The 72,089-nt window shown below is 43.4% G+C and overlaps 1 protein-coding gene across 3 annotated transcripts; it reads left to right on the top strand.

Moving 5' to 3' along the window:
- Positions 1-22,194: 22,194 nt before the first annotated feature.
- Positions 22,195-60,492, top strand: ufm1 (ubiquitin-fold modifier 1). Of its 3 annotated transcripts, XM_067985903.1 has the most exons (6): positions 22,195-22,275; positions 24,127-24,183; positions 25,519-25,576; positions 48,523-48,562; positions 49,361-49,393; positions 58,039-60,492. In XM_067985903.1, coding segments are annotated over exons 1-6 (258 nt in total). In that variant the 5' UTR covers positions 22,195-22,273; the 3' UTR covers positions 58,107-60,492. The 3 variants fall into 3 exon arrangements, 2 of the variants coding, with proteins under 2 accessions (XP_067842004.1, XP_067842003.1); XR_010963238.1 differs by lacking the exons at positions 22,195-22,275; positions 24,127-24,183; positions 25,519-25,576 and adding exons at positions 26,825-27,106; positions 53,868-53,959 and having other exon boundaries at positions 58,039-58,126; XM_067985902.1 differs by lacking the exons at positions 22,195-22,275; positions 24,127-24,183; positions 25,519-25,576 and adding an exon at positions 26,825-27,106.
- The last annotated feature ends 11,597 nt before the right edge of the window (positions 60,493-72,089 follow it).

Below are 72,089 nucleotides of genomic sequence, written 5' to 3'. Positions count from 1 at the left end.
CAAATAATGCCGGTGATAAAATTGTGGGTTTTGTATTGTTTTCAATTCTATTTATAAACATCAGCAGCAGAAATATACAAAAATAATGTTAAGGTTATTATGTGGCAAGAAGGATCTTTAAAACAGAATATTTGGTACTCAAAGAAATTAAGTACTTTGGGAAACCATACGGGACACAACAACAACAACAGCAACAACAACTCGCATTTATATAGCGCCATTAACATAGTAAAACGTCCCGAGGCGAATCACAGGAGCGATTTTCAAACAAAATTTGACACCGAGCCACATAAGGAGATATTAGGACAGGTGACCAAAAGCTTGGTCAAAGAGGTAGGTTTTAAGGAGCATCTTAAAGGAAGAAGGAGTGGTAGAGAAGTTTAGGGAGAGATTCCAGAGCTTAGGGCCTAGGCAGCTGAAGGCACGGCCACCAGTGGTGGAGCGATTCAAATCGGGATGAGCAAGAGGCAAGAATTGGAGAAGCGCAGAGATCTTGGAGGTTTGCATGGCTGGAGAAGGTTACAGAGATAGGGAGGGGCGAAGCCATGGAGGAATTTGAAAGCTAGGACGAGAACTTTACAATCGAGGCATTCCCAGACTGGGAACAGGGGTGCACAGCAAGCACAGGAGTGATGGGTGAATGGATTTGGTGCGAGTTGGATATAGGCAGCAGAGTTTTGGATGAGCTCAAGTTTATGGAGGGTGGCAGACGGAGAGCATTGGATTAGTCGAGTCTAGAGGTAACAAAGGCATGGTTGAGGGTTTCAGCAGCAGATGAGCTGAGGCAGGGACAGAGACGGACGATGTTACGGAGGTGGAAGTAGGCGGTCTTGGTGATGGAGCAGATATGTGGTCGGAAACTAATCTTGGGGTCAAATAGGATGTCAAGGTTGTGAACGGTCTGGTTCAGCCTCAGACAGTGGACAGAGAGAGGGATGCAGTCAGTGGCTAGAGAATGGATTTTGTGGCGGGGACTAAAGACAATGGCTTCAGTCTTCCCAATGTTTAGTTGGAGGAAATGTTTGCTCATCGGATAAGCAATGTGACAAATTAGACAGTGGAGGGGTCGAGAGAGGTGGTGGTGAGGTAGAGCTGAGTGTCGTCAGTATACATGTGGAACCTGACATTGCGTTTTCGGATGATGTCCCTGAGGGCTAGCATGTAGATGAGAAATAGGAAGGATAGATCCTTGGGGAACTCCAGACAAGACACCTTTCTCATAGCCCAGTGAATGTTCTAGCAACCCTGGTTCAGCAAAATGACGGTTAACTTTATGTTTGAATTTATGCATACAAGGGACATAGTTCCAGAGAACAAACAAAAGCAAAATACTGCTTCTTCCAGTTCTAATGAAACGTCATCGACCTGAAATGTTGGGGGGAATTTTAACCCCCCCACGACGAGTGAGACAGTGGCGGGGGGTAGGTTAAAATTTCAAAAACCTGAAACCGACCCCAACCCGCCTCAAACTCGCCTACTTCCAGTTTAACTGGGGGGTGGGGGGGCGAGTAACCTGCTCTCGAGAGGCCGGTCTGTGATTTAAATATGTTAATGAGGCAGCGTGCCTCGGATTTTAGCAGACTTTTACATTTAATGGCTGTGGGATGGGTTTCCCAGGGCTGGGGAAACCCAGCAGCTAAAGGGACGCGAGAAAGGCCGGATCCAGCAGATAGGTGCGATCACCACGTCAGCCCCCCCGCGATCACCACATCAGCCCCCCCCGCGATCACCACGTCAGCCCCCCCCGCGATCACCACGTCAGCCCCCCCCGCGATCACCACGTCAGCCCCCCCGCGATCACCACGTCAGCCCCCCCGCGATCACCACGTCAGCCCCCCCGCGATCACCACGTCAGCCCCCCCGCGATCACCACGTCAGCCCCCCCGCGATCACCACGTCAGCCCCCCCGCGATCACCACGTCAGCCCCCCCGCGATCACCACGTCAGCCCCCCCGCGATCACCACGTCAGCCCCCCCGCGATCACCACGTCAGCCCCCCCGCGATCACCACGTCAGCCCCCCCGCGATCACCACGTCAGCCCCCCCGCGATCACCACGTCAGCCCCGCCGCGATCACCACGTCAGCCCCCCCGCGATCACCACGTCAGCCCCCCCGCGATCACGTCAGCCCCCCCGCGATCACCACGTCAGCCCCCCCGCGATCACATCAGCCCCGCCGCGATCACATCAGCCCCGCCGCGATCACCACGTCAGCCCCCCCCTGCGATCACCACATCAGCCCCCCCGCGATCACATCAGCCCCGCCGCGATCACCACGTCAGCCCCCCCCTGCGATCACCACATCAGCCCCGCCGCGATCACATCAGCCCCGCCGCGATCACCACGTCAGCCCCCCCCTGCGATCACCACATCAGCCCCGCCGCGATCACATCAGCCCCCCCGCGATCACATCAGCCCCCCCGCGATCACATCAGCCCCGCCGCGATCACCACGTCAGCCCACCCCCGCGATCACCACGTCAGCCCACCCCCGCGATCACCACGTCAGCCCACCCCCGCGATCACCACGTCAGCCCCACCCCCGCGATCATGTCAGCCCCACCCCCGCAATCACCACGTCAGCCCCCGCCGCGATCACCACGTCAGCCCACCCCCGCGATCACCACGTCAGCCCACCCCCGCGATCACCACGTCAGCCCCACCCCCGCGATCACCACGTCAGCCCACCCCCGCGATCACCACGTCAGCCCACCCCCGCGATCACCACGTCAGCCCCCGCCGCGATCACCACGTCAGCCCACCCCCGCGATCACCACGTCAGCCCACCCCCGCGATCACCACGTCAGCCCCACCCCCGCGATCACCACGTCAGCCCCACCCCCGCGATCACCACGTCAGCCCACCCCCGCGATCACCACGTCAGCCCACCCCCGCGATCACCACGTCAGCCCACCCCCGCGATCACCACGTCAGCCCACCCCCGCGATCACCACGTCAGCCCACCCCCGCGATCACCAAGTCAGCCCACCCCCGCGATCACCACGTCAGCCCCACCCCCGCGATCACCAAGTCAGCCCACCCCCGCGATCACCACGTCAGCCCACCCCCGCGATCACCACGTCAGCCCACCCCCGCGATCACCACGTCAGCCCACCCCCGCGATCACCACGTCAGCCCACCCCCGCGATCACCACGTCAGCCCACCCCCGCGATCACCACGTCAGCCCACCCCCGCGATCACCAAGTCAGCCCACCCCCGCGATCACCACGTCAGCCCCACCCCCGCGATCACCAAGTCAGCCCACCCCCGCGATCACCACGTCAGCCCCACCGCGATCACCACGTCAGCCCCCGCCGCGATCACCACGTCAGCCCCCCCGCGATCACCACGTCAGCCCACCCCCGCGATCACCACGTCAGCCCCACCCCCGCGATCACCACGTCAGCCCCACCCCCGCGATCACCACGTCAGCCCCACCCCCGCGATCACGTCAGCCCCACCCCCGCGATCACCAAGTCAGCCCACCCCCGCGATCACCAAGTCAGCCCACCCCCGCGATCACCACGTCAGCCTCGCCGCGATCACCACGTCAGCCCACCCCCGCGATCACCACGTCAGCCCCACCCCCGCGATCACCACGTCAGCCCCACCCCCGCGATCACCACGTCAGCCCACCCCCGCGATCACCACGTCAGCCCACCCCCGCGATCACCACGTCAGCCCACCCCCGCGATCACCACGTCAGCCCACCCCCGCGATCACCACGTCAGCCCACCCCCGCGATCACCAAGTCAGCCCACCCCCGCGATCACCACGTCAGCCCCACCCCCGCGATCACCAAGTCAGCCCACCCCCGCGATCACCACGTCAGCCCACCCCCGCGATCACCACGTCAGCCCACCCCCGCGATCACCACGTCAGCCCACCCCCGCGATTACCACGTCAGCCCACCCCCGCGATCACCACGTCAGCCCACCCCCGCGATCACCACGTCAGCCCACCCCCGCGATCACCACGTCAGCCCACCCCCGCGATCACCAAGTCAGCCCACCCCCGCGATCACCACGTCAGCCCCACCCCCGCGATCACCAAGTCAGCCCACCCCCGCGATCACCACGTCAGCCCCACCGCGATCACCACGTCAGCCCCCGCCGCGATCACCACGTCAGCCCCCCCGCGATCACCACGTCAGCCCACCCCCGCGATCACCACGTCAGCCCCACCCCCGCGATCACCACGTCAGCCCCACCCCCGCGATCACCACGTCAGCCCCACCCCCGCGATCACGTCAGCCCCACCCCCGCGATCACCAAGTCAGCCCACCCCCGCGATCACCAAGTCAGCCCACCCCCGCGATCACCACGTCAGCCTCGCCGCGATCACCACGTCAGCCCACCCCCGCGATCACCACGTCAGCCCACCCCCGCGATCACCACGCCAGCCCACCCCCGCGATCACCACGTCAGCCCACCCCCTCGATCACCACGTCAGCCCACCCCCGCGATCACCACGTCAGCCCACCCCCGCGATCACCAAGTCAGCCCACCCCCGCGATCACCAAGTCAGCCCACCCCCGCGATCACCAAGTCAGCCCACCCCCGCGATCACCACGTCAGCCCCGCCGCGATCACCACGTCAGCCCCGCCGCGATCACCACGTCAGCCCCACCCCCGCGATCACCACGTCAGCCCCGCCGCGATCACCACGTCAGCCCCGCCGCGATCACCACGTCAGCCCCGCCGCGATCACCACGTCAGCCCCGCCGCGATCAGCACGTCAGCCCCCCCCCGCGATCTCCAATTCAGCCCTTCGCGATCTCTTCCCCACCCTCCTCGTGATCACTCTCCCTTTCCTTCCCTCCCTTCTATTGTTTCTCCGGCTGCAGCCTTCTAGCGCAGGCCTTCTCGCCCGACAGCCAGCCGGTCTCTCAACGTGACTGGCTGCCGGCCAGGAAACGGAGAAAAAAATTCAAATGAGGTCCTGCCGTCTAATTTGGCTGGACTTCCGCACACCCCATATTTCCGGGTTTCCTGGCCGCTACAACGACTGCCTGACCTGCGGAGTGTTTCCAGCATTTTCTGTTTTTATTCCAGGTGACAAACCTTTCTAAGAACGAGTTCTTCAAACAAAAGTAGTCTCTGAAGCTTTGCTTTCTGGTATTCTGTTCAGAGGTTCATGATTGATAGAGAACATTGCGTTCCAGGTGCAGCAGCCTTTGTGTTTCTGTCATAAACTATGGAAGTCTGTCTTTCCTAGACGGATTTCTCTATGGAGGTTGGAATAAATCGTAATTATCCATTCCAACGGTCTTCACAGCCTTTGACTGCTGAATACAGAAGCAAGAAATTGGTTTTGTCAGTTGCCTGTCAAATAGAGCTACAATATTCCAGCTGATGTGGACTTTGTACAATGGTGAAGATATTGACAATGAAAAGTAAACTTTTTGTTGCTGATTCCTGCAGTTCTAAGAGATTTTCCAACAATGTTTTACCATTGTCTCCTACCTAACCTTAGAGTAATAAGTTCTCAACCATCTTCCTCCATACTTAAAAAAAAAGTAAGAAAAATAAAGTTATCTACATAGTGAAACTAACATTTAAAGTAATGAAGTCCATTGATTTAAAGATTCCACAAAAATGTGCACTTAATCATAGAATTTGAGCCTGAAAGTATAATTTACAATAGATTGTAATTTGGCTTATTCAATCTCCATAAACTAGTGCTTTTGATAGTATAATGTACATTATGAAGAATAAAATACCATGGGCTCGATTTTAAAACAAAAGTCTGGGTGCATTGGGGGCAGGGAATGAAAATCGGCTTTTCGAGGAGCGGGCAGAATTCCCAACTCCAAGACACCGAAGAACACGCACGACCCAGAGCTATCTGGGTGCGCGTGCCGTTTCTGAACCCGGAAGTCCTGCCGGCAATTAAAGCTGGCGGGACGATATTTAAACTTCTAAATCACCTAGTTGAAGTTTCCCGTGCTGTGTGAAACACTGCATTGGGAAGTCATCCGGTTTCATCCGGCAGCCATTTGGACATTTAAATCCCTGTTTGACAGATGGGGATAAAAGGTGAATTATTGCAGCATGGTACTCAGTTCTCTCAGACAAACTTTTGGAAAATTCTTGGTTTCCACTCAGAATTGTTCTGTTTACACATGTTTACCAACTTTTCAGATCCCCTTAAACTGATCCACCAGGATGGGGGGGGCGCAATGGCTGCATTCACCACTACATCCGAGGATGAGCAACATCACCATCCTCGCCAGGCATGGTGTGCACTTCCGCCACTTGGAGTTCCACAACACAGTGCTGCGCCACAGGCACTTGCACAAGAGCACAGAGGGGAACAACAGAAGGACTGACGTCACAGGAGGCACTACCCTTGTCAGAGGGTCTACAGACCAAGGCTCAGCTTCCTGGACCTCTCTGAGGAGCAGTGCATATGGAGGCTGAGAGTGAATGGTCGCAGACATCTGCAGCCTCCTACGTGCCGAGCTGCTCCCGCCTGGGCCTGGCGGCATCTCATTGTCCGTCGCTGTTAATGTGACCACTGCCCTCAACTTCTTTGCCTCCGGATCATTCCAGGGTGCCACCGGTGACATCGCTGGGGTCTCTCAGTCGTCTGCCCACAAGTGCATAAGGCAGGTCACCGACGGCTTGTTTCGCAGGGCCTCGCAATCGGTCAACTTCCCCATGGATGACCTCAGCCAGATGGAGAGTGCAGTGGGATTCCACTCTGTGGCTGGCTTCCCACGTGTACAGGGTGCAATCGATTGCACGCATATAGCAATCTGAGCACATTCACACGAGCCAGGACTGTTCAACAACAGAAAGGGATATCACTCCATCGACGCTCAGTTCATTTGTGACCACCGCAAAAGATTTCTTCATGTGTGTGTGAGATTCCCTGCCAGCTGCATTCATTCATTCTGGGGGAATCCAACATCCCGGGCCTCTTCCATGCACCGAACACCCTTAAGGGCTGGCTCCTCAGGGACAAGGGATACCCCCTGCACACGTGGCTCATGACACCTCTGAGGAACCCTATCATCGAGCAACAGCGTCAATACAATGACAGCCACATTGCCACCAGGTCTATAATTGAACATGCAATAGTGCTGCTAAAGATGTGATGTCGGTTCCTCGATCATTCTGGGGGAGCGCTTCAATATGCACCAGCGAGAGTGGATCACATTATAGTAGTGTGTTGTGTCCTGCACAACATGGCGCAATAGAGAGGGGTACTGGTTGATGAGGCCCCAAACCCTCATCCAGCATCCACATCTGCAATCAACATTGAGGAGGAGCAGCAGCAGGAGGAGGAGGAGAAGAAGGAGGAGGAGAAGGACGAACCCATCGGCAGAGCAGCGGCTCACCTGGCTGCTTGTGGGGCCAGGGAAAGTGAGAATAGTTCAGTCTTCATACACCTGAAAAGACCTGTGCCAACACCAGCACCCCCCCCCCCCCCCACCCCGCACAAAACTGTCCTGCAACTACATATACACCCACTGTAAAGTCACCCAATGGGTAACATCAAGTATCGCCGTTTATGATGAAGCACATGAAATGGCAATATCACAAAAGCCAGTCGAGAATGGGCGAGACGTGGCAGTAATGGTGAGAATGATAACATTTAATGTAACTTTAACAAAAACCAAATATAAATGAAGAACATGACAGTCTGTCAGACACCCTTGTGCATACCCTTCATGATCACAAATCCTTCGCCTTTCTCTTCCTACTACTTCTACGTGGTGCATCCCCTGTAGCTGCAGCAGAGGTAGTGGCAGTTTGCTCATGTCCATGCCCTGACTGCTTAGGTGCTTTCGGCCTATGCCCTCTGGGTTTTGGAGCCCATGAGGGCCCCTCCAAAGACTGCTCCACCTGCACCTGTGCAAGGGCAGACTTGGCCACTTGGAGAGGAGGCAGCATTATGGGTACTGGTTGAGAGAGGGAGGCAATGGGTGAGACTTGGAAGCGCTTTGAGCGATGTCCCCACTTCCATGTTCCCTGTCGCCATCATCCCTTTCCTGGACCAGGCCCACATCACTCCTACCACCCTGCTGGACAACAGTTTGGAGGACATGTATGATGCCTTAGAAGCCCAGTTTCTGTCTGACTGTTTAAGGCGGCAGAATGTTGTTCACCCTGAGTCTGCATGGCCATTGGGAGGGCCTGAACAGACTCATTTGTGAGCCATGCTTGAAGCTCAATGGAGGCTAGTCTTCTCTCCATCGCAGACATCCCCACAATTACCATGACACCACTTCAGACATTTCTGCAGTTACATACGACACTATCTCAGATAGTTCCTCACGTCCCTGTGACAGTATCTGAGATTTCCTCACGTACCTCTGCCACCATTCCACTAATGCAAGCACTGGACTCCTCTATCCTCTGCGCTATTGTGGAGAGCGTGCGTGGCATCTGTTCCAGTACTTCGCAAATGTGCTGCTGTCCCTCGATCATTTTCCTTTTAAAGGATGGCCCCCAGGGTTCAGCATCTGCGTCCAGCTGAGCAGAGCCTAGAGAGGAGTGCACCCATCAACACTCTCCACAACTGCCCCTGCCACCAGTGTCTGCTCATGCTCACTTGTGTGTAGTGACTCACCAGGTGCCAACCCAACCAACTGACTACTAGGACCCACCGAGGTGAGAGTATCTGCGCTGGTGGATGGCTCACTAAAATGTGACAGTGCACCCTCAGAGGTCGGGAGCTCCTCTGAGGAATCGCCCTCTCCCGTCACTGAGGTTACTGAAGGGCCTGAAAGAGAACAGAAGGCAATATTAAGCATCATCACAGATATGTCATGTTGCGATGAGCATACTGAGGTGTTCAACATGCCAATCATTGTTAACATCAATTCATGTTGTGTGTGATGAATGTTAAAGTTGTGTCACCAGACGTTTGTGGGGTGTCAGTCTCGGCGTCCCCAATGGATAGGCACTCGAGGGTGTGGCTGATCTCCTGGGCCTCCTCCTCTGCGTCTGTGAGGACCACTATTTGTTGTGCCCCCCCGCCCCCCTCCAGTCCTCGCCTTCTCATGTGCATTTTGCGCTCTCTTCTCCTAGAAGGGGAGAAAGTACAGACGTGTGAGTGAGTGGTGGTGAAATGGTCAGCCGATGAATGCATTGCTTTGGGTGAGGCTGGCCGTGAGAGATGAATCAGAGGGTGAGTATGAGACATTGGATCAGGATTGGGTTGAGTGGTAGTGGTGGGTTCACAAATGGGGAGGTGAGGAAGTGCTGAGGAAGTGAAGGTAAGTTGAGGATGAGCCTTAAGTGGGTGTGAGGAGTGATATGATGGAGTAGTCTCGGCAGTACAGAATGAGTGGTGGGAGGTGGTGGGATGTGTGACACGGAATGCAGGAGAATCAGTAAATGTACTCACTTTTGCTGACCTAGTTAGGTCATTGAAATGCTTCCTGCACTGGACCCAAGTGGGGGATATGTTGCTCCTGCTGGTGACCTCCTCTGCCACCTCGAGCAAGGCCTTGGTAGCAGAGGCAGGGGACTTCCTCCTGTTGGCCGGGTAAAATAGTTCCCTCCGCCTCCTCAACCCGGCCAGTAGCAGCGGAAGTGAGGCATGGCTGAATCTTGGAGCAGCCTTGCTCCTGCGCTGCTCCATTGGGTCTTCTTGCTCTTTGCTTCAGCAAAATCCATTGGAGCAATGGCCCTTTAAATCTAGACGCTGCAGCTGATAGCCTGTCATGCGGGTACGCAGTCTGCCCACTGCGCAGCTATCGGACAGCAAACCCAGAAACAAGATTAATGGCCATCAATTAAGTCGTGATCGCGTAGGGTATGGAAAGTTTGTATTATTCTCGTTTGCCGCGCACCCATTGACCCCCCCCCCGCCACTGCCATCTCGCCTTTTAAAATCATGCCCCATATCCTCCAACTAACTGTGATTAATGATATGGGAGATCCACTAGTATCAATAAACTATATAAAATGCAATTTCATGAAACTTAGAATTTTAATTGTTGGAAAAATAATGCACATAACTACTTGTTGAAGTTTTCTACAATTAAAGTATCATTATCATAACTAAATAAATGGTTTGTTTCTCAACATATTGCACATTGATAAATAAAGTTCAGTCTTATCTATTTAAAGTAACTAAAGATAAGCATATCGAGTTCTTCAGAAAGTTAGAGTTCGTTGATTTTCAACAGCATAGAGCATGACCAATTAATAAAATATAAAAACAGTTCCAGTATCCATATTATGACATTTTCCCTTTGTGTAAAAGCAGTGGCACAGAAATTATATGGATAATCTAGTTTGCAGTGTAATTTTTAAATTTTCAATTCAACTCAATTTAATAAATGTTATTGGGTTAGATTTTTACACATTAGTCTGCCACAGAGCCTTGCTCAACATAAAGGAAAATTGGACATTTGGCCCTTGGGAGAAGTGTACCCAATTTGCAGCTCTTCCAATTTTCAAGTCATTAAATTAATAGAAATAATTAAATCTTTGTCTCTCTTTCTACAAATTTCCCTAACCACAAAAAAATACTTGTTGATCTGTCAATTATCTGGTCTCTATGGGTCAGTAACATTGAATTGTTTAGTGTACAATTCAGTTTGAAAGCTATCATCATTTTTATTGTTTAGCTTTCCTTTGCAATGGAACTAGTAATCTGTCAAGGAGTTTTATATACATATATGTATATATATTTGAATAAGTAGTTTCCATACTATCTGTTAACACTTGGATAGGTTTGAATGCAGCTGTTGAATTTCCTTTCAGGACCAAGTGAGCAGAGTAGTGCACTATTTCTGTAAATACAGACGCCTTCCGCTATTCCTTAAATTGGTTGATTTGGTTGCATTTGGCAAATTATGTCATTTTTAATAGGCCACATCTCTAATCACTTGTGCCTGAGCTGCATTTTGCTGTACTGCTCCTGAGTGATGGTATTGGTTTGTGCATCAATGTTGTGTTTAAAGTTGATTTTATTGTTGTTGATCGTGATGTCTTCAACTTAATCATTATTACCTTGCAAAAGAGTATTAATTACAGTTCATTCATAGATACTTTCTATTAAACAGCCACTTTCCAGGTCATATATTTTTTTTTGCTTAAACGGCGTATGTTTGCAAAATCTCTGTTTTTGTCAGACTACTAGTATTCAGCATTGGCGACAGGGCAGGTCTCTCTGGTGTGCAGCAGACAAACGTATCTCATATACTTGTCGGACTTATTACCATTCTTCTTGTGATTGAAATTGTATACTTGTCTGGGTGCTTGATTGCATCTACGGATGCTTCAGTTTGTGATGGAACATCCTGATGCTGAAATATCAACTAAACTTCCTCATCACTTTGCTTTTTATTTTCATCATCTTTCTGATTGTGCAATGATCTTGAAGAGGTATGGTTGTCTAGTGGTAATCCAGAAACCTAGACTAATACTCCAAAGAGGGGTAATTTTAACCCCCAAGAATGGGTGGGTTGAGGGCAGTGGGCAATAAAAATAGTAGATTTTAAGAGCAGGACTGCATCCCGGCTCCAGTGCACCCACTTCTGGGTTTGACCCAGGCACGTTAGGATGCGAGCACACAACAAACACCCGGAAATCCCGCCGACACTTAAAGCTAGCGGGCCGATATTTAAAGGGCCAATTTAGGTACTTGAAAGACTTAAGGTAATTAAGTTTTTCTGCATTCTGCAACAGAATCAAATTTAACTTCTACTGAACGTGACTCCCATGGCCTCTGAAACACACCATAGAAATGGAGGCGAGTTGCAGCCGAAGCTCATTTGGCCCTTTAAACCAGTGATTGACACACCTCAATAAAAGGTGAGGTATTGCAGCTGGGCTCTCCGTTCTCTCAGACAGACATTTGGCTAGGAGTTCTTTGTTTTTAGAATGCGATTTCTTTGTTGAGATTGAGAATTCTTGTGTTCACACAAATTTACCTACATTTCGGAGCCCCTCAAACCGACAAGATCAAGATGGCGGGGCGCAATGAATGTATTCCACAGTACATTTGAGGAGGAAGCACATCATCATCCGCGGCAGGCAAGGCGTGCAGTTCTGGTATCTGCAGGTGCACAAGACAGAGATGCGCAACAAGGTCCTGGAGAAGAGCAGAGAGGGGACCAACGGAAGAGCCGAGGTCACAGGAGGCACTACCTACGTGAGAGGGTCTACCGACCGAGGCTGAGCTTCCTGGACCTCTCTGAGGAGCAGTGCCTGTGCAGGCTGAGATTAAGTCAGCGGGTGGTCGCAGACATCGGCAGGATCCTTCATGCAGAGTTGCTCCCGGCTGGGCCTCGTGGGCACGCATTGCCCGTCGCAGTTAAAGTCACCACTGCCCTCAATTTATTCACCTCTGGATCCTTCCAGGGTGCCACCGGTGACATCTCCAGGGTGTGTCAGTCGTCTGCGCATAAGTGTATATGCCAGCAGACGAATGGCTTGTTTGCCAGGGCATCCGACTACGTCAACATCCCCCACGACAACATCAGCCAGGCTGAGAGGGCAGTGGGCTTCAACTCTCTGGTTGGCTTCCCATGGGTGCAGGGCACAATTGATTACACAGATGTAGCAATCTGAGGACCTGAACATGAGCCAGGACTGTTCATAAACCGAAAGGGATATCACTCCATCAATGCATAGCTGGTTTGTGACCACCAGAGGAGGTTACTGTAGGTATGTGCATGATTCCCTGGCAGCTGCCATGATTCCTTCATTTTGCCCGAGTCTAACATCTTTGATCTCTTCTACACACAAAACAGACTTAAGGGCTGGCTCCTCGGAGACAAGTGGTTCCCTCTGCAGACGTGGCTCGTGACACCTGTGAGAAACCCCACTGACGAGGCACAGCAGCAGTAAAACCAGAGCCACATCACCACCAGGTCTGTCATTGAACAAGCCATTGGAATGCTGAAGATGAGCTTCAGATGCCTGGATAGATCTGGGGGAGCCCTTCAGTACTCGCCAGTGAGGGTGTGCAGAAAATCGTCACGTGTTGCGACCTGCACAACATCACTCAGCAGTGAGGGTTACAGGTGGAGAAGGTCGAACGCGCTCATGAAGCATCGTCATCTGCCGGCAACGTTGAAGAAGAGGATGAGGAGGAGGAGGAGGAAAATGAAGATGGGGAACCTATCGCTAGAGCAGCGGCGCACATAGCTGCCCATGATGCCAAGGATTCCCTCATCTCTAACAGGTTCTCATAATGAGATCTGCAAATTGAAGACTTTGAACTACTCAGGCCACCTGGGACAACACCTCCCCCCCAACTCGTTTGCATAAATCAGTCCTTCAACCACGCATGCACCCATTGCACACGTGCCCAATGGGTGGCATCATGCCTTGACATTCATGACGAAGCACATGAAAGGGCGAGTTCACAAAAGGGCCTTAAGAATGGGCAAGGAATGGCAGTGGTGGTGAGAATTATAACATTTAATGTGGCATGAACAAAAAAATATATAAATTAACAACATGACACTCCATCAAACACCCATGTGCATACTTTTGGTGAATTAGAATTGCTTTGTCTTTCTCTGCCTAGCACTTTTATGTTGTGCATCCCCTGTGGCTGCAGAAGTTATAGCGGCAGGTTGCTCACATTCATGCCCTGACTGATGAGATGCTCTCGGCCTATGACCTCAAGGTTTTGGAGCCCGTGAAGGCCCCACCAAAGACTGCTCCACCTGCACCTGTGCAGGGGAAAACTCGGCCATCGGGAGAGGAGGCAGCATTGCGGGTACTGGTTGAGGGGGGAGGGGGTGGACCGGGTGAGAAGTGTGAGCGTTTTGAGTGGCGTTCCCACTTCCATGTCGCCTTTCGCAATCATCCCTCTCCCGGGCCAGCGTCACATCAATCCCACCACTCTGCTGGCCAGCATGCTGGTGAGCAGATGTGCCGTGTTCTAACACCACGGCTGAAGTATCTGTCTGCCTGTTTAAGGCAGCAGACATGTTGGCATCCAGAGTCCGCACGGCCATTGTCGTGGCCTGCATGGACTCATTTGAGAGCCGTGCTTAAAGCTCACTGGAGATTGCCATTCTCTCCATCAAAGACATTCTCACACTTACCTGCGCCACCAATCCACTAGTGATGGAGTTGGACTCCTCCATTGTCTGCGCTGTTGTAGAGAGTGTGTGTGCCACGTTCTCCATTACCTCGCACTGGTGCAGCTATACCTCGATCATTTTTGATCTCAACGAGGGCCCTGGGGTTCATAAGAACATAAGAAATAGGAGCAGGAGTAGGCCATATGGCCCCTCGAGCCTGCTCCGCCATTCAATAAGAACATGGCTGATCTTCTACCTCAAATCCACTTTCCTGCCCTATCCCCATATCCCTTGATTCCCTTAGTGTCCAAAAATCTATCAATCTCAATCTTGAATGTACTCAATGACTGAGCATGCACAGCCCCCTGAGATGGAGAATTCCAAAGATTCACAACCCTCTGAGTGAAGAAATTTTTCCTCATCTCGGTCCTAAATGGCCGACCTCTTATCTTGAGACTATGACCCCTAGTTCTAGACTCTCCAGCCAGGGGAAACAGCCTCTCAGCATCTACCCTGTCAAACACTCTAAGAATTTTATACATTTCAATGAGATCACCTCTCATTCTTCTAAATTCCAAAGAATATAGGCCCACTTTACTCAATCTCTCCTCATAGGACAACCCTCTCATCCCAGGAATCAATCTAGTGAACCTTTGTTGCACCGTCTCTAAGGCAAGTATATCCTTCCTCAGGTAAGGAGACCAAAACTGTACACAGTCCTCCAGGTGTGATCTCACCAGAACCCTATATAATTGCAGCAAGACCTCCTTACTCTTGTACTCCAACCCCCTTGCAATAAAGGCTAACATACCATATGCCTTCCAAATTGCTTGCTGTACCTGCCAGTTAACTTTCTGTGATTCAAGTACAAGGACACCCAAATCCAATACCAACCTTTCTTAGTCTCTCATCTTTTGAAAGATATTCTGCTTTTCTATTCTTCCTACCAAAGTGGATAATTTCACATTTCCTCACATTATGCTCCATCTGCCACGTTCTCACCCCCAAAGTGGATAATTTCACATTTCCCCACATTATGCTCCATCTGCCACCTTCTCGCCCAATCACTTAACCAGTCTATATCCCTTTGCAGCCTTTTCGCGTCCTCCTCACAGCTTAGTGTCCCACCTAGCTTTGTATCATCAGCAAACTTGGATACATTACATGCGGTTCCCTCATCGAAGTCCTTGATACATATTGAAAACAGCTGAGACCCAAACACTGATCCTTGCGGCACCACACTAATTACAACCTGCCAACCCGAAAATAACCTGTTTATTCCTACTCTCTGTTTTCTGTCGGTTAAGCGATCCTCCATCCATGCTAATATATTACCCCCAATCTTATGAACCCTAATCTCGTGTAACAACCTCTTGTGTGGCACCTTATCGAAAACCTTATTAAAATCCAAATATGCAACATCCATTGGTTCCCCCTTATGTACCCTGCTAGTTATGCCGTCAAAAAATTCTAATAGATTTGTCAAACACGATTTCCCTTTCATAAAACCATGTTGAATCTGTCTAATTCTATTATGATTATCTAAGTGACCTGTTGCTACGTCCAACTCACCCCTCATACCTATGTAATTGGCTTTGTTTATATTTAAGACCCTAGCTTCGGACTTAACTACTTATGAATATGAAATATGAAATTCTATCATATTATCATCACTCCTCCCCAGAGGATCCTTAAGATTATCTATAAGATTACTAATGAACCTTGCCTCATTACACAATACTAGATCTGAAATAGCCTGTTCCCTAGTTGGTTCCTTGACATATTGTTCTAGAAAACTGTCTCCATGAACTTGTCCTCCAAACTATTTTTGCTAATTTGGTTTGCCCAGTCTATATAAAGATTAAAGTCCCCCACGATTATTGCACTACCCTTGTTACATGTTCCTCTAATTTCCTGATATATACTATGTCCAACACTATAACTACTGTTAGGGGTCTTATAAACTACTCCCACCAGTGTTTTCTGCTCCTTGTTATTTCTTAGCTCCACCCCTACTGATTCTACACCCTGATTTTCTGAGCTAAGATCCTTTCTCACCTCCAAAAGTCAAGTACCCTGGAATATTTAGTTCCCAACCTTGGTCACCCTGCAACCACATCTCAGTAAAGGCCACTAGATCAAACCCATTTATCTGGTGGTGATGTGGCTCTGGTTTTACTGCTGCTGTGCCTCGTCAGTGGGGTTTCTCACAGGTGTCACGAGCCACGTCTGCAGAGGGAACCATTTATCTCTATTTGTGCCATTAATTCATCTATATTTTTACGAATGCATCGTGCATTCAGATATAGTACCTTTAATTTTAACTTTTTACCATTTTTCCCTGATATGACCTTAGTCACTAATGCCCTATTACTTTTGTTAAACTCTACCCCTTCCTGACACACGTTGCTTGTTTTTACCCAAATCACTACTCTGCTCTACAATCATGACTTTTCTCTTTAGACTTCTAAGTTTACCCTCACCTGAACCCTCCCTCCCTCTTATTAGTTTAAAGCCCTATCTACCACCCTAGTTATTTGATTCACCAGGACACTGGTCCCAGTCCGGTTTAAGTGGAGCCCGTCCCAACAGAACAGCTCCCTCTTTCCTCAGTACTGGTGCCAATGCCCCATGAATTGAAACCCCAGCTTCCCACACCACTCATTCAACCACATGCATTTGTGTCCAGCTAAGCAGAACTTGGACAAGAGTGCGCCTCCCCCGACGCGGGCTCTCCACAGCTCTTCCTGCCACCAATGTCTGCTTATGCACACTTGTGAGTGGTCAATCACCAACTATATGGCTAATAGGACCAACCAAAGTGCCAGTATCTGCGCTGGTGCATGGCTGGGTGTCGTGACGGTGCACCCTCAGAAGAATTGAGCTCCTCTGAGGAATCGCCTTCTTCCATAGTGGCTGACTCTTCAGAAATCCGTGAAGTCCCTGGAAGACAACATAAACCAATATTAAGTATTCATCAGAGAAGTGACAATCTTTCCAATGACCATACTGAGGTGTGGAACAGTTCAATTATTGATAACATCAATTCATGTATACTCTCCATGGCATTTTGCGCTCTCTTCTCCTACAAGAGGAGAAAGAACAGACCTGTGAGTGACTGAAGGTGACGTCTTCACCCGATGGATGCATTGCTTTGGGTGAGGCTGACAATGAAACAGATGTATCAGAGGGGGACTATCACAGATTCATTACATTGCAGGAAGATTGGGGTGAGTGACAGTGGTAGGTGCACAAATGGGGAGGTGAGGAAGTGTATAGAAAGTGAAGGTAAGTTGATGATGAAACTTAAGTGGGTGTGAGGAGTGATGTGATGGAGTAGGCTTGCCAACACAGAGTGAAGGGGGGGAGGGTTCTTTTTACAGGATGTAGCTGAATCAGTAACTGTACTCACTTTTCCACCTGGTTAGGTCATTAAACCGCTTTTTGCATTGACCTGGGCACCATGTTCCTGCTGCTGAGCTCCAACGCCACCTCCAGCCACGCCTTCTTAGTGTTGGAAGCAGGTCGCTTTCTCCTGTCAGCTAGGTATAGGACTTCCCTCCTGCTTCTCACACCAGCCAGTAGCAACTCAAGGGAAGCATCGCTGAAACGGGGTGCTGCCTTGGCTTTATGATGCTGCATTTTCGATTCTCCTTCTTTCTCCTTCAAAATCCATTTTTGCACTGGCCCTTTAAATACTCCAGTTCATAGCACGTCATGCGGGTGCGCAGTACGCCCACTGCGAAACCCAGTAGTGAAATTAAGTGCCTTCAATTCGGTTGCAACGCACAAAAATTATTTCTGGGTTTCCCACGCGACTGATCACCCACCTGCTGACTTCCCGCCGCCATGTTGAAATCATGCTCTATGAGTTCAAATCTCACCATGGCAGTTTGAAAATTTGAATTCAGTTAAAAAAAATCTGAGGGAAAAAAAACTGGTTTCAGTAAAAGTGACTGTCTTGATGCTGAAATGTCAACCAAACTTCCTCATCACTTTGATATTTAGTTTCATCATAGAAATACCCAACGGGTTCACTAATGTCCTTTAGGGAAGGAAGTCTACCGTTCTTTCCCAGTCTGGCCTATATTTGACTCCAGTCCCACATCAATGTGGTTGACTCTTAACTCCCCTCCGAAGTGGCCTAGCAGCCACTCAGTTGTATCAACAACAACCACAACTTGCATTTATATAATGCCTATAACATAGTAAAACATGAAGGATCCACATGGACTGCAGCGATCAAGAAGATGTCCCTCCAGCACCTTCTCAAGTGCAACTAGGGATGGGCAATAAATGGTGGTCTTGGCAGCGATGCCCACATCCTCAGAATGAATTTTGAAAATACTGGGCTGATGGAAGGTGTTATGGCTCCGCCCAGCCCTGGCAAGGGTATAGGTAGGGGGAAATTGGATCTTTAAGGCAAAAGCAAGAGACAGAGAAAAAGAGAGAGAATCATTGTCCCTGCTTATTATTAAATACATTCTGTATTTGGAGCTATGTCTGGAAGAAGTTGAAGATTCTGTATCTGGTGTGTATGTGGCACTTCACGGTTGAATGATCTGAGAATATCATTTGCTTTTTCACTTGTTCAATAAATTTATGTGTTTACTTGTCTAATTTGTGCTCTATTTGCTAACTCCTAATGCAATATGATACTCGGGGAGATTTTCTTGTCAGAAAATTATGGGCTGATGGTGTGCAAGTTCCTGATATGCCCTCCTGTCATGTGCCGAATGCAATGAAGTGATTATTTCTCCCCTACAGTTCCAAATGTTTTTTCCAGCTCATCGATTCCTCAAGCTTGGAAAATGAAAATATATCTGGGGAGCTACAACAAAATGACTTTCTGTCATATTTAGTTTTGCTTGACAATCAACTCGTGTTTCAGAACAATGTTCCTAACAACTTTTCTCCCGCAGCTCAAATGGGTTTGACTTTTCCACTCGATGCTTGCATTGGCTTGTGTTTTTTTTTTCATTTTTTGCTTGCTGACAACACTTTAGCAGCCCAGGTTATCAGCATTCTGGTGGATAGGATCTATATTCTGACACTGTAAGGTTTTTAAAGATCCATACTCAGATGGATTCCACACATCAAGCTACAGGAAACCATGGGTAAAAGTCCGTGGCTTTATTACAAGAACAATGCTGTGATCAGAGAGGCAGGTAAGTCTAGTGCATCACAGACACACAAATTGATACAGATAGATCTATTGCAGCTGCATCATGGTTAAAAGAGCAACTGCTGATTTTGGAGCAAAGGGTAAGTCAACGTGTAGGGATAGCTGGAGCAGATAACTGAGGTGGGATGGGCAAGGTCAGAAGAATTTGAAACCGAGGATAAGGATTTTGAAATCAATTTGTTGGGGCTCAGGGAGCCAGTTAAGCTTGATGTGGAGTTCAGTGATGGGAATACATGGTCCATAGTGTTCTGAATGAGTTATAATTTGTAAAGGGTGGAAGTGGGAAGACTTTTTTTTTTATTCGTTCATGGGATGTGGGCGTCACTGGCAAGGCCAGCATTTATTGCCCATCCCTAATTGCCCTTGAGAAGGTGGTGGTGAGCCGCCTTCTTGAACCACTGAATGTTGTCCCACAGTGCTGTTAGGAAGGGAGTTCCAGGATTTTGACCCAGCGACGATGAAGGAACGGCGATATATTTCCATGTCGGGAAGATGTGTGACTTGGAGGAGAACATGCAGGTGGTGGTGTTCCCATGTGCCTGCTGCTCTTGTCCTTCTAGGTGGTAGAGGTCGCGGGTTTGGGAGGTGCTGTCGAAGAAGCCTTGGCGAGTTGCTGCAGTGCATCCTGTGGATGGTACACACTGCAGCCACAGTGCGCCGGTGGTGAAGGGAGTGAATGTTTAGGGTGGTGGATGGGGTGCCAATCAAGCAGGCTGCTTTGTCCTGGATGGTGTCGAGCTTCTTGAGTGTTGTTGGAGCTGTACTCATCCAAGCAAGTGGAGAGTATTCCATCACACTCCTGACTTGTGCCCTGTAGATGGTGGAAAGGCTTTGAGAAGTCAGGAGGTGAGTCACTCGCTGCAGAATACCCAGCCTCTGACCTGCTCTTGTAGCCACAGTATTTATATGGCTGGTCCAGTTAAGTTTTTGGTCAATGGTGGGGGATTCGGCGATGGTAATGCCGTTGAATGTCAAGGGGAGGTGGTTAGACTCTCTCTTGTTGGAGATGGTCGTTGCCTGGCACTTTTCCGGTGCGAATGTTACTTGCCATTTATGAGCCCAAGCCTGGATGTTGTCCAGGTCTTGCTGCATGCAGGCACGGACTGCTTCATTATTTGAGGGGTTGCAAATGGAACTGAACACTGTGCAATCATCAGCGAACATCCCCATTTCTGACCTTATGATGGAGGGACGGTCATTGATGAAGCAGCTGAAGATGGTTGGGCCTAGGACACTGCCCTGAGGAACTCCTGCAGCAATGTCCTGGGGCTGAGATGATTGGCCTCCAACAACCACTACCATCTTCCTTTGTGCTAGGTATGACTCCAGCCACTGGAGAGTTTTCCCCCTGATTCCTATTAACTTCAATTTTACTAGGGCTCCTTGGTGCCACACTCGGTCAAATGCTGCCTTGATGTTAAGGGCAGTCACTCTCACCTCACCTCTGGAATTCAGCTCTTTTGTCCATGTTTGGACCAAGGCTGTAATGAGGTCTGGAGCCGAGTGGTCCTGGTGGAATCCAAACTGAGCATCGGTGAGCAGGTTATTGGTGCATAAGTGCCACTTGATAGCACTGTCGACGACACCTTCCATCACTTTGTTGATGATTGAGAGTAGACTGATGGGGCGGTAATTGGCCGGATTGGATTTGTCCTGCTTTTTGTGGACAGGACATACCTGAAAGGAGACAGCTGAAGAACATGCACCTTAAAGTATCAAAGGCATGCATTAGGATTTTGGTAATAATGAGGGTGAGCCATTTCTCAGATGAAAGAAAGCAGTTTTGCTAACAGATTGGATATAGGGGCTCAAAGCCAGAGAAATGTGGGTGCTGGCAGCAGGCAGAGAATGGTTTCATTTCTTTCAACATTTAGCTGGAGGAAATTTTGGCTCATCCAGGTCTTAATGTCACAAGCAATTAAAGAGTGTAGCAACGACCTTAGTATTGATGGAGGAGGATGAGAGATAGAGTATTGTCAGCATACATGAGGAAGCTAACCCTATGGATTTCTGAATGTTAGCATATAAGTGGTGAACTGAGAAGGACAAAGGATGGAAATCTGGGAACAAGAGGTGTGGTTACAGGAGGAGGTATAATCATTGAATAGTATGAGTGAGCAAGACAGGACGGTACTAAGGAGTTGGAATATAGAGAAGAAAGATTGTGAAAGGATGGAGTGGTCATTAGTAGCAGAAAAGCCGATGAAGATGAGGAACAGCAAGCTACGATCACAACCCAGAAGATGTGATTTGTGTCTTTGATTAGCTGTTGGCAGGGTGAAAGCCAGATTAGAAACTCTCAAACAGGGAATGGTGTAAGGCAAGGACATATTCCAGGGCATCGGAGAGAAAAAGAGCAGTAATTGAGGGGCTGGAGGATGTATTTGGAGGAGGGTGATAATAGCAGTTGTGAACGAAGTAGGAACAATACTAAAGGATCGAGACAGGTTGATAATGCCTGAGAGCATTGGATTGAGAAGTTAAATGATCAGGAGTTGGATGGGAGGAGATCAACAAGCAGATGGTTGGCTTTATGGACAGGCTGAGTTTAATGAGTGCTGGCCTGTGCTGGGAGAGAAAATATGGAGTATGAAAGGAACAATGGAAACTCAGCTGGGGAGAGGGCAGGGAGGTAGAAGCAGGAAAGTGGATAGCCTAGTTTTACAATTAAGCATATTTTCAAAAGCCATAGTGTATTAAAAGCAACACAAGTTAAATGCTCCTAAAAGGGCAGTGAACAAACACCACAATCATTAGTGGTTCAAATTCCTTCATTTTCTCTTCACTTTTATAGTTTTTACCTTAGAGCCGTCATGTTTAGAACTAGCTGTCTAAAACGATGCCTGCCGAATATGGGGATTGGGAGTGGTATATGGCAGAACCGTAAAATAAACCAAAAAAAGTTACTGTCAAATCGCCTTGTTTGATTTCACTGGCAGAATTATTTTTCAATCCACATATTTTTTTCGGTAGTGAAATTGAATGGACAGCTAAACGGCGGTCCTCTCTGTGTATGGTGACGTGGGACAGCGCGCTCACTTCCGGGTTTCTCAGCGCCGAGGAGTCGGTCCGGAGAGAAAATGTGAGAAAAGCGGCACCGGAGGGGCAGGGGGATGGTAGGGACCGGGGACCGGGGAGGGGGTGAGGAAAGACCGTAGATAATGGGGACTCGGCCGGGGGAAAGAAAGTGCGACCGAGTGGACCAAAGACCAGACCAGGGAATCATGTTAAAGGGGCACTGGCGATAGAGGGCTGTTCTCTTGACATTATTGGTGTTATTATTAACAGTAATAACGTGTCAGCCACATTTACAGGGGTGTGCCCAATAGTAACATTATTAAAAACCATGTTAATCACTGGAATAATAAATTGTCAGCGTGGCTCATTGGGTGCCTTATCCTTGAACCCAGATGTCACTCTATTTTCTCTCCCATCTAGAAGAATGAGAGGTGATCTCATATGAAACATATAAGATTCTGAGGGGGCTTGACAGGGTGGATGCTGAGAGGCTGTTTCCCCATGGCTGGAGAGTCTAGAACGAAGGGGGGCATAGTCGCAGGATAAAGAGTTGGACATTTAGGATTGAGATGAGGAGGAATTTCTTCACTCAGAGGGTTGTGAATCTTTGGAAGTCTCTACCTCAAAGGGCTGTGGATGCTGAGCTGTTGAGTATATTGAAGGCTGAGATAGATTGGGGTATGGGGATCGGGCGGGAAAGTGGAGTTGAGGTCGAAGATTAGCCATAAGAAATAGGAGTAGGGATAGGCCATATGGCCCCTGGAGCCTGCTCTGCCTGCTCTGGAGCAGGTTCAAGGGGCCAAATTCCCTACTCCTGCTCCTATTTCTTATGTTCCCCTCATGCCCTCTGAGTTCATATTGTCCATGAGACCCACCTCCAGCTCTTTTGACCTTATTCTTATTAAACTGCTGACCTCCCATCCTGCTCCCCATACTAGCTGATATTGTAAAGATTCCCTCTCCTCAGGTACTGTCCCCCTCCCTTTCAAATCTGCTGTCATCCACCTCTCCTCAAAAAATCCACCCTTGACTCCTCTGTCCTTGCAATCTACCACCCCATCTCCATATTTCCACCTCTGTAACATTGCCTGCTTCTGTTCCTACCATAGCCCATCTACTGAATCTCTGATCGGTCACCTCCACATCCAACTATTCCATGCTCTCCTGGCTGTGCTATCCTGCATCCTCTGTAAACTTCAGCTCATACAAAACTCTGCTACCTGTTATCTGTTTCCTATCTCCTATCCCTCACCAAATCCTGCTTGCCCATTGTCCCTTTCTGACCTCCTCTGGTCCCCCAGTGTATCAAATTTTAAACTCTCATCTGTTTAAATTCCTTCATTAAAAACCCACCTCTATGACCAAGCTGTGCAGGAAGGGTCATTCTTGTTTGCTTTTTGCAAAAGTGGATGCCATCTGTGCACACATAATAGCGCTTAAATATATCCTGCGGACTTAATAAGGCACTCTATCAATGCAACCACTTCTTTCTAACAATATGAAAAGCAGTAATGGAGAGACATAGAGACCTGTAAATATAGCAGCATTTTTTGCCATAGTGGTAATAGTAATGTAAAAACCAGCAACAGAGATATGGAGAAAGTAACATTATTAATTTGAGTATTAATAGAAATAATTTAAGGAAGCTGGCAAGAGAGTAATATTAACAAAGTGGGTTAATGTTATTAATAGTAGCAGTAGTGTTGATATTACTAATAGTGTAAAAAAAATGGGGAACAGGCATAAATTGAGTTATTGTAAAGCGCCAGTAAAAGCAGCAGCTTAACATAATTAACTCATTTTATTTAATAGCAACTTTAACATTAATATCATCAATAATACCCTGGTTAATACCATTAATACCATGACTTACAGCAGCTGATGGAGGCTAACTAATTCTCTACTTTTTTCTTAGGTCAAAAGTTACCTTTAAAATCACGCTGACGTCGGATCCAAAGTTGCCCTACAAAGTGTAAGTGAGTGCAGCTGAGAATAGTCCTTGAGAGCTTCTACCCTGTAGCCTGAAACACTTTTCATCCTCTGAGTGAATGTTTGTTAATCCATCGCTGATTAATGTAACATTTGGAGCTGTTTTTAAAATAATTTCCACTGACAGTTGTTCGGTGGAAGAGGTTCATCTTTTCAGTTACTATCCTTTTTATAAAATATAACATTATTTGCACCTTTCATCACTTTTAAAATATTTAGATTGTAATTGTGCTGTGGAAATGATTGCTACTTTGAACATAAGCACTGTTGGTTATTTTGAGCAAATTGTTAGCACTTTTTTGGTGATTTTGAAGGACAAACTTTTAATTTAAAAGTACTGCTTGTATTTCAATAAGACTGCTAAAATTTACGAACAAAGAAAAGGGTTGGGCGAGTTATTGTGTCTATTTTATGTAGTCCATGTATTGGATTAAGTCTTCAGGCAATAGGAAGTTTTTATATTGAGATTGTAATGTACGTAACAAGGGCATTTAATTTTAATTTGAAGTACATTATAACCTTGTTTAGATCCTGGCAAGGCCATGTTTGGTGTAATTTCCTCTATGTGCTATTTTTATAACAAAATCAGACATTATTAATAAAGGACAGTTTTAAGATTTTATAGCACATAGCCCACATAGGAAATCTCAATTTTGGCCATTCTAAACCACTCAAATGCACTTTTGAAGGTAGAAAGTAACAGGTGATTCCAGGACTTTGCTCTTAAGTTCTGCAGCTCTCCATAACTAACATTTATTATGGAGAAAGAAGAAATAAGAGGGATGTGAAGCAGGTCTTTACTTTGGCAAAATACTGCGGGAAGTGGATAATGTACATGTAAATAGGCTATTTCATTTGGATTATGAGTGCAAAGCTAGATCATAACAGTGTATGAGTAATTTGAGACATGGCATATAATAAGTGCAGCATGCTTGGAAGGAACAGGTGACTTTGCCCCTATGGTTCTCAAGGCTTTCCACCACTGGGGGTTTTCCACACCTCTTGCCTGGGTCTGTTGTAGACTAATTGATAGAGATTGATTATCATCATTAGTCAATAACTCCATTATTGTAATCCTTTCCTGCTCTTTTATTTCCATCCATAAAATGTATTGGTCCAGATATTCGAATAAGAAATTGAAGTTAAGTCACATTCTGATATGGGGATCGGGCGGGAAAGTGGAGTTGATGTCGAAGATCAACCATAATCTCATTGAATGGCGGAGCAGGCTCGAAGGGCCAGACGGCCGACTCCTGCTCCTATTTCTTATGTTCTTGTGACAGTAAGACAACATTGATTATGAATGGTTGTGTTTCAGATTGAGTGTACCTGAAGGCACGCCTTTCACAGCAGTTTTGAAGTTTGCAGCAGAAGAGGTAAGCATATCAGAATGCATGATAGAATCGTACAGCACTAAAGGAGGCCATTCGGCCCATCGTGTCTGTGCCAGCTCTTTGAAAGAGCTATTTAATTAGTCCTACTGCCCGGCTCTTTCCTACAAATTTTTCCTTTTCTGTATATATCCAATTCCCTTTTGAAAGTTACTATTGAATCTTCTTCCACCACCCTTTCAGTCACGATGACTATGGGTTGTCATACACTCCTGATGTAGTTTATTTATGGACAGATGACACTGCTCAGTCCTTTTGTACACTATTCATTTTTGTATCGGAAAAAATACAGGCTTCCATCACGTTCCAATTCTTAAATGTTCTGACTGGGTCACTACGTTATACCTACATTCTTGATGTATAGTTTTAAATCATCTAAATATCTATTCTGATCGCATAACCTTTAGGAATTCTGCCTCTTTCACCTCTTGTCTCCCCCCCCCCCCCCCCCCCCAGTTTTCTTTTCTCTTCTCTTCTTCCCTGAAGGGATTAATTGTTGCTGATGGATGGTCCATCCATGGCTGGCAGTACTCTGCTACCCCACTGAGGTGACCATTTTTCAAATGTGAGCCTTAATGGTGAAAAGTGGTAGGCTATTTGACTAGGGAGGGCATCACTGCAGAGTCCAATGATGTTCTTACCCAATATCCACACACACACTATCCAGCAGGAAGCACTGGCTTTGGGACATGAAAGGCACTGTGGAGATGCAAGTTTGTTCATTCTTGCCATTCTAACAGTCTTTTCCAGGATCTTAAAACTGAAGAATCCTTACCTTCTTGAGTCATTCTTTCCTCCTACAATCTTCACATTTTCATCTAATTACTATTTTCTGAATAACCACTTATCTTTTATCATTTGCTGATGTCCTGCATTATAGACCTCAGCCCTTCACCTTAGTTTCTAACAAAATAGACATTTTTAGAACTTCACCAGTTCAAGAATCGCACCTGTAAGTTTGCTTCCTCTGAACTTATGTCACTTTATATGCTCAATATTGGTAAATGTAGCATAGTCCAAGGTCAAATAGACTGCCATTATTACGATAATTTTTTAACTAGAATTGATGAAAGTCCTCTCATGTTTTCATAGCCTTTGGATAACAGAAGAATGAGCCCTCCAACAGACTTTGTGGCTTATGTTGAAAGTAACATTTAAACAGTAGCAAAAGATCAGTAAGCTGATTTCACTTGATTACAGAATGTTTAACTTTCACCTCCTCGATACAGAAACAATGAAGGTCATGACACTTTGCTAACTCTTCTAACCGGGACCAGAATTCATAACCCAAAACTTAGATGTGAAGTTGAGTCTACATCCAAGGTGCCTTCGTATGTTCATTTCTACATGGGCTGTGGTAAAGGAGAAGAGGAAGAAATGATGAATTTGGAGAAGGTTGCTGAATATGTTTCTCTGGTCAGACATGGGGCTGTCCATTACCCCCTACTTCCAGAGGCACCCCGAGGAACTTCCCCTGCCATGAAAACCAAGTTACTTGAGCTTAACGCAGTTGGGGTATGTCGATCAACAACCAAAAGATAGAGTGCTAATCAGCTGCCTATCATACAGAACAAAGCAAACTTTGATAAGCCAGCCTTTAGGAATGATGACGTGTCCGTTATCCAGGCTTATAACATTTTGCAATATGCCTGAAGGGATTAAATAACCAAATCAATTGAGATGGATGCTTTTAGTTATCCACCCTAAAAAGGCAGACTGACCCTGTATAAGTACTTCCAGCCAGATATGCGAAATGTAGCTTCTCCCTTAACCCTGAGAACTCAAGCTCTTAGCAAGCAACACTAATGGGAGAATCAAAATCCCATACTTAGATTAAGAATCTTTCTCTTGATTTGAAGTATGATGGAATCCTGCAGCTGTTACAGCCCTTGCACCTTATTTTCTAAACAGAATAAAGACATTAGTGAACAACACAAAGCTTAATTCAACAATTGACTTAAATTATCAGTCTCGGAAGCTACAAGGATGGTGGGTACAATTGATACTTTTCTGAGATGAGATAGAATATTGTTATAGCATAGGTAGAATGGGAGGTGGAACTACATTATATTAATATTCGGTGAAAATGGAAGTGGAACTACTTAATCCCCAACACAAGCATCCATAATCTTTAGAAGCAATGTTTTACAAGAAATACATTTTTCACTCTAAATTTTAACATGCGTTATTGCGTAGAATTACATAGAACGCACAGCACAGAAATGGGCCATTCGGCCCAACAGGTTCATGCCGGTGTTTATGCTCCACACGAACCTCCTCCCTTCCTACTTCATCGAACCCTTCTATTTCTTTCTCCCTCATGTGTTTATCTAGCTTCCCCTTAAATGCATCTATGCTAGTCGCCTCAACTACTCCTTGTGGTAGTGAGTTCCACGTTCTAGCCCCTCTGGGTAAAGAAGTTTCTCCTGAATTCTCTATTGGATTTATTAGTATTTGTATTTATGGCCCCTAGTTCTGGTTTCCCCCGCAAGTGAAAACATCTTCTCTACATCTACCCTATCAAACCCTTTTGTACTCTTAAAGACCTTTCTCAGGTCACCCCTCAGTCTTCTGTTTTCTCATTTCTTCTATAAACAAGACTAGTTTGTAGAACTTGCAGAGTTGGGAAAGACTGGACAAATTGAGGGTACAGTACAGAAGGCAGTAACTTTTTTTTTAATTCAGTTTTCGAGGCAAACCTGTACTTGTGCAATGTTAGTACAGTGAAATGTGAAAATAGAAGATCATATACACTGACAATTACAGGGCAAACTATCTTGCATAACTATTGAGCTGCTATACAGGTTGATGATGTGTTCACTTTGAAAATGCTATTTGTTGCCTGAGATGGTGGGCTAAACAGATTGCTGTAGTGAGAGAGATTGTATTTTAACCTTGCTTATTGAGCTCTACTCTGTAAGGTATTGTAGATTCTCTATTTACAAATATTTAGCTGCTTAGCTTGGTAATCATGTCTGATCGAGGCCGGAACAAAGAAGTTGCAAAGGTGACTGCAAAACAAGTTGAAGAGTAGAAATTTTCAAGAAACCTCGGCCATACTTGTCACAATTGGCGTCTTTGGTGTTCTCCAAATTTTGTATGTCCAGTGGTAGAATATTTTGTTTTATACCCATGTCCTGTTTGTGGAGCTCTCTTCTAGATCGGTTAGTCATTTGCACATGGAACTGACCATTACCCACTGAACCAGTTACCAAAGTCTGTATTAAGACTGTGCGAAATGTATTCCCTGTTGGTGTGACATTTCTGTACTCAATTATTAATATACAAAAATGCCAAGGGAATCCTTTATTGCTGTTCAAGTAGCTGCATATTTAAGGCCATTTAGATGCTGGGAACTGTGCTGTATAAACACCTGTTCTGATGCGGTTGGGAGGTTGCCAACTGCATGTTGTAATAAGGTTTATTTTGTTATTAAAGTCTTGAAACATTGATATTGAGATCCAAAGTCACTTTAAGCATGTTCTAAATGTTGTCACATTGTTGGGAAATGATTGCACTGCTGCCATTATTGCATTTGGCCACTTGTTTGAGGTGCCAAAGGACTGCTAGTATCTATGGAACCATACCAGAATGTGATTGGTGCCTCCATGAGAGGAAAAGGAAAGAAGAGGGAACAATTTCATGTTCAAACTATGTAATAAATCATTGTACTTGATAGTGAATTTTCTGCCAAAAATAAGTGATACTGCTATTATATTATATTTCTGGGAGAAAAATACTAATTATAATCAAGTATGTTGTATATAAAAATACTACAACAGACAGATCACTAATTCCAAAGGATAGCAAGATAATAGGTGGTTATACTTGTATGAGTAAATATAGGGTCCCTGAATTTATAGTAATAAGTGCAAAAATAAGTTCCATAGCACTTGGACATCTAGGACCTGTGACAAAATTAGATTTTAAATTTTTTATTTTATACAGTTTTGAAATAGCTGGAGTAAAAATGGAACCTTTCGTCCTTTACCCAATTTCAAAATGAAGCCCTGGAGTCACATTGCCTGTGGGACCAGGCCAGGTAGATTCATCTCAAAAATATTTCGAATATCGGGGCTTTGTTCGAGATGTTGATTAAATTACGCATCGTCAAGGCAATAACAGGGCCTTGGAAACCAGAAAGTGTCAGCGCACATGCTCATCAGCATTCTATGCAATCATTTATATTGTTGCATTTAATCATGGCTGATTGACTACTTGGACTTCAGAAACTTTCAAACTGTTTTTAGAATTCTCCCACAATCTAGTTTGGCAAAAAATTTGACGTCAGTGGGTGCTCTATAAATTTGCATCATCCATATTCAATTTTGTGATATCTACAAAAGACTGGTTTATCCAAAAGACTTGTCACTATCAGACTCTTAAGAAATACATTCTAAAAAGGGTGTTTGGATCCTTATGGACTATCTTCAGTTTTGTTAAGTATCGTGCTGATTCAGTATTTTGCTGTGCCTTACAGCATCTATGTATTATTTAACTTATAAATAAATCCACCAAATAGTTTTAGCCTTTTGCATTGGACCATCAGTGTGGCATTTTCCATCTTTCAGCAGAGACAGGAGAATTTAATGGGCAACCTGAGCTCTGCTCTGCTGTTTTCTATAAGTAACGAGCTGTGTTACTAGCCACGTTTAGGGGACAATTATTATTCTTGGACGTGCTAGCCCATAGCACATCTGTAGGCATAAGTTTTGGATCATAGGGAACTCCTGTTCGCTTATGATAATCATCTTTTTGCTTTGCCCACAAGGCAGAAGTGTTGAAAAAAGCCCGAACTGTAACATAAGGCTTCATTGCCCTCCTGTTGAAAGCACTATTTAAAAAGGTTGAGATTCTACAGAGTCTGTTTATAAGCATCAGTAGTCAGTGAAGCAAAATATCACAGTTATTATTCAACTCTAATACCATGTGGATTAGGTAAAAATTTATTTTAGAATGTTTTCCTTGCCTCATGTCTGAGTCTATTGTTAGAGATTGATGGAGATAAAAAAAAATATGATGGATCGTTTTAAAAAGTAACTTTACTTCTCCTCTGTGCTCTGTTTCACTGCCTGGTCCAATTATGTCGACTAAATCAGGGCTTAAGTAAAATCAAACTCCTGACTTAAAAATCAGTAGGGATGGCCTGACCAATAAACATTTCAGAGATAAATGCACAGAGTTCTCAATTTTAAAAAAAATTCATGATCGATCACGATAGAGCTAACGACATCCATTAAGTTGTAGAGGAAATTCAATGGATTAGAATGATGCACAGAGTACCTTACTTCAAAACTCCATTGTATTGAGGAAGCTATTAATGTTTTTAAGGCACTTTGATTTAGAAAATTAATTATGAATATTGCACAGAATTTCAATGGAAAAAGCAACAGCTGTATTTTCAAAAGTAGGTATGCAAAGTTTAAAATCAAATCTGAATAGAATTTCAGCTGTCTTTAACAATGAAACTTGAAAAAAAATCCAAAATTCTAAATTTAGCCATTTTACATCCGAAGTGACTCCATCATCTCTAATATAGCCCCGTTGTATGGTAACCATTCAAGATCTGTTCTTCCACATTATTATTGAGATAGTCTCGAGATTCTTGTAACTCTTCAGTGAAGAACAACTTAAATTAAACTTGTATTCTGTGTAATTCCAAAATATCATATTGAAATTATGTTGAGCAATATTTTAATTTCAAGTAAAATGTGTTAAGATTTTGAATGGTGCGTGGAAGCAGCTTGTTACTTACAGAAAGCTGCAGAGCCGAGCTCAGGTAGGACATGCAGGAGACCGTAAATAGCGTGGGACTGGGTTGGGGGAAGAGAGAGGGTGGCAGCAGCAGTTTGGAAATCAGGGGTGCTGTACAGAAGGGTGCTAACTTTCTTTAACAACTGCCACAACTTTTGGCTTCAATAAATGCCGTGGAAAAACTTCATTGAAACGTTATTATCTCTGGAGAAATTTTGCAGAACTACTAACGGCTATTATCTAAGATTATCTCCCTTCGCTCCATGACTGCTAAGAACTATGTGTATCTAGTTTGTGCAAGAAGGTAAATGCTTACTAGATGGAGAAAGACTTTACAGGCATGGCTAACTCCAAGGAATTAAATAGTGATGTCAGTCCATCTCTGATAGTCTTGTTGTCATCTTGAAATTCATGTGTTTCTGTATAGAAACCATTGCTGTTTCTTTTAGGCAGTACTTCTTAAAACGTACTTTAAGTTAACAGAATATCCTGAGTCCAATTTTGCACCAGTGAAAGCAAAAGTAAATATCATTTGGTCTGACAGTAGTGAGTCTTCCATTCCAAAAAGATACAGCAAAGGCTATGGGCCCCGACAACATCCCAGCTGTCGTGCTGAAGACTTGTGCTCCAGAACTAGCTGCACCTCTAGCCAAGCTGTTCCAGTACAGCTACAACACTGGCGTCTACCCGACAATGTGGAAAATTGCCCAGGTATGTCCTGTCCACAAAAAGCAGGACAAATTCGATCCGGCTAATTACTGCCCCATCAGTCTACTCTCAATCATCAGCAAAGTGATGGAAGGTGTCGTCGACAGTGCTATCAAGCGGCACTTACTCACCAATAACCTGCTCACCGATGCTCAGTTTGGGTTCCGCCAGGACCACTCGGCTCCAGACCTCATTACAGCCTTGGTCCAAACATGGACAAAAGAGCTGAATTCCAGAAGTGAGGTGAGAGTGACTGCCCTTGACATCAAGGCAGCATTTGACCGAGTGTGGCACCAAGGAACCCTAGTAAAATTGAAGTCAATGGGAATCAGGGGGAAAACTCACCAGTGGCTGGAGTCATACCTAGCACAAAGGAAGATGGTAGTGGTTGTTGGAGGCCAATCATCTCAGCCCCAGGGCATTGCTGCAGGAGTTCCTCAGGGCAGTGTCCTAGGCCCAACCATCTTCAGCTGCTTCATCAATGACCGTCCCTCCAGCATAAGGTCAGAAATGGGGATGTTCGCTGATGACTGCACAGTGCTCAGTTCCATTCGCAACCCCTCAAATAATGAAGCAGTCCGAGCCCGCATGCAGCAAGACCTGGACAACATCCAGGCTTGGGCTCATAAGTGGCAAGTAACATTCACGCCAGACAAGTGCCAGGCAATGACCATCTCCAACAAGAGAGAGTCTAACCACCTCCCCTTGACATTCAACGGCATTACCATTACCGAATCCCCCACCATCAACATCCTGGGGGTCACCATTGACCAGAAACTTAACTGGACCAGCCATATAAATACTGTGGCTACGAGAGCAGGTCAGAGGCTGCGAATTCTGCGGTGAGTGACTCACCTCCTGACTCCCCAAAGCCTTTCCACCATCTACAAGGCACAAGTAAGGAGTGTGATGGAATACTCTCCACTTGCGTGGATGAGTGCAGCTCCAACAACCCTCAAGAAGCTCGACACCATCCAAGATAAAGCAGCCCGCTTGATTGGCACCCCATCCACCACCCTAAACATTCATTCCCTTCACCACCGGCGCACTGTGGCTGCAGTGTGTACCATCCACAGGATGCACTGCAGCAACTCGCCAAGGCTTCTTCGACAGCACCTCCCAAACCCGCGACCTCTACCACCTAGAAGGACAAGAGCAGCAGGCACATGGGAACAACACCACCTGCACGTTCCCCTCCAAGTCACACACCATCCCGACTTGGAAATATATCGCCGTTCCTTCATTGTCGCTGGGTCAAAATCCTGGAACTCCCTTCCTAACAGCACTGTGGGAGAACCGTCACCACACGGACTGCAGCGGTTCAAGAAGGCGGCTCACCACCACCTTCTCGAGGGCAATTAGGGATGGGCAATAAATGCTTGCCTTGCCAGCGACGCCCACATCCCGTGAACGAATAATAAAAAAAATCATTCCCAGAATTGCACTGCCCACACTGCTAGGGAGGACTATGCAAAATTATACTTCCTGATGGTCCTATTACCTTACCATTTGCTATCTACTTTGAATCAAAGGGTCCATGGGAACCTTAATGGACCTAGATTTGAAAGAATTGATCATTTTTGAGTAATTTTTCTTCTTTTGAATTTTCTGACTTTGAATAGAAATTGTTGAGCTGGCTTTAGCCTGAATTGTATGGACAAGGTTAGGATAGTTCTGGGGAAAAAAATGGTGATGTGAACAGGTAGCATTGGAACAAGAAGTGGGATTTGTGTATGCTGAATATCTTGTATTCCTCTTTGCATTTAGAGTTGCACATTGTGAATTATTAACTGCTGTATTTGGTGAAGACATGTAATGTATAATCTCATCTATATCCTTCCCACTTAGGTAAATATTCATGATGTGGAGATGCCGGTGATGGACTGGGGTTGACAATTGTAAACAATTTTACAACACCAAGTTATAGTCCAGCAATTTTATTTTAAATTCACAAGCTTTCGGAGATTTTCTCCTTCCTCAGGCAAATGTTTCAAGATCTCCTTGAAGCCTACGCATTTATACATATTGAACAATAATAAATGGTGTTTACAGACTGCCCCTGCAACTGCCCGTTGCCAAGGCAATCACCGTGTTCAGACAGAGAGGTGTTACCTGCAGAACCTCCGAATACACATTCAATAAAAAAACAAACAGGGAAAAAAAAGAGAAAAAAAAAACAGAGAGAGAGGCAGAAACATCCGGAAGGCAGAGAGAGCCAGCAAATGACCCATTATATTAAAAACAGATAACATTTGTTCGCTGGTGGGGTAACGTGTAGCGTGACATGAACCCAAGATCCCGGTTGAGGCCGTCCTCATGGGTGCGGAACTTGGCTATCAATTTCTGCTCGACGATTTTGCGTTGTCGTGTGTCTCGAAGGCCGCCTTGGAGTACGCTTACCCGAAGGTCGGTGGATGAATGTCCATGACTGCTGAAGTGTTCCCCGACTGGGAGGGAACCCTCCTGTTTGGCGATTGTTGCGCGGTGTCCGTTCATCCGTTGTCGCAGCGTCTGCATGGTCTCGCCAATGTACCATGCTCTGGGGCATCCTTTCCTGCAACGTATGAGGTAGACAACGTTGGCTGAGTCACAGGAGTATGAACCATGCACCTGGTGGGTGGTGTCATCTCGTGTGATGGTGGTATCTGTGTCGATGATCTGGCATGTCTTGCAGAGGTTACCGTGGCAGGGTTGTGTGGCGTCGTGGACGCTGTTCTCTTGAAAGCTAGGTAGTTTGCTGCGAACGATGGTCTGTTTGAGGTTGGGTGGCTGTTTAAAGGCGAGTAGTGGAGGTGTGGGGATGGCCATAGCGAGGTGTTTGTCCTCATTGATGACATGTTGAAGGCTGCGGAGAACATGGCGTAGTTTCTCCGCTCCGGGGAAGTACTGGACGACAAAGGGTACTCTGTTGGTTGCGTCCCGTGTTAGTCTCCTGAGGAGGTCTATGCGATTTTTTGCTGTGGCCCGTCGGAACTGTCGATCGATGAGTCGAGCGTCATATCCCGTTCTTACTAGGGCGTCTTTCAGCGTCTGTAGGTGTCCATCGCGTTCCTCCTCGTCTGAGCAGACCCTGTGTATTCGCAGGGCCTGTCCATAGGGGATGGCCTCTTTGACGTGGTTAGGGTGGAAGCTGGAAAAGTGGAGCATCGTGAGGTTGTCCGTGGGCTTGCGGTAGAGTGAGGTGCTGAGGTGCCCGTCTTTGATGGAGATTCGTGTGTCCAAGAAAGAAACTGATTCTGAGGAGTAGTCCATGGTGAGCTTGATGGTGGGATGGAACTTGTTGATGTTATCGTGTAGTCTCTTTAGTGATTCCTTGCCGTGGGTCCATAGAAAGAAAATGTCGTCGATGTATCTGGTGTATAGTGTTGGTTGGAGGTCTTGTGCAGTGAAGAAGTCCTGCTCGAACTTGTGCATGAAAATGTTGGCGTATTGGGGTGCGAATTTGGTCCCCATGGCTGTTCCGTGTGTTTGGGTAAAGAACTGGTTATCGAAGGTGAAGACATTGTGATCCAGGATGAAGCGGATGAGTTGTAGGATGGCTTCCGGAGATTGGCTGTTGTTGGTGTTGAGTATTGATGCTGTCGCAGCGATGCCGTCATCGTGGGGGATACTGGTGTATAGTGCCGAGACGTCCATCGTGGTGAGAAGTGTTCCTGGTTCAACTGGTCCGTGGGTACTGAGTTTTTGTAGGAAGTCTGTAGTGTCACGACAGAAGCTGGGGGTTCCCTGTACGATGGGTTTCAGGATGCCCTCGATGTATCCAGAGAGGTTCTCACACAGGGTTCCGTTGCCTGATACGATGGGACGTCCGGGTGTGTTGGCTTTGTGTATTTTTGGGAGGCAGTAGAAGTCTCCCACGCGGGGATTACGTGGGATGAGAATGCGTAGGATGCTTTGAAGGTCTGGATCGAAGGTCTTGATCAGTTTGTTGAGCTGGTGGGTGTGTTCTTTGGTCGGATCTGCGGGTAACCGTCTGTAGTGTTCCTGGTTGTCCAGTTGTCGGTATGCTTCTTCGACGATCCGGAACAGCAGACAGAGGGATCCGCGGTACAGCAACCGAAGAGGAAAGAGTCAAACTGGACTCCTCCGGAGGGTCGCTGCCCTCAGCTGGACATGTATGCTCAAGCTGTCAGGAAATGCGTCAATGCCAGATTCATCAGCCGCACTCAGAAGACAGTCCAGAATGTCACCCGAGCACAACGCAACGCCATCAACGCTCTCAAGACCAACCGCAACATCGTCATCAAACCAGCGGACAAAGGAGGAGCCATAGTCATACAGAACAGAACAGACTATTGCAAAGAAGCATACCGACAACTGGACAACCAGGAACACTACAGACGGTTACCCGCAGATCCGACCAAAGAACACACCCACCAGCTCAACAAACTGATCAAGACCTTCGATCCAGACCTTCAAAGCATCCTACGCATTCTCATCCCACGTAATCCCCGCGTGGGAGACTTCTACTGCCTCCCAAAAATACACAAAGCCAACACACCCGGACGTCCCATCGTATCAGGCAACGGAACCCTGTGTGAGAACCTCTCTGGATACATCGAGGGCATCCTGAAACCCATCGTACAGGGAACCCCCAGCTTCTGTCGTGACACTACAGACTTCCTACAAAAACTCAGTACCCACGGACCAGTTGAACCAGGAACACTTCTCACCACGATGGACGTCTCGGCACTATACACCAGTATCCCCCACGATGACGGCATCGCTGCGACAGCATCAATACTCAACACCAACAACAGCCAATCTCCGGAAGCCATCCTACAACTCATCCGCTTCATCCTGGATCACAATGTCTTCACCTTCGATAACCAGTTCTTTACCCAAACACACGGAACAGCCATGGGGACCAAATTCGCACCCCAATACGCCAACATTTTCATGCACAAGTTCGAGCAGGACTTCTTCACTGCACAAGACCTCCAACCAACACTATACACCAGATACATCGACGACATTTTCTTTCTATGGACCCACGGCAAGGAATCACTAAAGAGACTACACGATAACATCAACAAGTTCCATCCCACCATCAAGCTCACCATGGACTACTCCTCAGAATCAGTTTCTTTCTTGGACACACGAATCTCCATCAAAGACGGGCACCTCAGCACCTCACTCTACCGCAAGCCCACGGACAACCTCACGATGCTCCACTTTTCCAGCTTCCACCCTAACCACGTCAAAGAGGCCATCCCCTATGGACAGGCCCTGCGAATACACAGGGTCTGCTCAGACGAGGAGGAACGCGATGGACACCTACAGACGCTGAAAGACGCCCTAGTAAGAACGGGATATGACGCTCGACTCATCGATCGACAGTTCCGACGGGCCACAGCAAAAAATCGCATAGACCTCCTCAGGAGACTAACACGGGACGCAACCAACAGAGTACCCTTTGTCGTCCAGTACTTCCCCGGAGCGGAGAAACTACGCCATGTTCTCCGCAGCCTTCAACATGTCATCAATGAGGACAAACACCTCGCTATGGCCATCCCCACACCTCCACTACTCGCCTTTAAACAGCCACCCAACCTCAAACAGACCATCGTTCGCAGCAAACTACCTAGCTTTCAAGAGAACAGCGTCCACGACGCCACACAACCCTGCCACGGTAACCTCTGCAAGACATGCCAGATCATCGACACAGATACCACCATCACACGAGATGACACCACCCACCAGGTGCATGGTTCATACTCCTGTGACTCAGCCAACGTTGTCTACCTCATACGTTGCAGGAAAGGATGCCCCAGAGCATGGTACATTGGCGAGACCATGCAGACGCTGCGACAACGGATGAACGGACACCGCGCAACAATCGCCAAACAGGAGGGTTCCCTCCCAGTCGGGGAACACTTCAGCAGTCATGGACATTCATCCACCGACCTTCGGGTAAGCGTACTCCAAGGCGGCCTTCGAGACACACGACAACGCAAAATCGTCGAGCAGAAATTGATAGCCAAGTTCCGCACCCATGAGGACGGCCTCAACCGGGATCTTGGGTTCATGTCACGCTACACGTTACCCCACCAGCGAACAAATGTTATCTGTTTTTAATATAATGGGTCATTTGCTGGCTCTCTCTGCCTTCCGGATGTTTCTGCCTCTCTCTCTGTTTTTTTTTTCTCTTTTTTTTCCCTGTTTGTTTTTTTATTGAATGTGTATTCGGAGGTTCTGCAGGTAACACCTCTCTGTCTGAACACGGTGATTGCCTTGGCAACGGGCAGTTGCAGGGGCAGTCTGTAAACACCATTTATTATTGTTCAATATGTATAAATGCGTAGGCTTCAAGGAGATCTTGAAACATTTGCCTGAGGAAGGAGAAAATCTCCGAAAGCTTGTGAATTTAAAATAAAATTGCTGGACTATAACTTGGTGTTGTAAAATTGTTTACAATTGTAAATATTCATGTGTAATCTATTTACTGTGACATAGTTGAGATATGGTTTAAATTCACATCAAAATGAGCAGTACGTTTCTTCTGCTTTCAAAATATGTACTTTAAATAGAATTTACAGAATGTAAAGTTCAACAAAATATACCAATCCCATACAGTAGACATAATTGAAAAGGTGGGTTTGTCAGTAATGTGCTCTCAAAATTATTAATGGGTATAATCTCATTTCAGATGATATTGTAGTTATTGTGTTTGTGTTCAAAGAGCTGGGCTTTTCAAAAACAAGTGATCAATAATAAAGGTTTATTTTTGTTAGTGATGCCTTAATTTTGTTCCTATGAATTATTTTACCTGAAGTGTGCACTACCTGATTAAATGGTCTCTAGAGAAAGGGCAAGTATTTTGCCAGCTTGACGATTGATTCTGGATTAATTTCAGCTCTTACTTATCAGTGATGGTGCAGGCTTATTTTGAGCTGACAGCAGTGACCTTATCAAAGAGTAATGTAGTCAGACCTGGATTATATTCCATTTTTGCTGGTAGGGTACAGTATTTGTGTAGAGGCATAGTAAGCTTCTTTGACAGCAAAAATATGAAGATACAAAATAGGTTTGTACCGTAAAAGCAAAATGTGTAACAACACCTTGCATTTATAGAGTGCCTTTAATGTAGTAAAATGTCCCAAGGCGCTTCACAGGAGCGTTATCAAACAAAGTTTGACACGAGATATTAGTCTGGTGAGCAAAAGCTTGGGTCAAAGAGGTAGGTTTTAAGGAACGTCTTAAAGGAGGAGAGAGAGGGTTAGGGAGGGAATTCCAGAGCTTAGGGCCTAGGCAGCTGAAGGCACAGCCGCCAATGGTGGAGCGATTAAAATCAGTGATTTGCAAGTGGCCAGAATCGGAGGAATGCAGAGATTTTGGATGGTTGTCGGACGTCACAAAGATAGGGAGGGGCGAGGCCATGGAGGGATTTGAAAACAAAGATGTGAATTTTAAAATCAAGGTGTTGCTGGACCGGGAGCCAATGTAGGTCAGCGAGCACAAGGGTGATGGGTGAACAAGAATGTTTATGGTGCAACGAAAATTTTTCAGATTTGTGTGAAATTTTTGATTCACTTTTTTTCTTTCTACTCGCGGAGAATTAAATTTATTGATTTTTTTTTTAATTTGAAGATTTGTTGCTGCGTTAGTAATACTGAGCTCTGGTCTGCTGTAGTACAAAACCTCAAGCAAAAGTTCTGAAGCTTCTCACAGAAGGGATTAATTCAAGCAAAAAATTTAATTCAGAAGGGTAATATATGTGAAATCCATAAAGAGCTAAATATGAGAAAATTGTATTCACACCACAATTTCAATAAATATTGCAAAAGGTTTGAACTTTGCCACTTTTCCATCAATGCTTTATAAAGCATACTGCTCATCTGGTGAGATTGACTTCCACCTTACAACTTTTTCAATTTGTTATGGAGTTTCAAGATTTTTTTTTAATTAAGTGATCAGTTTACTTTAATTTGTGCAGTTTATTTATTGCATTTGCATTTATATAGATTGTAAAGTCAAGCGTGCTAGTCTAAGTGCTCTAACCATTCAATATCTGAGTGAAGAACATTGTGCAAGTCCATTAGGGAACCAGGCAGCCTTTGCCGATGGGTGCAGCCTGCAAGTATGTGGCCTACATCTTCTAACTGGCTGCGGCAGCAAAGTGGGGAGTCACGAAAGCCCCACTTATAGTTATTTGCAGCACATCTGATCATTCCACATCTGGAGGGATTGAGCTTTACCCACAGATGTGGTGTGGAAGGTCAAAACCAAGGAGCTGCACTGTTGGATCTGTCACTAAATAGGTATTGGCAATATTTGGAGCTTGTTCTTGCCACCTATTATGGCCTCTGGAGATGACATCTAATTTCTCAGAGGTATTGTCCAATCGGAGTGCCTAGATGGTGGCTTGGTGGAAGAAACACATCTTTAAACAGGGGTAAATGTGACATGTTTTACGCCTTAAAAAGCAGATTTACCTGAATTTATGCAGTGGTGGCCGACTACCAAATGTGCTTAATCTAGTGGGATCTCCACAAATCCAATTGTCACAATAAATAGAAGTGGGTGGTATCCTCCACACCCACTCAGCAGCATAATCTGAGGAAAACTAATCGTAGGTAAGGTATTCCTTATTGTTTGGACATAATTTATCCTGTACGTGCCTCACATGACCTGTAGAGTCCCATTCTGCACTCTTCCCTAATTTGGAGGGTTTGGATTTTAATTTTGATGGCCTGTTACTTTTGTTATTTAGCCTTAGCATACTTTACAGTCCGTGTCTGTCAAAATAAGCTGGAGATTGGTATATGAACGTAGCTTTATCCAATGTGGGATTGGTGATAGTCACATGACTCTCATACTGGTTTAGAGTATTACAGAAAACAAACTTTTTGAACCATTTGCACCCCCCCTCCTCCCCAACTGTTTGGCTTTGATTTGTTAATTTTTGCTGTGTATTTGTGCCCACTCCCCCAAAAAAACCTCACCACAAGCTGTTCCACTTCTTAGTTCCATAAAACGTGGATGAGGTAGTCTCCTACAATGAGAACATTTTGCTACTGATTACTATCTTGTTTTGCTCAGCAACATCTGGGACTGTCACTACCGCTGACCACTTTAATATTGATTGTAACATAGCAAGTTGTGCACTTTTTTATCTTTTGAAAATGGTTTAAAGTTCACTTGCAGCTTGTGTCTGACTTTATCTTTGATGTGCCATGAATCAGAAGTATCGAACTGCAGATGTTCCCACTTTAATGCAGAGGAAGCACTGCTGGATCTAGGAATGGGAAATGAGCCAGAACAGCTAAGAGAAGTAAGTGTAGGGGAACATCTAGGTAATGGTGATCACAACATAATAAGGTTTAAGATAAAGATTGAGAAGGACATAAGTAAGACCAAAGGCCAAAGTAATGAATTAGAAAAAAGCTGATTTTGAGGGGATGAGAATGGAACTAGGAAAAATAAACTGGAAAAATTTACTGACAAAAGAAATAGAACAGCAGTGGGAAACATTTAAAACGGTGATCAATAGAGTCCAGGAGAAATATATCCCACTAAAAAGCAAGAACATACTAACCAGTAATGACACACCATGGATGAATACAGAAATAAGAGCAAAATTGAAATTAAAGAATTAGGCATTCACTTGACAGCAAAGGAGAGGATGACAAAAGGGAATACGAAAAGATTAGGAAAGAAGTCAAAAAAACAATGAGGAAGGCAAAAACAAACCACAAAATTAAATTATCAAGTAATATCAAAAAAATAGTGAAGTATTCTACAGACACATAAATAAGAAAAATCAGGATAGGGATAGGGCCACTAAGGGATACACACGATTAACTCATAGGCAATGACAGAAATATTAAATTACTTTGCTTCAGTATTTACCAGGGAGACTAATATGGTGGGCATGATATTAGAAGAAGAGATCAAAAAAGATGTAAAGACATCTAAGATAGAAAGGGGGGAGATAATTGATAAACTAATCAGACTTCGAGAGGATAAAACCACAGGTCCGGATGGATTGCAGCTGCACAAACTAAAAGAAGTTAGGGAAGAGATAGCAGAGGCACTATTACATCTATATAAAAATTCATTAGAAAAGGGAATAGTGCCAGAGTTCTGGTGGACAGCTAATGTGATTCCTATATTTAAAAAGGGAAATAGAACAAGTCTAGGGAACTATAGACCAATCAGCTTAATATCAGTGGTAAGAAAGATAATGGAATCCTTACTCAAAGATGTAATAAAGAATAGTCAGCGCGGATTTCAAAAGAGAAGGTCATGCTTGACCAACCTTATTGAATTATTTGAAGCAGTAACAGAAAGTGTAGATAAGGGCAAGCAGTGGATGTAATATATTTCGATTTTCAGAAGGTCTTCGATAAGGTACCGCATTGTAAACTCGTGACCAAGGTCAGAGCATGTGGAGTCGGGACAAGTAGCAGAATGGATAGCATGCTGGCTACAAAACAAAACAGAAAGTAGGGGTTAAAGGTAGTTACTCAAAAGATGGGAAATGGTGTTCCACAAGGATCGGTGCTGGGACCACTGTTGTTCACTATATATATATATATATATATATATATATACTTCACTATATATATATATATATATATATATATATACAATTTGGACTCGGGAACCGGCAGTATGATTTCAAAATTTGCAGACAATGCCAAACTGAGGAGGACTGTAACGATACAGGAAGACATTAATAAACTTGCATAATGGGTGTGCAATTGGCAAGTGAATTTCAATATAGATAGGTGTGAGGTGGTACATTTTGGTAGGAATAATAAGAAGGCGACATACTCCTTGGAGGCTAAACAAGGCTAGAGGAGCAGAGGAATTCAGGTGTACAGATACACAAATCTCTATAAGTAGTGACGCAGATTAATGAAACCATTTTAAAAAAGTAAACAAAGCACTGGGGTTCATTTATAGAGGTATAGAATTGAAAAATAGAGAAGTTATGCCATACTTGTACAGAACCTTGGTTAGACCACACTTGGAGTACTGCAAACAGTTCTGGTCTCCACACTATAAAAAGGATATAGAGACAATGGAGAAGGTGCAAAAAAAAATTATTAGGATGATACCAGAAATGAGAGATTATACCTATCAGGAAAGATTAAATAGGCTGGGGCTCTTTTCTGTAGAGAAGAGAAGACTGAGGGGTGACCTGATAGAGGTCTTTAAGATTATGAAAGGGTTTGATAGGGTAGACGGAGATGATGTTTCCACTTGTGGAGGGGACCAGAACTAGGGGCCATAAAGATAAGATCACTAACAAATCCAATATGGAATTCAGGAGAAACTTCTTCACCCAGAGAGTGGTTTGAATGTGGAACTCGCTACCACAAGGAGTAATTGAGTCGACTGGTATAGAAGCATTTAAGTTTGCAGTACTCCAAGTGTGGTCTAACCAAGGTTCTGTACAAGTATGGCATAACTTCTCTGCTTTTCAATTCTATACCTCTAGATAAACACATGGGGGAGAAGGGAATAGAAGGATATGTTGATAGGGTTAGACGAAGAAGGGTGGGAGGAGGTTCATGTGGAGCATAAACATAGGCATGGACCTATTGGCCGGATGGCCTGTTTCTGTGCTGTACATTCTTTGTAATTCTTGTAGTCTACACTTTTTATTGATTTTTGTTTTAGTTGCTTTTCCTAAGTTGTGTGTGTACATTCTTTTGAAGGTTAGTTGATTACATTTTTATGGCAGATTTCCACATCTTTTTTAGCAGGTGTAGGTTCGTCATTGTAATCTGGGAGCAAAGAATTATGGTATAAAATACATCCTTTACTAAAACCATTGTTGAGTTATTAATATTAGTATTGGGTGCTAACCCTTTCAAGAGAAGTAATGAAATACTAAACACAGTGGAACCTCCATCATTCATCATAATCAAGGCTTGAACCTTCCCCAACCCACTAGATTGAGGGTTGAATTATGAGGGCAAGTTGCATAAACTTGGCTTGTATTCCCTTGAATTTAGAAGGTTGAAAGCTGATATAATTGAGGTGTTTTAAATGATAAAAGGCATCGATAGGGTTGATAAACTGAATTCAGTTATCAAACTCCCATGGTGGGATTTGAACTCACATTCTCTGAGTTATAAGTTCAGGCCTCTAGATTACTAGTCCAGTAACATAACCATTACACTACAGTACCCTGTTGTTATTATTTGAGGAATAGGAATATTAGGGCCTTGTGAATGCTACATAACAATTGGCAGTTCTGTTTGAAGTCACTGTTTCTTGTGCTGAATAGAACTATATAGGTTTACAGCACAAAAGGATTCCGTTTGGCCATTTTGCTGGCTCTTTGCTAGAGCAATTCAAAACTAATGCATTCATCACTTTCTTCTCATAGCCCTGTCTCTTACTCTGCTTCAAAAATTTTATCCAATCTTCCCTCAAAAGATACAATGGTTTATATCTCAGCTGATAAAAGTAACAATGTAACAAAGTTGGGAATCACCAGGAGAAGAAAAAAGTGAAAATTGGAGATGTTACAAACAAAAGATGTTGAGTTAAAATTAAAAGTCATAACTACAGTTTTATCTGACAAAGTTCACATGATTATATCCAGAACTGATGTGATAACACTTTGCATCTAATTACTTTCTTGAGCGCTGAGCAGTATCCCAGCCTGCTGAAATAGTTACTCCCACTGAAGGTTTTTGTAAGGGTTTCCGACAGCAGTTTGTGGGCCACCACTGTTTTATTTCTGGAAAATGTCATTCACAGCTCAAATCTGATACTGTTTATATCTACTACGGTACTGAATCAGTAATATCAAAATTGAATAGGAAATCTTCCAGCCAAATGCAGAGTATGGCAAACATTTAAAGAAATACTTCATAATTCTCAACGAATATACATACTATTGAGAAATAAAAACTCCAGGGAAAAGTGATCCATCCATGGCTAACTATAAAGAAGTTAAGGATAATAGATTAAAAGAAGAGGCTTATAATGTTGCCAAGAAGAGTAGTAAGCCTGAGGATTGGGAGAGTTTTAGAAACCAGCAAAGGATGACCAAAAAATTGATTAAAAAAGGAGAAAATAGAATGAGAGTAAACTAACAAGAAATATAAAAACAGATTGTAAGAGCTTCTACAAGTATGTAAAAAGGAAGAGAGTAGCAAAAGTAAACATGGGCCCCTTAGAGGCTGAGACAGGAGAAATTACAATGGGAAATCAGGAAATGGCAAATACATTAAACACATATTTTGTATCTGTCTTCACAGTAGAAGACACAAAAAACATACCAGAAATAGTGGGGAACCAAGGGTCAAATGAGAGTGAGGAACTTGAAATAATTAATATCAGTAAAGAAAAAATACTGAAGAAATTGATGGGACTAAAAGCCGACAAATCCCCTGGACCTGATGGCCTACATCCTTGGGTTCTAAAAGAGGTGGCTACAGGGATAGTGGATGCATTAGTTGTGATCTTCCAAAATTCCCTAGATTCTAGAACAGTTTCAGTGGATTGGAAGGTAGTAAATGTAACACTGCTATTCAAGAAAGGAGGGGGAGAGAAAACAGGGAACTACAGGCCAGTTACCTGACATCAGTCGTCGGGAAAATGCTGGAATCCATTAATAAGGACGTGGTAACAGGGCACTTAAATTATAATATGATTAGGCGGAGTCAACATGTTTTTATGAAAGGGAAATCGTGTTTGACAAATCTATTTGCGTTTTTTGAGGATGTAACTAGCAGGGTAGATAAAGGGAAACCAGTGGATGTAATATATTTGGATTTTCAAAAGGCATTCGATAAGGTGACACGAAAGGTTGTTACACAGATAAGGGCTCATGGGGTTGGGGATAATAGAATGGATAGAGGATTGGTTAATGGATAGAAAACAGAGAGTAGGAATAAATGGGTCATTTTCAGGTTGGCAGGCTGTAACTAGTGGGGTGCCACAAAGATCAGTGCTTGGGCCTCAGCTATTTACAATCTATATTAATGACTTAGATGAAGGGACCGAGTGTAATGTATCCAAGTTTGCTGACGATACAAAGCTAGGTGGGAAAGTAAGCTGTGAGGAGGACACAGAGTCTGCAAAGGGATATAGATAGGTTAAGTGAGTGGGCGAGAAGGTGGCAGATGGAATATAATGTGGAGAAATGTGAGGTTATTCACTTTGGTAGGAAGAATAGAAAAACAGAATATTTTTTAAATGGTGTGAAACTATTAAATGTTGGTGTTCAGAGAGATTTGGGTGTCCTTGTACACGAAACACAGAAAGTTAACATGCACGTACAGCAAACGATTAGGAAGGCAAATAGTATGTTGGCCTTTATTGCAAGGGGTTTGGAGTACGAGAGTAAGGAAGTCTCACTGCAATTGTACAGGGCTTTGGTGAGACCTCACCTGGAGTACTGTGTACAGTTTTGGTCTCCTTACCTAAGGATGGATATACTTGCCTTAGAGGCGGTGCAACGAAGGTTCACTAGATTGATTCCTGGGAGGAGAGGGTTGTCCTGTGAAGAGAGATTGAGTTGAATGGGCTTCTAAACTCCAGAGAATATAAGAATGAGAGGTGATCTCATTGAAACATAAGATTCTGAGGGGGCTTCGCAGGGAAGATGCTGAGAGGCTTTTCCCCTGGCTGGAGAGTCTAGAACTAGAGCAAATGCTCAGGATAAGGGGTCAGCCATTTAGGACTGAGATTAGAAATTTCTTCACTCAGAGGATTGTGAATCTTTGGAATTCTATACCCCAGAGGGCTGTGGATGCTCAGATGTTGAATATATTCAAGACTGAGATAGATAGATTTTTGGGCTGTAAGGGAATCAAGGGATATGGGGAACGGGCGGGAAAATGGAGTTGATGTCGAAGCTCAGCCATGATTTTATTGAATGGTGGAGCAGGCTCGAGGGGCCATATGGCCTACTCCTCCTTTTTCTTAGGTTCTTATGTATGTAAAACAGAAGTAAAATGCAGCTTTTAATGGTCAGCCTAAAGAAGCCAATTTTGCACTGTGAACGAGTCTAAATATTGCCTAGCTGTCAGTCTCTGGATGGATTTCTCTAATATATTCATTGTACAATTCAAACAGAGAAGTAAAATTTCTCTGAGATTACTTTTGATCATTAAATTACCCATTAACTACCCACCATCTGAACAGAGCTTTATTTAGATATTCTTGGCCCCCTGCCATGCAGTAAGCACTTTTATGCTGTTCTGGAACCGAGTTTAGTTGTACAATTGATCAGTGGGTTAAAGGGTTCTTCCTCCTGTTCGGCATAATTTTTGACCCCAACATTTAATCTGTAGTGTTTCCTCAATTTAAATTAGTAAATAAAGTTCAATGCAAAAAAAACCTCCACAAATAAATGTGTCAGCAGCTTCAGACATCAAAATAATGTTCTGAAAAATTATTTTGCAAATGTGCAGGATCAGTCACAATTTATTAACTACACCAATAACTTTACAATCGAGCATGACAAAGATATGAGCATGGAGAAAGGGAAAGACTGGAGAATTGAGAAGTTTTTAAAAAAATGTTTATTGTTTTCCCGTGCTACATACTTGACCACAGTATAAGTTCCCCTCCAAGTCACATACCATCCCGACTTGGAAATATATCGCTGTTCCTTCATTATCACTGGGTCAAAATCCTGGAACTCCCATTCCTAACAGCACTGTGGGAGAACCTTCACCACGTGGACTGCAGCGGTTCAAGAAGGCGGCTCACCATCACCTTCTCGAGGGCAATTAGGGATGGGCAATAAATGCTGGCCTCGCCAGCGACGCCCACATCCCATGAACGAATTTTTTAAAAAGTGCATGCAGGGGACCTATTTGCTGTTGTGTAATTATTGCATTTTAGAATTGGTTTCTTTTCTGCACCATTGCCTCTGGAAACCCCCCAAGGACCTAACCTTGGTCATCTATGCTTCTTCATCTACATACTGCCCCTTGGCAACATCATCCGAAGACATGGGGTCAGATTCCACATGTACTCTGACACCCAGCTCTACCTCAATACCACCTCTCTCGACACTTCCATTGCCTGTGTCGTCAGTCTGCTTGTCTGACATCCAGTCCCAAACAGCTCTTATCCCTTACTAGTGATTGAGAGTGGTAGTGAGAGATGTGATGGAGAAGGGGGAGGAAATAAAATTAGAGGAACTTTTTTAAAAACCTATTTAAGGGCTTGAATGTGTTCTGCTTGTCATTTTAAGTATTTTAAAGTTAATGCGATAAATTGGAGAAAAAAATAGTTGTAAAAGGATTGTTGTTAATAAAAAGGCCCTTGATATCAATGACACTGATGCAAATATGTTGGCTCCTCTACAAGTCAAGATATGTAAACCATACTGACAACACTGTACTCATACCTAATTTTGCATGATCTCCAACAACTACATTAAAGAGGAATTCACTATTTCAGTGTAAAGCCTGTTCCTTTTGCGGTTTCTATGTCTTTTCCTGTTCAAAATTTTAATTATTTTCAATGTTTTCCTTTATTTTCAGTTTAAAGTACCTGCAGCAAGCAGTGCTATCATAACAAATGGTAAGAACATGAATAAGGATTTTCTTACAGTACCACGAAAGATGGGTGGTTATTTGTCACTTTGCTCCTCTTCAAAAATGTTATAGCCAAACACTGACAGATCCTAAACTCCGAATAATTACAATGCAGTGAATGTTCAACCGTCTGAAATGGGATTGTGCAGCATTTTAAAATTCAGCTTGTAAACTAGCATTGCTGTTGATATTTTTATTTATTACTGCAGTCTTTCATTAGATACTCAAGATACACTACAGTACTGTGGGTGCATTGAGAATGATGGCTTTAATGCATGAGAAATCTTTTTTCTACTTAGATATGATTTTTGGAAATTGGTACAATGGGACATTCCTTTGGAATACATCTAATAGAAGGACATGCTGATACAGACATTAAAGTTATGTTTTGATTACTTAAAACTTGGCTATTGAATTGCTAGAGAATTTTAAATGTTTTAAATACCTGTATGCTCGCTTTTCCTGTCATCCGTCAAGATTGACCTGATGCTTGTTCCCAGCATTCAGCAAATGGAGGTTGTCAGAAAAGAAAATTATATGGGTATTGAAACCAATTGCTTAAAAGCTATCTAAATGCAGTGGTGGTTTTAACAAAAAACATGCATGGTAATTTTACAGATGTTGTATCATTTCAATATGTGCACTCTCAAACTGCAACCGTTTTCAGTGTAATTCAGTTATATTACCATGTACTGTCATTTCAGAAGACAGGTTGCAAATGTTCTCTATTTGTTGTCTTTTTCCTGGAGTTATAATGGTTTACGGTGAATTTATTTCATTGCAGATGGAATAGGGATCAACCCTGCTCAAACTGCAGGTGAGTAAAATGATTTAAATTGATAATGAGAATCTTTTGGGGCATCATAGTTGATTCCACCAGTTTTATAATGGAATGCATATGATTTCTTGAGTAGCTTCCAAACCACTACATTACTAATGTAAAAATTTGTGCCATATATATAAAAAAATAATTGAATGCTTAATAGAGTAGGATCATGAGATTGTCTTTAACACTAAGAATGATTTTCCTCTGGAGACATTCCTAAGGGCCTTATTACAATATTTTCCTGACCGTTGTATTGTGCATGTCAATTGTAATTTTAATGACATATTTTCCGTATCATTACTCCACAGATATCAGTGAGTTATAGAATTTTAGTTTTATGTATTCTATTTGACCAATTAAAATTTGAAATAAACTTGATGTACAAAATACATTTTGCATACATGAGGCGACTGGTTGCATCTGAAATTCACAGCACCATTTTCTCCAACATCTTTAAAATCACCTTAGCAGAGCTAAATTGTGAAATTAACTGGACGATTTCACAACACAGTATTGAATCTAGTGCAGTAGTCATGCTGCAGGTATTATCTGACACTGGTGCATTATCAATTTATACTGCCCTCCTCTAACCACACTCTAATCAGGGGGGAAGTTTCTGAATTTTAGAAAACAGCTGACAGCCTTTTCTAAGATTCAAAATGTTTTTTAAAAAAAAACAAAAATTAAAAAATTGGCACTGCACCCTTTAAGAGTGTAACTGCAACCAGTGGAAAGCTGAAAGTACTGGATGACTGTCTTGTCTCCTCCAAATGGTCTTGCATCCGACACCAGTTTGGCTGCAGTTACACTGCTCATCTCATGTTACTACAATGACATAAAATGTGCACTATAATTGCATTGTATGATGAAGCATAGGGACAGGAGTAGACCATTCAGCCCCTCGAGCCTGTTCCTCTATTCAGTTAGATCATGGCTGATCTGTAGCTTAACTCCATCTACTTGCCTTGATTCCGTAACCCTTAATAGAATTTTTTTTAGGTAAGGGTATTATGAAATTCTTAGTTATGAAATTTTCAATTGACCTAGCCTCAACAGCTTTTTGGGGGAGAGAGTTCCAGATTTCCACTACCCTTTGCGTGAAGAAGTGCTTTCTGACATCACCCCTGAGCGGCCTAGCTCTAATTTTAAGGTTATTCCCCCTTGTTCTGGACTCTCCCACCAGAGGAAATAGTTTCTCTCTATCTACCCTATCAAATCCTTTAATCATCTTAAACTCTTCAATTAGATCACCCCTCAATCTTCTATATTCAAGGGAATACAAGCCTAGTTTATATAACCTGTCCTCATAACTTAACCCTTTTAGCCCCGGTATCATTCTGGTGAATCTGGGCTGCACCTCCTCCAAAGCCAATATATCCTTCCTGAGGTGCAGTGCCTGGAACTCAGTGCAGTACTCCAGATGGAGTCGAACCAGAGCTCTGTAAAGCTGTGACATAACTTCCACCCCTTTGTATCCCAGCCCTCGAGATAAAGGCCAAAATTCCATTAGCCTTTTTAATTATTTTTTCACCTGTCCACTAGCTTTTAGTGATTTCTGTACTCGGACCCCTAAATCTCTCTGCACATCCACAGTTTCTAGCTTCTCGCCATTCTCTGATCTATGTTTCTTGGGTCCAAAGTGGATGACCTCACACTTTACCATATTGAACTCCATCAGCCATAATTTTGCCCACTCACTTAATCTATCAATCTCCCTTTGCAACTTTCTGCTTCCCTTCACACTATTTACTGTGCCACTTAACTTAGTGTCATCAGCAAACTTAGATATACAGCTCTCTATTCCTTCATCCAAGGCATTTATAAATATAGTGAAAAGCTGAAGCCCCAGTACAGATCCCTGGGGGACACCACTAGTCACATTCTGCCAATTTGATATTTACCCATTTTCCCTACTCTCTCTCTCCTACCACCTAACCAATTCCCTATCCAAACCAATAGGTTGCCTCCAATTTCATGCATTCTCATTTTTGTTAACAATCTCTTACGTGGAACCTTGTCAAATGCCTTCTGGAAGTCCATATAAATAACATCCATAAACATAACCTCCTTATCTACCACCTTAGTTACCTCCTCAAAAAATTCAACTAGGTTCGTTGACATGAATTACCCATTATAAATCCATGCTGGCTCTCTCTGATCAGCTCATATTTGTCCAAATGCTCAGTCACTCTGTCCCGAGTAACAGATTCTAGTAACTTCCCAACAACTGATTGATGTTAGACTAATAGGCCTATAATTTCCTAGTTGATCTCTCTTACTCTTCTTAAATAGTGGAGAGACATCGGCAATTTTCCAATCCAAGGGGACAATTCCTGAATTGAGTGTGTTTTGGAAGATCATGATTAATGCATCAACAATTTCCTCACCTACTTTTAATACCCTGGGTTGGAAACCATCGGGTCCTGATGATTTGTATATCTTTAATAACAGTAGCTTCTCCATCACCATGTTTTTTTTTACTAATATTGAATCTAGTTAGTTCCCCTCCTTGATTTATTTTAAGCGATACAAAGTAACTATTTATTAAGTCTGCCATTTCCTGATTTCCAATTACAATGTTGCCTGTGTCTGTTGTTAACAGGCACACGTTACTCTTGGCCACCCTCTTTCTCTTAATATATTTGTAAAAATATTTAGTGCTGACCTTGATATCCTTCGCAAGCTTTTTCTCGTATTCCCTTTTTGCGGCTCTTTCCACTTTATTTGTATCCCTTTGCTGTTCTTTATATCTCTCCCAGTCTGCGGGATCTCTAATGTTCTTTGCCTTCGTATAAGCCCTTTCTTTTAGTTTTATACTATCTCTCACTTCCCTTGTTGACCAAGGTTGATTAGTAGAGCTCTTGCCTTTTAGGGGTATGTACAGGTATGTAATTTAACAAATACTTTTTTGAACACCTCCCACTGTTTGTCCGTAGTTTTATCCATTAATGGTTTTGCCCAGTCTGTTGTGGTCAATTTTTGCCTCATTCCTCCAAGGTTAGCCATACCTAAATTTAAAACCTTGGTTCGTGACTCACCCTTCTCCCTCTCAAACCTATTATTGAATTCTATCGTATTATGGTCACTGTTACCTAAGTGTTCCCTTACCGTTAGATTATTGACTAATTCAGGCTCATTACTCATTGTTAAATCTAAGATGGCCTGTTCTCTTGTTGGTTCAAGAACATATTGTTCCAGAAAACTGTTCCGAATACACTCGACTGTTGCCCATAGCGTTTCTACTGCCTGCTCACCCTTACTGTTTCTTTTTCTAATGCTGTAATAGTGTCCCTTATCAATATTATCACACCTCCCCCTTTTCAAATTTCCCTATCCTTTCTAAAGACCTTAAAACCTGGAATATTTATCTCCCAGTCATGCCCAGCTTGTAGCCATGTCTCAATGATGGCCACTACGTCACACCCTTTTAGTTGAATTTGCACTTCTAATTCACTTGTTATATTTCTTATGGTACGTACATTAGTGTATACAACTTTAAATTTGGCAATAGAGCCTGTCCTACCTTTATGCTCTGATAATTTAAAATGTGTGTTAAAAACATCACATTCCTTGTTTTTTTTATCATTTCTGTTGTATTTTGATCAGTTTTTTTTTATTAACTCCTATATTTTTTTCTGAACTTGAAGTATTTATATTACCGTTAACATTATTGATGACCTGGACTCTGCTCTCATTCCTTTTTCTAGTCTCTACACATTTTTTTTGTTTCTGTCTGAGCCATCTCCCTCCCGCCCCCCACCCCCCCTCCCACCTTATTGGTATAAAATCCTCTTTTAGCCAGAAAATTTTGAGCTTTGTCTTAAAGTGCAACTTTGTAGGCAGATTTATCAGTCATTGTCAGTCAAATTATTAACACTTGGCCTAGGTAATAAAAAATAAATGTAAGTAACGAAGCGATCTCTCATGACGTTGCTCCGCCATTCAATTAGATCATGGCTGATCTGTACCTCAACTCCATTTACCCGTCTTTGCTCCATATCCTTTGGTACCTTTTACGTAACAAAATTGCTTATGATATTGCTTATGTTGCTCACCATGTAGTGACCCACTCCTTTTTCTGGTGGGGATTTCAAATGGTACCGGAAACACACATCAGTTTCCCAGTTGGAACATTTAAATGAAGTCCAGATGATGTAATTTGGATTTCCACAGAATTTCCCAGAATTTATGCAGCAATGACGCCAAGTTATAATCCCACCCACAAAAAATGAATTGCTAGGTTTAATATGAAATATCAGGGTTGCTAGGGACTGTGTTGTATGTGGAAATGCATTTAAAGAGACCCGCAAGCTAGCATTGCTATATTTTGCAGCTGCTTTTCCAGCTTTTATGTCAGATTTTTTAAATTCCCCTGTCAGCATTTAGTTCCCTTTTTTGGGAATGTCCATAGAATTGGCGCAGTGAATTGTCCCTTGGCAATCTTCCTTTCTATATGTTTTTTCAGATCAACAAACACCTTTAGTCACATGAAGCAACAGAGTGATTTTACATGTTATGTTCTCCAGTATTTGAAATTCTGAGAACATTTTATTAAAGGTAACATATTTTATTAACGCTTGATTTTGTGTAAAAGTACAAGGAAAGAATTGTATCAATAGTTTTTTGTATTCAAATCTTAAGTATGAAATTAACTTAAGTGGGCACAACACAACCTATTTTAAAAATAGGCAATAATTCCTGTGACATCATTTTAATTTTAACTTTGTAGCATTTACTAAGCAGCTTTTCCTACATGTCTGCTGTTAAAATCTAAGAGAGATTCATTTTGTTTAGAAATGAACTGTTCTCAGAATTCAGATATATTAATGCTGCTTTCAGGTAGCAGTATAGAAATGCAACTCACAGCTACTAATAACCTATAGCAATTTAATCTAGATCATCAACAGACTGTGCTTACATAATACTGTTTGTTTTAGCTTGCCTTGCAGTATTAGCAGTTGAAACATTTGTATTTTATAAAGATCTATGCTCCTTTATAAGCACATAGATCCTTTTAATATTTATAACCAGTAAAGATTCAGGGTGTGAGAGATGAGTTTATCTGGTGGTTGCAAGCACAGGTCTCTGGGTTTAATATGCAATATTAACACGTCTGCATGCAAGTCAGCTGTAAGAAAAATAAATGTACAGGTTAGTTATTTTTGTTGAAGGAATGAAAATAGGTTATACAACCCTTCTCAGACAGATAAAAGCCCAACAGGTTTATAAATGAAGACTAAAATGCCACAAGTATAATCTTCTTTCATTAAATTTTAATGTACCTTTGATTTTACACCAGTGTAAATTGGGAGGCTGAGAATGTGTGGGTGCAGGACCAGCAAATGGAGATAGATGTTGGATTGATTCGAATTTTCATATTGTACCGCAGGCTGTCTTCAAGCAGTGATGAGCACAGCTGTCTGAGGCAGTGGTTTGAAAAAATAGTCGAGCCCAAACTCCAAAGAAGAAACATTTTTGAAATGTGTCTGTATAACTGTCGTGATAAGGCAGCACATAATTTAAATAAACAACTAACTTGGGGATTGCCTAGGGGCAATCGTTCTAGGGATGTACTACGTTGATGGTTCATGAATAACAGAAACCAGAAAATTAAGAGTCCAATTAAAAATTGTAGTTTTAAAAATTGTGTCACATCACTCAATCTGCTAAAGTCAGCAGCAAAATTGGAATGCTTATTTTTACATTTTGTATTCATAAAAATGTCAGAGCAACTGAAATTAGTACTAGATTTTAAAAAAAAATTAGGTTTCATCTCCCTGTATTTTTTTATTATTTTAACATATAATATTGTTGTACTTTTTAATTTCTTGTTATTGGTATTTTACTATTCACTGTCTCATAATTTGTACTTTTTTTTGAAGTAAAACATTTCAGGTCACTTAAGATTGCACATTTCCCAGTAAAGCTCACTGTTTTAGCATCGTAATCCCAAGATATATGAGAGTTGATGTTTTTACAGTTCTGTATAAATTGTACTATAGTTTTAATCTGCAAGTTAATGAAATGAATAAGATGGAACAAACTAGAATATTCTCCAAATACAATTCAACAAATACAGTTTTCTCCCCTCAACTAATATACTTAGCACTAAACATTTTAATAAGTGTATCTTTAAGTATACCAATATATTTCACTGACTGCAGCAAATTAAAAATGGTAATGATGTGGAGATGCCGGTGATGGACTGGGGTTGACAATTGTGAACAATTTTACAACACCAAGTTATAGTCCAGCAATTTTATTTTAAATTCACAAGCTTTCGGAGGCTACCTCCTTCCTCAGGTGAACGATGTCACATCATTCACCTGAGGAAGGAGGTATCCTCCGAAAGCTTGTGAATTTAAAATAAAATTGCTGGACTATAACTTGGTGTTGTAAAATTGTTTACAATTGTTTAAAAATGGTAAGTTATTGGATATCTCCAGAAGATAGCTTCTGACCTATGAGGATGCATATGCTTAATTAAATTAATACTGAAGATTAAAGCATGCAGTAGCAGTTTCGGACTCTTCAGCCATCGAGTTCCTAACTATATTAATGTACTTCTTTCTCCTGTTGAATTCTTTATAAATATCCAACTTATACCTTGTTTATACCTCGTGCAGATATATTTAAATCTTACAATGAGTCAGAGGATGTACTGTTTTATAACAATAGGGGTATTTTTGCCATGTAGGGGATAATATCAGGGCTATTAATGTACAGTGACTGAATAAATCAAATTCCGTTTTTATTAAATGGTATTCTGGGATTGTAACTGGTACTTCAGGGATTAAATTCCACAACTCTGTCCATTACTCTGTAAAAACTTACTCTGTAAATACTTATGTATTTAAGTTTTATTCCTTACCAGTTTTAAAGCAGTGCATACTTGGAATGATAGGACACAAGATCATTTATAGTTAGATATCTGATATTTAGTATTACTGGGTAGGAGGAGTATGATTATGCTGCAGTGGAGAATTTTCCTGGGTTTTAGTAGCACAGGACACAAAAAAAAGTCAGTAGGCAAATGCAGTTATATTATTTTGATATTATTTTGGGCATTAGAAATTTCAGTTACTGAGAAAATAATGGTGGAAGAAAATTTTTTCAAAAAGTGTCCTGAATTCAATAACAATTGAATGCACTGCCTGAAAGGGTGAGGTGTTTAAATGATAAAAGAATTTGATAGGGTAGATACAGAGAAGTTATTTCAGTGCAAGTTGTTGTTGATGTTTGGTGGGGGAATCCAGAACAAGAGGCACAATCTTAAAATTAGAGCTAAGCCATTCAAGAGTAAAATTAGGAAGCACTTTTTTTACACAATGGGTAGTGGAAATCTGGAATTCTCTTCCCCTCCAAAAGGTTGAGGATGCTAGGTCAATTGAAATTTTGAGAGTGACAGATTTTTATTAGGTAAAGGTATCAAGGGATATGGAACAAAGGTGGGTAAATTGAGTTAAGGTACAGATCAGCCATGATCTCATTGAATGGTGAACAGGTTCAATGGTCTGAATGGCCTACTCCTGTTCCTATGTGCTCATCATCGAGTACAAAAGTTCACATCTTTAATGATGAACAGAATGCTTATCTAATTTGGCTGCAAATGTTAGCATTGAGCACTCCTCATTCAGCTGCAGCACTGTTAAATGCAGACTAAGGTTCTTGTAACTATGTCACAGCAGTATATCTTTATCCTAATCTGAGAAGCGCATTACATACTATACCGGTGTGAATCTTCCATTTCCCTCATTAGCCATCATTATACCTTTTCGGAGCGAGCTCCTTATTTTAGAGATGGTGTTGTGCTGTGGACTTCCCAGACACATTTCATATGTGACCTTTACAGCCTGCAGGAGAGGCAATTGTTATCCAGTTTGGCTGGTTGTGAATTCCAATGCAAGGAGTGAAAGGTCCTTATTCTAAAACAATTAGGTACCCAGTTTCCTTATTCTGTTGATTTTATTACTGTGTAAAGTAATGAAAAAGGCTGAATCACAACATCAATTTCTAGATTCTGTATAATGATTGGAATCTATGGAAGTTTTAATGCCCCTAGTTATTTGAACTGAATGAAATGATTATTGAACAGAATTATATAGGTAGCATTCAGTGATTCAAGTATTACAAAATACTACCAAGTTTTCAAGGTGGTTCCTTTATCGGAATTCGAGACCCAATCAAACATTTTGCCTGACAAAGTAGGTAAGAGGAGGAAAAACAGCCACAGTTAATGTCAGTGTTTGTTATGACATTTTGTGCATGTTTATGTTGGAAAATAGTTACAAAGGCCTTGAAATTATGCCACAGGATACCAGTATACAAACGGATTAATGTCCCCTCTAAAATAGCAGAACAAAGAATCTTCTACGAGTGAATTTGTGTGCTAGTATCACACAGTATAGTTTCAAAACCAGTGTGTTCAGGTTATTTAGCACATTGAGAATAGGAAAACTTGAGCGTCTATGAAGTGACTAGCTGCTTTATTTACATTGTGTTTTTTTTTAGGACGCAGTGTATTACATAAATGTAGGAAGCATAAACAGTTTAGACAATCATGCCAGATGAACACTTTAAGAACATTCTGTATGCTTTTACTAACCAGTTTTGTTCTAATGGCTTTTTTATTTCAGGAAATATTTTCCTAAAGCATGGGTCAGAACTGCGGCTTATTCCCAGGGACCGAGTTGGAAGTCATTAACTATTTGTTACCCCAGAGCACCAACTCCTGCTGAAGAGAACAATATTTATTTTTGGAATTTTTTGCCCATGTGTCCTTACTGCTTTTAATATGCATTCCTTTAAAAACTGTAGTAGGGCTCCAAGGGTTAATTAAATGGCAGGTTTTTAAGCAGAGAAAATCTAAATTATGCATATTGGAAATTCTCAATAATACTGCTTAAAATGATATGTGCTATAATGCAATTTAAAAAAAAAGACCCAGCTCAAAAGAAATATAATCCTTAAGCAGAGTGTGCTAATACCTTAGAGTGTAGACTTTTTGGACTGTATAAGCATTATACCTACCCAAGGGATTTATCAGAAGGTATTCTTATACATAGCCTAATGTAAAATGCTTGGCATTAAGTTCTTAATGCTTAGATTTCTAAGTATTTTAACCTTGTACCATCAGTGTTTTCTGTATTCAGAAGATATGAATCCTGAAATTCATTAAAATAAAAGTAACCCGCAGAAGATACTTCATCTCTGACATTACAACCTGTGGTAGAGCAATAAGTTTTCAATGTTATATTTTACTGTTGTACATTGTGTAGGAGCTTATTTTGATAGATTATTCTTTTTGGTCAGTGTATCTCCTCTGGATAAAATGTTCTGAACCAGATGTTAGAGTGCTTAATAAGGTTTCTTTTTTGTGGCTTAAGGAATCCTTTCATTTAACTTGTTTCATTTTCATAACATTCCATCAGAGTTGCATTAATTTACTGTGAAGTGTGTGCTTGTGAGCGTGCGTGTTTGCTTATATTTCCCACTGGTGAGAGTTATAACCCAGTTGATTTTTCCTCTAGCTTGGGGCCAATTGCTCCACCACAAAGGATCAAACTTCATACCTTCCTTGTCTTTATAGTTCACCACCACACCAGATTGGTTCGTTTACCCACTGAGTCAATAGGGTTGGGGTAACATACTACTTTTAAAATTTAAAAGATCACTCTTCCTCAAAGTGTAGGATTGTAACTCGGAAGTTAAGTTTGATTCTCCAATTCATAAAACCATTAAAAAAAAAAGAGAAAAGCATGTGTCAGTTGGAGAATTTACACAGAAGGACAGCACGAACCATTCAACCACTCAGTATTGGGGTGGTTGATATTAATCTTAGTTCAACGATGGGTGGAGGGAAAAAACAAATTTTTGCAGAGCAGCAATTTTTCTACGCATTAAATAGCTGGCTCTGAGAAATATTAAGAGTAATGCAGTATAATGTGTTGCACTGTGACTGTCCAATTATAAATAAATTATACAAAAAATGAATGCTTAAGATTGCACGTCACCCAATTGCAGCATATAACAACAACAACTTGCATTTATATAATGCCGATCAAAGTAGAAAAGTCACCCAGTCTGGATGGGATGCATCCTAGGTTGCTGAGGGGAAGTAAGGTTGGAAATTGTAGAGGCTACAAAAGTAGTAGTGCACGGTTGTTTTTCAGACTGGAGGGAAGTGGTGTCCCCCAAGGTCAGTATTAGGACCATTGCTCTTTTTGATATACATTAATGACCTGGACTTGGGTATAGAGGGTATAATTTCAAAGGTTGCTGGTGACGCAAAACTCGGAAATGTAGTATACAGTGAGGAGGATAGTAACAGACTTCAAGAGGACACAGACTGGTGAAATGGACAGACACATGGCAGATGAAATATAAGGCAGAGAAGTGTGAAGTGATTCATTTTGGTAGGAAGAGTGTGGAGAGGCAATACAAACTAAATGATACAATTTTAAAGGGGGTGCAGGAATAGATACACCTGGGGGTGTACATACACAAGTCTGCGAAGGTGGCAGGGCAATTTGAGAAGGCTGTTAAAAAGGCATACAGGATCCTTGGCTTTATAAATAGAGGCATAAAGTACAAATGCAAGGAAGTTATGCTAAACCTTTATAACATACTGATTAGACCCCAGCTGAAGTAGTGTGTTCAATTCTGGGCACTACACTTTAGGAAGGATGTCAAGGCCTTAGAGAGGGTGAAGAAGAGATTTACTAGAATGGTACCAGGGATAAAAGACTTCAGTTATGTGGAGAGACTAGAGAATCTGGGGTTGTCCTCTTTAGAGCAGAGAAGGTTTAGGGAAGATTTGATAGAGGTGTTCAAAATCATGAAGGGTTTTGATAGTCAATAAGGAGAAACTGTTCCCAGTGGCAGAAGGGTCGGTAACCAGAGGAGACAGATTTAAGGTGATTGGCAAAAGAACCAGAGGCAACATGAAGAAAAAGTTTTTTACACAGTGAGTTATGATCTGGAATATACTGCCTGAAAGGGTGGTGGAAACGGATTCAGTCAGTGCCAGAGAGGTTGTTTGGCAGTAATCAAGACTCACCATGCCATTAAAATTGTACTTAGACTTGAAATGACTTGACTTAACTTTTGTTGGCAAATTTTGTTCGTATCTGCGACATCAGTAAAGGAATTTCATGCCGTTCAATACATTTGAATGTGGAGCCAGCCAGCGAGATGCTTTCTTCGCACAGGAGGAGCAGGGCATCTGGAACAGCAACTTCCGGATTTCCACATTTAACTATGTAACCCCATAGATAATGAAGCAGTCCGAGCCCGCATGCAGCAAAACCTGGACAACATCCAGGCTTGGGCTCAGAAGTGGCAAATAACATTTGTGCCAGGCAATGACCATCTCCAACAAGAGAGAGTCTAACCACCTCCCCTTGACATTCAACGGCATTACCATCGCAGAATCCCCCCACCATCAACATCCTGGGGGTCACCATTGACCAGAAACTTAACTGGACCAGTCATATAAATACTGTGACTACAAGAGCAGGTCAGAGGCTGGGTATTCTGCGGCGAGTGACTCACCTGATTCCCCAAAGCCTTTCCACCATCTACAAGGCACAAGTCAGGAGTGTGATGGAATACTCTCCACTTGCTTGGATGAGTGCAGCTCCAACAACACTCAAGAAGCTCGACACCATCCAGGACAAAGCAGCTCGCTTGATTGGCACCCCATCCACCACCCTAAACATTCACTCCCTTCACCACCAGCGCACAGTGGCTGCAGTGTGTACCATCCACAGGATGCACTGCAGCAACTCGCCAAGGCTCGACAGCACCTCCCAAACCCGCAACCTCTTCCACCTAGAAGGACAAGAGCAGCAGGTACATGGGAACAACACCACCTGTACGTTCCCCTCCAAGTCACGCACCATCCTGACTTAGAAATATATCGCCGTTCCTTCATCGTAGCTGGGTCAAAATCCTGGAACTCCCTTCCAAACAGCACTGTGGGAGAACCTTCACCACACGGACTGCAGTGGTTCAAGAAGGCGGCTCACCACCACCTTCTCAAGAGCAATTAGGGATGGACAATAAATGCTGGCCTCGCCAGCGACGCTCACGCCCCATGAACGAATTTAAAAAATGTGGTCACTGGAAGTTGCTGTCTGATTTGCACATAAATAACGGTGAATGCTGTTAACCTCACTTATTTTTACAGCAAATTCAGGCCCATTAATAACTTTCAAAAGGTAATTGAATAAATACTTGGTGGAAAAATTTGTATGGCCATGGGAAAAGAGCAGGAGATGGGCCGAATGACCACCTCCTGTGCTGCATCGTTCTGATTCTTTAACGTAGTAAAACTTCCCAAGGTGCTTCACAGCAGTGTTACCAAACAAAATTTGTCACTGAGCCACATAAGGAGATATCAGGACTTGTGACCAAAAGCTTGGTCAAAGATAGAGGTTTTAAGGTTGCCTTAAAGAAGGAGAGAGAGAGAGGCAGAGAGGTTTAGGGAGAAAACTCCAGAGCTTAGGGCCTAGGCAGCTGAAGGCACAGCTGCCAATGATGGAGCAAAGAAAGTCGGGGATGCACAAGAGGCCAGTATTGGAGGAGCACAGAGATCGCGGAGAGTTGTAGGGCTGGAGGAGGTTATAGAGACAGGGAGGCCATGGAGGGATTTGGAAACAAAGATGCAGATTTTAAGATCGAGACATTGCCGGATTGGGAGCTAATGTAAGTCAGCGACCACAGGGGTGATGGTTGTACGGGACTTGGTGTGAGTTAGGAGACGGGCAGCAGAGTTTTGGATGAGCTCAGTTTATGGAGGGTATAATCTAGGAAGCCAGCCAGGAGAGCATTGGAATTGTCAAGTCTAAAGATAACAAAGGCATGGATGAGGGTTTCAGCAGCAGATGAGCTGAGGCAGGGGCAGAGACAGACAATGTTACGGAGGTGGAAGTAGGCGGTCTTAGTGATGGAGAGGATATGTGGTCCGAAGCTCATCTCAGTGTCAAATAGGATGACAAGGCTGCGAACAGTCTGGTTCAACCTCAGACAGTGGCCAGGGAGAGGGATGGAATTTGTGGCTGGGAATGATTGCAAGTCACCCAATTGCAGCATATGGAAAGCAATCAGCTAATTCATAGACTATACTTCACCAATGCATAGGCCATTGCAATTATTCTTCCTCACACTTGAAAGATTTATTATTCTCAGTATGACAGCCACAGATGAGTTATGAAGATCTTTATGCAACCTTGCATTAGAGTAATAAGTCTAGTATTAATCTAGATTTATATGATTTATTCTGTGGGCATATGTTCAACTGGACCAAAGCCAGAATATATCAGTCATACTTTGTAACCTGGTGTTCCACTGTATTATGAACTACTATTGAGGTTATTTCATCCTTCGTAAATTTCAGAAGTGATATATGTACTTGTTATTTTCTTCCTGAACATGAACAAGTTGAAAACCACTAACCTTGTGCTAAAAAGAAAAGTAATGAACGCAGTAAATCTAAAATATAATTTTAAAAATGCCGGACTCCTAGTTCATGGCTGAAAGAAAAAGGCAGTTTCGTATTTCATGTAGGGCCCTTCATCGGAACACCATGCATTTGTCAGATTTTCATACATTCCCCATTTTGAGCCTATGGCCTCCTACAGTCTAATGTTTTTCCCTTGACTTAGCCTTGACCAGATGAGTCAGTGAACTGCAAGCTCAAATACCTGACTGTCCTTTCAATTTCTGGCATCAGGAGAAAACAGACCCATCTGGTCACCAAACATTTCTGAGCTCCATGGGGCAAAGGGAAAGCCAACTTTGCGTTTGTGATTCAATTTTTTTCAACCTGTTATTGAACAAGCTGTTAGGCTAATAGTGGCTAATTACAGAATTTATCTCCTTAATTTCTCCTTAAATTAGTTCACTCTATCACTAAATTTCTGATAGCCATGTACATTACTGTTTAATCAAAATGACTACTGGTAATTAATATACATCTACATATATTTAAGGCTTCAATGTTTTTAATGACCAGCAAACTAACACACTGATATAATGAGGTTTCAGATTTTTGGATGGTATGGTAACATAGTGGGCACAAGCTTCAATTGTCATTTTCTGATTTCAACCATGCCTTTGTGGAAGCGTATTAACCAGATGAAAGTTACTTCCTCACAGGGAGGAAAGGAAAATTGGCAGGCCATTCATTCCAGCTGTGGCTGCAGTGTATACTACCTACAGGATGCACTGCGGCAACTCACCAAGGCTTCTTTGACAGCACCTCTCAAACCTGTGGCTTTTCCACCTAGAAAGACAAGGGACGCAGGCACATGGGAACACTATCACCTCCAAGTCACACACCATCCTGACTTGGACATATATTGCTGTTCTTTCATCACTGCTAGAACAAAATCCTGGAACTCCCTACCTAACAGCACTGGAAGAACCTTCACCACAAGGACTGCAGCAGTTCAAGAAGGTGGCTCACCACCACCTTCTTAAGGGCAACTAGGGATGGGCTTGATAGTGATGCCCACATCCCAAGAATGAATTTTTTTAAAAACCATACATGACATGTCTACAGCATCAAGGTAGCTGGTCCTAGGTGAGTCCTTCCAACAAGCTGAAGGTGGATGCCCATTTTATAGCTGAGAATGAAACTGACAATTGACACAACAACTGTTGGAAGACATTAGATGGAGCCAGGTGTAAGAATGTGAACACGTGTTTCCAGGCTTCAGTTTCTACTCTGATTGGGTTTCAAAAAGACAAGAGCTGCTGCCAAATCTCCGAATCTCTAATTTGTAGAACCACTCTCTGATTCAATATGGTGTGTGTCCTCGCTGTGGTCAGGAGGATCGTGATTTGTGCTGCTTACCATGCCTTGAGTTCCTGGTACCTGCTCTCTCCTTAGTGAGTGCTCAAACCCTAAGGAGGTAAGCATGATCTGTTTCTCTCTGGCTGAGTTGGCTCCAAGGCGATTTGCCTGATGATGGAAGATTGGAATTGAATCAACCTTTTGTAGCAGACTCGGTAATCCAGGACTGCAGTATGCCAGGCCATTGACGAGGCAGCCTAGCTCATTAATGGGACCTGAAGGGTAGACCTATCAAGTGGAGGCTGAGATTCTTCCCACTCGAATCCAGATGACCCTGCAAGCCAATTGCATAACAGATACAATGGTTCTGTATGGAAGGGCAGTCTGGGTAAAGTACATACCTTTAACTGGTTACATTCCAGCACACATTTTGTGATCCCTAAGTTTTGACTCTTGCCAATCTGCACCTAAGCTCTGGATTTAGGTAAGTGGGGTATGTTCCTACAGGGATAGAGTATACACTCCATTTTGAGCAAAGAGAAACCACCTGTGTGGATTTCTCCATAGCTTGGGATAAGGGCAATAACAGGGAGGCCGGTTCTATGAGAATATTATCAGAGCAGAAATTGAAGGGATGAGGCTTTGAGGTAGTGAGAGATAAAAACACAGCTGTGGCGGGGGCAAGGGATATCAAAAAATTAAATGAGAAAACCTTAAAGAGGGTAAGGGCCTATGTTTCAAAAAATTGAAGTTAGCATTGAATCTTTTGGAAGTGAATGCATAATGCATTCAAAGCAAAGTTAGAAGTGTTAATAACTATGGAACGATATGATATAACTGAGACATGCTGAGGTTTTGACAGAACTGGGAACTTAATCTTTCTGGTTATAATATTTTCAGGAGAGATAGGCAGGGGGAAAAGAGGAGAGGCTGGCAGTGTTCATAAAGGATTCTATCACAATGCTAGACCATAAGGATGTTCTGGAGAGCTGTGTTCATACAGAATTCTTATGGATAGATTTAAGAAATAGGAAGGGAAATGGCACAATTCTCAGAGTCTATTACAGGCCACCAAACAGTGGAGAAGCCATAGAGGGATGCAATGCAGACAGTTTGGAGAGATATGTAAGAACAACAGTGCAACAATATTAGGCAATCTTAAAGATTATCAAAGCGGACTGGACTCTAGGTAGTGCATGCATACAGAATCATGTAGATCAGTATGTTTAGCCTAATAAGGAAAGAAGCATTGCTTAATTTAGTTCTGGGAAATGAAGTGTGGCAAATAACTGATGTAAGAGTTGGAAAACAATTGTAATGACAACAAAATAAGGCTATTTTGTATATATAAGTATAGGAAAGAATAACGAGGAGTCAAAAAATAGCCACTGGACTGGAAAAGGGCATTCAGCAAGATAAGGGATCCGGCCCAAATTAATTGGGCAGAAAAAGTAGCAAACAGGCTGACAGATCAGCAATGGGAAATCTTCAATTGAGAAGCATGCAGTACAGAATAAATACATTCCTATAGGATGAAAAGGGGTGCATCAAAGAATAGAGTTCCATTAATATTTAATTTATTAACAGATTAAAACTAAACTCAAACTTAAATCTAAACTAAAAGTTAAAATCTGATTAAATTAGGATTAATAATACTAAAGAAAATTATGAAGAATATAGAAAGTGCAAAGGGGAAGGGAAAAGGGAGATTACAAAATGCTGAAAGGGAATATGAAAAAGTGTCAGCAGATAATATAAAAATAAATATTAAGGATTATTGTAAATGAATAAAGAGCAAAATAATATTTAAAGTGAGAGTAGGACTGTTCAGGAATGAAGAAGGAAACCTAATTATGGAAAATGATGGTATAGTGGAGATATTGAATAAATATTTGGCATTGGTTTTTGCCAGTGGTGGTGGAATTGAGAATCGAGGAGAATATGAAACAATGGTTAGAGATAGCTCGAAAAAGAATTGGTTCTAAAAAAATTAGCAGAACTGATGTCATGGTTGTTGGCAGAAGTCAGAGAGGAGATAGTGGCTCTGGTCACAATTTTTCAATTTCTCAATCCTCTTTAAATATTGTGCTGTGGGACTGGAGAATGACCAATGTGACAACTTTGTTCAAGAAAGGAAAGAAGGATAAACTGGGCGAGTATAGATCAGTTAGCATAACATCAGTTGTGGGCAAAACTCTAGAATTCAGAATTTGAGATAAAATTAGTGTGCATTTAGAAATGCATGATTTAGTCAAAGACTGCCAGCATCCACTCGTTAAAGGCAAGTCCTGTTTGACAAATTTAACACAGTGTTTTGAAGAGGTAACTGGATGGATAAAGGGAATGTAGTAGATGTAGCATATATGGATTTTCAGAGGTGTTTGATAAGGTGTCTCAAAAGGAGCCCATTAAAAAAATGTAGGTATATGGCATAAAAGGAAATGTAGTAGCATTGATGGAAAGATGGTACTTGGACAGGAAACAAAGAATATGGGAAAATGTATAAAAATCAAGATACTGCAGATGATGAAACAAAAACAAAATGCTGGAAACATACAGCAGATCAAGCAATATCTGTGGAGTGAACAAATGAGATGTTTTTGGTATGGTTCTGAGGAAGGGTCAATGCCCAAAATGCCTTGTCTGTTCTCTCTACATATGTTGCCTGACCTGCCTAATGTTTTCAGTGTTTTTTGTTTTAGGGTAAATGTGTGTTGCTTAGAGGAAGGTAGGAAGGGTACCCAAAGATCAATGTTGTGTCTACTTTTGTTCTCAGTATATATAGATGAATTAGACTTGAGCATAGGAGGCACAATGTCAAAATTCAATGACGACACAAAACTAGGAGGTTTGGCAAATAGGAGGACTGAACAAGACTTTTAAGAACACATAGATTGGTAGATAGAGAAGACAACACTGAAGATTAAGGGAATGATGAGCCTCCTAAATTGATTTGTAAACAAACAAAAATAACAAAGTTAAATTAAAACAAATACTTGATGTATTCTAATGGGATTGGGCTTTGCCTAATTCCAGTAGCCTGTTACAATATAGGACCCATCAATTGGATGTCTTCTGTGACTGGTGGGCACTGCACAGGATATTTTGTTAGATTTCCTGACCTTACTGTTGTAATTTAATTTTTGTACTTTAGTTACCTTTTATTAGTTTGTTTGGGTTCAAAATGAGTTTGGGTGAGCCATCCTCCCTGAATTTCTAGTGCTATCTTCCCTTTAAGGAGGAAACACTTGGGGCTCGATATTACCAGGGTTGCGGGTTCGCGGCGGGGGGGCTATTGGGCGTGTGGGTAACGCGCCCGGCGAAATCAGTCTGCCCCGTGCGCGATCGCAGCCTAATTGGATCCACTTACCTGGTCTTCCGGGTTCCCCACTGCTGATCTGCACGTTGGGCGGACTGCGCATGCGCAGTAAGCTCTGTCAGCTGGAGGAGCTCTATTTAAAGGGGCAGTCCTCCACTGACAGATGCTGCAACAAATAGGAAAAATTACAGCATGGAACAGCCCAGGGGGAAGCTGCTCCCAGTTTAATGATGCCTCACTCCAGGTATCATTAGATGGGGTGAGGAGGAGGGGGAGGACAGAGATCTTCCCCTCCGGCGGGCGGGAGGAAGCGGCCTGCCTCTGCCACCAGGAAGGCCTGGCTCGAGGTGGCAGAGGAAGTCACCTGCACCACCAACATATCGCCCACCTGCATACAGTGCAGGAGGCACTGCAATGCCCTAAGTAGGTCAGCCAAAGTGAGTACACTTACTCATTCCCCTACACTCCATCTGCCACATCACCGCCCCCACCCCACATCTCCTTCTGCACTGCCAACACTACTCTGTCACATCACCCCTCACACCCACTCAAACCTCATCCTCATCTTACCTGCACTTACTCACCTCGCCAGTACTCATCCCGCCACTACCACTCAACCCAATCCTCATACAATCTCATAGCTTTATCTCATACTCACCTTCTCATGCATCTCTTTCACGGTCAGCCTCACTCAACGTGCCACTACCTGTGCTGCAGCCACAGGGCATGCATCACATATGTGCAGTAGGAAGCGTAAGGCAAACGTGTCGTGAGCATGAAGGGGGTGCACAAGGGTGTTTGAGGGTTTGTCATGGTTTTTACTTATATTTAATTTCTGAGCAACTCACATCACATATTATATTGGCACCACGACTGCCACGTCTTTGCGAATCTTGTCTGGTTTGTGCAATAATGCCCTTTCCTGAGGATCACAATGAAGACCCACACCAGATGCCACCCATTGTGTCTCTGCAGAGTGGGTGTAGGTGTATTTGCAGGGCTCTTTTGTGCAGACGACTGAGAGATGTCGGCGATGTCCCCGGTGGCACCCTGGAAGGATGCGGAGGAGAAGTTGTTGAGGGCAGTGGTGACGTTGACAGCGACAGGTAAGAAGATGGTGTTCGGGCCAGCCGGGAGCAGCTCGGCATGAAAGAGGCTGCAGATGTCCACGACTACATGTCGAGTGACTCTGAGCCTCCGTGTGCACTGCTGCTCAGAGACGTCCAGGAAGCTCAGCCTCGGTCTGTGGACCCTGTGGCGAGGGTAGTGCCCCCTGCGACGCATCTCTCTCTGCGGTTGCCCTCCCTCCTGCTGTGCAGGTGGATGTGTCACTGCACTCTGTTGTGGAGCTCCACGTGTCAGAGGTGGACGGCTTGGCCGGTGAGGCTGGTGATGCTGTTCGCCCTCTGAGGAGGTCATGACTGCAGCTACGGCGGCCCCCATCCGGAAGATGTACATCTGAGGGGGTCCGCAAGGTTGGTACATGTCTCTGGACCCCGGGGTAAGTGTGCAAGTTGGTGAATTTGATTGTTAGGAGGAGGGTGGTGGAGGCCAAACTTTGTCCCAAGTGACAGAGTGGCCTCCTGCAATGAGTGAGGGTCTCCCCCCCCCCACCTGTCAAATGGACCTTTGCAGCTGCCACAGGCTGATGGCTGCAACAGGTCCATTTGAACTGGGAGTGTTTCCCCCAGTGTGGGAAACAGTCCCAGTTGTTTCTAAGATCCCCCCCTCCTGACATATTCCCTTAATCAGGTCTGTTAATGAACTGAAATACCAAGATGAATATTGTTAAGTGGCATCCCGCTGGCTTTAATTGCCTGCGGGAGTCCCACATGTGGGGGCTGCGTGCGCACGTTGGCGCGTCTATGGGGAACCCGGAAGTGGGCGGGTTGGAGCCGAACTCCCGACCTGCTCCGGGATTCCCCGATTTTCGGAGCACCCCCCGCCAGGAACGCACCCGATAGCAGGTGCTAAAATGGAGCCCTTGATGTCTTCCTGAGGGATTGGGCTTCCACCAGTAGAATACAAAATAGGACCCATCCATTGTGCACACACATTTACTATTCTTTACATTTTATAAAAAACAGTGTAGTAGGTTTTTTTTCCCTTTAAGTCATAGGATTGCAATGCTTATCAATCTTGTAAATCAATGGCCTGGAGAAGGAACAGCCTTTTCTCATTTCATACTGTTTTATGTTCCTTTCTTCTCTACTTCATTATGTCCTGTGGAACAGAAGGATAATTTTAATAATTTGAGAAATTCTTCATACCACCTTAAATTATTTTGCACTGTTTAAATTAACAAAAATATTTTCTAATAATTGTTCAGATTTCAACTATAGTCGAGGACTTTAACAGTAATGTACTGTCCTGGCGCCCACAAAGGTGAACGTGTGACCTTGCAAAATGTTCGTACTTCACGTCACTTCTATCAATTGTAGCCCCAAAGCTGTAGGCAATTTATGTTTATGTGCTTCTTATTGTGACGAGGGAACTTGGGCATTCTTTCAAGTTGTCATGTTCATTGTGTCCTTTTTCTCCACATTTCAACAGATCTGGTAAGTGTCACTCCTTAAGTTGTCACAGCCATTCAATTTGGTTTAAAAATGTGATTTGTATTAATATGCCAGTCTTAAAAATGAGCACAGGAGTACATGCTTAACCAGGTTTCCAAACGATGTCACTCTTACTGAACATAAATGTCACTCCTAATATTTAGAACTCTGAGATTGGATTGGGTGCAAGGATCTATTTATGTAGCTAAAAAGAAAAAAAGAAATACTAGCATTTATATAGCTCCTTGCACGACCTCAGTACGTTCCAAAACGCTTTACAGCCAATGAAGTACTTTTGAAGTGTAGTCACTGTTGTAATGCAGGAAACGCAGCAACCAATTTGTGCACTGCAAGGTCTCACAAACAGCAATGTGACAATAACCAGGTAATCTATTTTAGTGATATTGGTTGAGGGATAAATATTGGCCAGGACACCAGGGAGAGCTCCCCTGCTCTTCTTCAAAATAGTGCCTTGGGATCTTTTACGTCCACCTGAGAGGACAGACGAGGCCTCGGTCTAAGATCTCATCTGAAAGACAGCACAATGTAGGATTCCCTCAGTACTGCACTGGAGTGTCAACTGAGATATTGTGCTCAAGTCTCTGGAGTGGGACTTGTACCCACAACCCCTTCTGACTCAGACATGAGAGTGTTAACATTGAACCACGACTGATACAAAATAAGTATTCAATCATTACATTACAAACCCCATTACAGTTCAGATATTGATAGCTAGCAATTAATTAATATTTCCACATTGATCAGTTAGTTATCAACCAATAAAGTAATGAGTGGGTTATGCTTAGCCTCACAAGTGGAGAGATCAATCAGTGGGCTAGATTTTGCTGTAGCAAGACATCTAACGGCGTCTGCCATTAATTAGACCTGCCCCTGCACCATTCAGCTCAAAATATTTTTGCCCACAAAGTTGCTGAAAGTGCGAGCTGATAACGGTGCAGCGAGGGAAACAGGCATCTGGGACCTGAGTGAACAGGGCAATCAATAGGGCACCTTAATCAATGAGATTTAAGGATTGGGAAATAAACAGTGGAAGAACTGAGAAGGAATTAAATTAGAGTGGGTAAATTCAATGTCAAATCAGGAACAGAAAGAGAAATAGAGAGGGAAAGAAAGAAAGATTGAAAGAGAGGGAAAGAAAAAAGAGACAGAAAGGAAAAGTAAACTTTTTTTGAAAAAATTTTAAATTTGACATTTTTAAAATCTCCAACAACAATTAATACCTGAAGGAATGAGACACTACACTTGTTATAGTTAATTTTCAGTTCTCGAGGGTTTGCTTGGCAGTAAATAACAATTATCAAATCGTTAAAACGTTTATTACTTATGTTTGAAATGATAAGACTTAACTTTTTGTGGTGAGTTTAGTTCGTATCTATCGCACAAATACAGTAACTTCACGACATCCAAATCATGTCAGTGGTGAAGCAGTCAGCGAAATGCCGTTTCGGCGAAGCTAACGGCAGAGCACCACAACTCGAACAACAACTTTTGGATATTGGCAGTTCACTGCCCGTCTGCTCCTCGCCTGAAGTTCCTGTACCATTTACGCATAAATGACGGCGAGCAGCATTAGCCTCACCATTATTTTGACAGCAAAATCTGGCCCAATATTTCACAGGTACTCGTGATATTTAAGGGGTTCCATAATCCGGCACTCCCAATGGAGAGCGGCACTCACAGGGAAAATCACTGGCTTCGCGTCGCACCTGCTGTTTTTTTGAGATGTACTCCTTGTGATTGCTGCTCTGCACTGGGAGTCCGGGAACACAGAATCACCCCTGTAGTATATCAACAGCGGTAAAACAAATATTTGATTCTTTTGGCCCAAGAATATTAGATGAAACTGGTCATGTGACTTCAATATTATGAAATCATTCTCCCTGTCTTTCACTGTAACTTTGTTCGGAGATCTGCAGAAACCTTAGAGAAATGGCCATTTCTGGTCATCTTTGACCTTTCCCGAGGGGTTCAGCCACCAGAGTTCCTCAAGGA

The sequence above is a fragment of the Heptranchias perlo genome, chromosome 6 (genome assembly GCF_035084215.1).
Source record: "Heptranchias perlo isolate sHepPer1 chromosome 6, sHepPer1.hap1, whole genome shotgun sequence".
Lineage (NCBI taxonomy): Eukaryota > Metazoa > Chordata > Chondrichthyes > Hexanchiformes > Hexanchidae > Heptranchias > Heptranchias perlo.
The sequence above is the reverse complement of the archived record's forward strand: the minus strand, read 5'-3'. Positions and strand labels throughout refer to the sequence as shown.

Excerpts from the sequence above, each read along its gene's own strand:
- ufm1 (XM_067985902.1), top strand. The coding sequence starts at position 26,939 with ATGGGCTGTGGTAAAGGAGAAGAGGAAGAAATGATGAATTTGGAGAAG. Across the intron at positions 48,563-49,360 it reads CAGTGCTATCATAACAAATG|ATGGAATAGGGATCAACCCT; the intron begins GTAAGAACATGA and ends ATTTCATTGCAG. Across the intron at positions 49,394-58,038 it reads CAACCCTGCTCAAACTGCAG|GAAATATTTTCCTAAAGCAT; the intron begins GTGAGTAAAATG and ends TTTTTATTTCAG.